Source organism: Lutra lutra, chromosome 4 (assembly GCF_902655055.1).
Source record: "Lutra lutra chromosome 4, mLutLut1.2, whole genome shotgun sequence".
Classification (NCBI taxonomy): Eukaryota; Metazoa; Chordata; class Mammalia; order Carnivora; family Mustelidae; genus Lutra; species Lutra lutra.
Window position 1 is genome coordinate 70868436 of NC_062281.1, and position 72089 is coordinate 70940524.

Genomic DNA, 72089 nt, shown 5'->3' on the forward strand with positions numbered 1-72089 from the left:
AAGATTACAATGCCAATCAAAATCATGCCAGATATGCCAAGTAGCAGGAAAATGTGACCTATAACCAGAATACAAGTCAGTCAGTAAAAACAGTCCCCCAAGATGGCAGTGATAATATAATTAGCATGTAAGGACATATTCAGTTATCGATGCTGCCTGCCTAGGCTGTGTAGGCCTGATCAACCACATTGTTTCACTGAGTCTTATCTCAGTATGGACTTTTCCAAAGAATGTTCATATGAGATACAAGAATGTCCTATCTGGCTTCACCAAAGGCTTTCCAGAGCCCACAGCCTCATAGAGATATGTCTTTGATATACCCAGTCAGTCATCACTCAGGTACCCAGATAGTTATGTTGCTGGTCATGGCTCAAGGGTCAATAAAAATAAAACACAGCTGGCCTTTAGAAGTATTGTCTATAGCAACAAAGGGTGCTTTCAAGTTAGGCCATTGTGCTGACTTGACCTTATCACATTCAGTGTTCCAAAATTGTCTTTGGTCTAGCCAGCTGCTGCCACTCCCCAGTAGACACCATTAGCTTTTTATTTGGCTCAACCCTCAGAAAACCAACTGCTCTTTGCCAGATGCTCAAATCAGCATTATTATCAGTACTGATACCTCTACTGCAAGGACATCCTGGGGTTCATGAGCCCCAAGAGTAGGGCTGCTGAAACAGCCTATTATTCTGCCTCTTTTTCTGCTGCTGCTCAAATCCCCAGCTAAATTTAGCATATTTTCATGTTGTCTTATCTATTGGGATGAACAAAATGCCTAAACAAGGCAACATTGTCTCCAACCCAAATAATCAAATAAGGGGGGCACCTGGGTGGCTCAGTGGGTTAAAGCCTCTGCTTTCAGCTCAGGTAATGATCCCAGGGTCCTGGGATCAAGCCCCGCATTGGGCTCTCTGCTCAGCAGGGAGCCTGCTGCCTCCTCTCTGACTGCCTCTCTGCCCGCTTGTGATCTCTGTCTGTCAAATAAATAAATAAAATATTTAAAAAAATAATCAAATAAGGAACTGGACTCTATTTTGGTAGTGGGGGCCAGAGGGTAGATAAACTTTTCTTTACTATCTCAGAAGTCACACTTTGAGCCTCATAGCACATTGCTCCCAAGAATTTGGGATTTTCTGTGTTTTATCAAAATTAACTCCTGTGCTCTCGTGTGAGTTAGTATATGCTCTAAGGTCACTGCCACCTGTTCTTTATGAGGTCTGTGGTGTGCTAACTCTAAGAAGGCCTCTAACAAACCCTGCCTCCTGGCATTCATGCCTTTGTATGATCCAGCTTTTCAGTAACTTGCTTCTAAATCAATAGAATACCCCAGGATTGAGGGGTTGCCACTTTGTAATTAAATTATGTAAACTTATGTGATGTCCATCTTTCTAGCATCAATACGAAGTATACATTTCCGATGAAAACAACAACAGCAGTGCTTAACAGCAGTTTCAGCAGCTCAATCCAGATGACTACAGTTCTCTTCCACATTTCACTCCTTTTTTCAAATATGGTCAATTGAATATGTGGCTCTCACTGCTCCAAAGAACCTGATAAAAGGTTAGCTTCCACCATGGCATACACTGGCCAGGGCCAAAAAGTACAGAACGTGATGGTACAGCTCATCAACCTCATCTTCAGATACTTACAAAATAAATCTCAGATTCAGGTATGGTTTTATGAGCAAGTGAACATGCAGATAAGAGGGCTGTATCATTGGTTTTGGTGAGTACATGAACTTTGTATTAGATGATGCAGAAGAGGTTCATTCTAAAACAATGTCAAGAAAACAACTGGGTCGGATTATGCCAGAAGGAGATAATATTATCCGGCTCCAAATTTTCTCCAACTAGAAATGATCAATGAAGTGAGAAGTTCTTGAGAAGGCCATGTAGTTTGTTTGTTTTTAGATGTCCTTTGTTGGAAGTGTAGTTCTAAAACATTTGTTCATATTGTTTTGATTACCTTTATGTTATTACCAGAGGACAATAAATGCTGCGGGATTGTTTCCATTAAAAAAAACAACAACAACAAAACAAAAAACTTGATAAGATAATCATGTGAACAATGGTAGCCAAAAAAACCTTAAAAGTTTGCGCCCCCAACCCTTCCAACCCATGCCATTGTACCCTCAATGGAGTGTAAGATCTTTAGTTTTTTCTAGGGTCAGAGAGTTTCTTCTAGGTCCAGTTCCTTTTTGGTCCCACCCTTAATCTGTCTTTTCCTTACAGGCTGTAAATCTGGACATAAGAATGTAAGGTAAGAAAGCTCCCTGATATAGATTAACAGGGGTTTCCCAAAAAGAGATGGATGGAGTGAGCACTGGAGAAATTTGGTTTATAATCAACTGGGGACGGTGGGATCCAAGAGGCCGCTGTCCACCCAGGTAAAACAGAAAGTGCCTCTTTAGAACTAGATTCCTCTATGGTGATCAATCTCCAGCTACCAAGGACATCTCTGGTAGTGCTCACTCCATCCATCTCTTCTTTGGGAAACCCCTGCTAATCTATATCAAAATGGCCTTGTTGCTGGGTTCCTTTGAAGGGGTATCATTTTTATTCCCATTCTTCATTTTGTTTCCGACTGCGGAGACATCGCTTATTTTGGGGAGACAGGAAGGTATCTACTCTGGACAATCATCACAGTCTCCTGCACAGGGCCTCAAGGTACCAACAACAAAATTCATAGAGTTCCCCACTTTGAAGGTCAGATTTTAAGAACTCATAAGTCATTCTCTGGGTATGGCACTCATTTTTGGGCTTGCCATTTTTTCCATTGTTCTAAGCAGTTTGAAGAAGCTACACCCTCATGCTTTGGATAGCTTATTCCATGGTATTTCCTGAAAATTTTTATCATGCTAGAAAAATTCTCCATGGGTTTGCCATGTTGCCACCATTGAAACAGAAATCCAAAGACTTTCTATAGAGCATGATTCCATCCCAAGTGAATAGCTTGCATAATGGCTCGAGGCATTGGGTTACATGTGAGACAGCCTAGGTGCTGCCAGTCACCCTCTAACAACAGAACATTTGCTATTTTCTCATCAACCTGACACACCTGCCAAGTCTCTAAGAGTGTCTGCTGCAAATGTCTCCTTTAGATTCTGCTCAAAAATTCAATAATTTCTTCTCCAGTTCTTCTCTATCTATGGATACTTTTTCATATATAGCTGAAAGAAAACCACTGATACTTTTTAACGCTGCATGGCAATCCCTTAGCCAAACTGTGTTAAAAGTATGACTCTGTTATTTACCAGCTGTGTGATATTGGGAAAAGATCTCCTCTAGTTTGAATTTCCTCACCTTGGTAATAGGGATATTGATGCCATCCTTGCAAAGTTGCTGTGCGGCTATAGAGCACAAAGCTCTGGCCATAGGTCCATCAGATATATTTGCTATTTTCCATTCTATCAACTTTCTGCCAAGCTTTCTGTCATGGGTAACACAGATCATCTTTTCTCCAGCCTTCAATGACAATTTCCACTCCATCCTTCCAGGCCTCACTTATAGTCTCCTTGAGTCCCTTCCAGCTTCTACCCACCCCAAAGCCAAAGCCAAACCCATATGTTACAAATTTTGTGATAGATCTCTCATGAGGTTATAATCAGAAGGGGATGAGACTGAATCTTTTGAAGCTTCCGTCAGACATTGGCATGGACCCATCTTTCTCTTCATGTAGTGTCATGTGGTCTCTCCAATAGGGCAGCCAGATTTTTTATGTGGCCAATCAGGGCTCCCAAAAATGTAAAACCAGAATATTCTAGACCTTGTTAAGGCTTACACCCACTTAAGTAAGTGTCACTTAACACTGTCTTTTGTTGGTTAAAGAGTCACAGGGCAGGGAAGATCCTTAGGAGACATAAAGTCTACCTCCCAATCAGAGGCATGATAAAGGAACTGTGGCCATTTGTTATAACTTTAATGACTTATTTAGGCTTGTTGGAGACATATTTTAAGAAGTATTTCCTCCCAGGTATACATATAACTTGGCATACTGACTTGGTGGTAAAGGTTCTAGCTGTGGTCATCTGTGATAATCATTTGACCTCTTTGCTCAACTCTAGACTCTTGGTAGAACCATGCATTTCATTAAGAACAGCTTTTGCTACAGCTATTTGATGAGGACATATTTTCACTGACTCATTTCCTGGGATTACAATCTTAGCTATTAAGAAGAATAGATCTTTAATTTATTCTTGGTTGGAGGAGGGGGAGGTTTAAAGCAGAGATTAAAAATGGAAGACAAAAAAAAAGAGAAAGAAAGGAAAGAAAGAAAGAAAGAAAGAAAGAAAGAAAGAAAGAAAGAAAGAAAGGAAGGAAGGAAGATGGGGCACCTGGGTGGCTCAGTGGGTTAAAGCCTCTACCTTCGGCTCAGGTCATGATCTCAGGGTCCTGGGATCGAGCTCCACATCGGGCTCTCTGCTCAGCGGGGAGCCTGCTTCCTCCTCTCTCTCTCTCTGCCTACTTCTGTGCCTCCTTGTGGTCTCTCTCTCTCTGTGAAATAAATAAATAAAATCTTTAAAAAAAAAAAAAAAAGAAAGAAAAGAAAGTTCCAAACAATTAAATATAAAAGAATAAAAATATTAGGAAAGTTTAAAATAGATACATATCTAATGTTGAAATAGGGATGGAATTTCAAAACACAGAAGCAGTGGAAGTAGTCACAAAGGAAAAAATTAAAACACTTCATCAAATTAAAAAGGAAAAAAGAGGACAAAATAACACATCTCTCGCTGCTGATAAAAAAACAAAGTGTCAAAAGAGACAGAAAGTTAAAACCAAGAACACTTCCAACTTTTGTTGTTGGAAGGAGACAGGCTGCACTGAATTTTTATAGGGTTTATTTCTGACTTGCATTTTGCTCACCTTTGATCACCTTCTCACATTAATGCAGTACCAACTTCCAGAAGCACTTTCTAAACAAGTGAACTCTGCCAGTAGCATTTATATCTTTATGGAACAATCAAGTTGATCAGGTTTTTGCCATATCTACATGCTTCTCAAGAAGCAGAAGAAAATGTTTGATTTTACCTCATTAAACAAAATGACATAAAATTAGGTGCCTGGGAATATTATCAGAGTTGGGCACAAATCATGGATTAATTAATTCATTCAAAATTTTGTGTTGCCAAGACTCTGCTACGGGACAAATACTGCTTATGATTTCATAATAAAATATAAGAGAAAGCAATATGGGAGAAGTGACTTTTAAAAGGGGGAGCTCATAAGAGGGAGAAACACTGTTAAAATTATAAACCATCCACTATCTCCTATGCAGGCTGGTGATGTCCTCAGGAACAGATAAAAACTGATCCCATCAGCAGTATAGAAACTACCTATGCAGTTGGTTTGAGAGTGTCAAGTCTTCACTGTGAATTTTCCGTAACTGCGTTTGTCCTAATATGGTGCGTTGGGGTCATCATTAGACTCACCTTCTAGGGAAGTCATTAGAGGACCACTGGAAACATGTCAGCCTTTGGTATGAAGTCATAATCAAGACTGTTCATCCAAACTGCTAGCTGAGAGTACAGCTTGAAGTGAATGAGACATAATTCAGGTACAATTTGATACCAAGGTCTAGAGCATGATGTCATACCACAGAAGAAAAACCTAGTGTATAACGCATTACTGCATTTCTTCAACAAAGTGTCAAGGCTATAAGAATAGGGAAAACAATCTTCATCCTCAGAAAAAACACCTGTTGGGACACCTGGGTGGCTCAGTTGGTTAAGCCGCTGCCTTTGGCTCAGGTCATGATCCCAGGGTTCAGGGGTCAAGTCCCACATCAGGCTCCTTGCTCAGTAGGGAGCCTGCTTCTCTCTCTGCCTCTGCCTGCCACTCTGCCTGCTTGTGCTCTTTCTCTCTGTCTCTCTCTGACAAATAAATAAGTAAAATCTTAAAACAAAAAACAAAAAACACCTATTACCTCTTGTCGACCATCTCCATCTCCCTGTCATCATGCTCTTGCATAAGTTTACCTGCCCCGATAACTATCTTGCAATATGGTGTCAATGTTCCCAGTCTTCCAGTGAAGAAACTCAGGTTAAAGGAGGTTCAATATCTTGCCCAATATAACATCATTTTGCCCCAGATATGCCTGACATCAAAGTCTCTACTGGTTCTATCCCATGAAGCAGTCCCAAGGAGAGAAGAGGACTACTGGAACACCGTCTAAATCAGACCAAGGACTTAAAAAAGGTTTCAGGGAAACACTGATGCTGGGATTCGATCTTGGAAGATAATAGATTTATTTATTTAAATTTCAATTATTTTATTAATTATAAGTATAAGCTCTAAGCTCTGTATATCTAAAGATATAAGACAAAGAGCAAGATCTCTCCTCTTTCTGCCCTCATACCCAGCAAGTCCAGCACCATAGTTCAGAATTAGCCATTGTTATGAATATCTTGCGTGTATTTCTAGAAACTTTATCTATAAAATCCCTCAAACAATTGCTTTACATTTAAATTATGTGTAAAAATTCTATGTAAGTCTTCTATTTCAATTATGTGTTCGATTTTAAAACTCATGGTACAGATCATTCAAATCGTATGTGACATGAGTTTTTTAATTTAAAATACACCAACATCTCTCCACATAAGCATTCGTGGCTGTAGACTGCTTCGTTGTAAGGAATTCCACGGTTTATATTTTAGACAAACGGACTTGTTTCCATTTCTTAATTATTTGCTATCACAAATAATACTACAAGGAGCATCCCTACATCCCCACATATTTCATGCCCAGAGGGAGGAATTCCTAGAAGAAGAATTCAAAGATTATGGGCTTGGAGTGGGGGGTACACTGAGGCTGAGGATCCACTTAGGAGGCACCAGGACAGTTGCTCGTGTCAGAAAGACAAAAGTATCAAGAGCAGAAGTAGATCATAAACACAGATGTGACCTAAAGAAGATTGTAAGAAAGCCCAAAGCAAACTTTTTGCCCACACATTTCACCCCCACCCACCACAGACTACACACACGCGTGAACGCACACACCCTTCCACGTCTCCTATGCCATCCCATATAACTGAAGCCAGGCAGAGCGACAGGGATCATACAAGCAATCCCTGGAAAGACTTTTGAAACCCAACAGAGGTCCCTAGAAGTCAGACAAAAACACTGTGTGGGACAATGACCTATAGATCAGCTGACCTTGACAACCCAGATTCATAGTAAGCAGACTCGTTTCTAAAACTGCCACCATTATTTTATAGCTCAACCACTTTTATAGGAATTCTAGGGATGGTAAGGGAATTGAAAGAGGGGGAGAGCGATAGAAAAAAAAAAAAAGCTTCATTTTTTTGCAATCCCCCAAACTGCATATACATCCTTCGATATGATAAAAGTTTTCCTGCATATTTCTATTGAGATGAGAAAGCCTAAGTCGAAATATTATAGTTTAAAGAAAAACAAAAAACCTCAACCAGGGCAATGGGAAAGTGTAATCAAACCTCAATAGCTCCCTCTGCTGTCATTTTGAATAATTCCAAAAATGTTCTGTTCTTTGTTTTATTTTGTAATTATTCACTTTGGAACCCCTTTAAACTGGGTAGCCTCAGAGTCAGTCGATAAAATCCTTACCACTTTTCTACAATTGAAAGCATCCCTCCTGCACCACGAATAATGATCATTGCATGACCCAACCTCTTCTAAATGGTAGAGGGGTTAGTGTCACCAAAAGAAGTGTTTACATTTCTGAAGTGAAAAGCGATATATATGCTTCCATAACATGGAAACATTCGTCTCTAAAAATAAGACTAATTTTTAACAATGCGATGTTTAACGTTTCACTTGGGCGGGCAATTTTTGGTCAAGTGGAAGCTGAAGAGGCATTGAAGATCTGCAGCTGGATGCAAAGAAGGAAAGAGACAGTAACCGAATTAGGAGAAGAACATGATCTTCCACATGTGGGCAGCCAGGACCACAGGAGGGAGAAGAGAGAGGGAAGAGGAAAAGCCTGAAAAGTTGAGGGGTTCAAGATGCCATGCACTGGACCTCTCCAATTCATTCTCCAACAAACCTGTGTGAGAATATTTCTCATTTTACAAGTAAGAAAATGGACAGCTGAATTTAATTGTTTGGTCAGTCAACTAAGTGAACTATGTGAAAGGTCTGGGCCCAGATTTATAAGTGTTTGTCTTTGAAGTGGAAATGAGAAACTCTGGGCTTGAAGTCCTAGTTGTCTCACTCTCTGGGATCTTAGAAAAATCAGAGCCTTCCAGCCTGTTCCTTCATCTGTAAACTGTGATTGAATCACCTCCCAGGTCCGTTCCAGCAGTCTGAATGATCTCAGATAAATCACTGGATTCCCACACCTTATCTGACCCAGAGAGAATCCAGTTTAAATTAGAATTGAAAGCAATTTTGGAAAAAAAGTAAGGAATGAAGGAAGGAAGGATGGAAGGAAGGAAGGAAAGAAGGGAGGGAGGGAGGAAAGGAGGCAGTTCTCCAAAGCAGTTAGAATACTGAAGGTAAATGGGGATATTATCAAGCAGTCAGCTTGCTCCTTGATAAGGAAAATGAATGTCACATAGCTTTTTTTCAAGCAGTAATTAACAGCACCAACTTTCTCCTACTCTGTGCATCCCCAGATCAGACGCTGACTTCCCAGTTCCCAGGCAATGAAGGCCACCACTTCAGCAGTGATGGCGACGACGGGCGCCTTCCTCAATCTAAGAACAGGCTTGGAGGAGTGAATGACTCATCAGCCAATAGCTCTTGAGCACTTTCTGTGCTGGGCAGGGTTTAGGGCTATAAAGAAGACTAAGTCCCTTAACCTTGTGAATGTCACACTTTACAGAACAAAGACCATACACAGAAAAATTTAGATAAGTTCTAGGAAGAAAATGGGAGTTAAGACAATAGTATAACAGAGTAACTACTTCAGATATGGCGATGTGGGACTTACTATCTGAAAGTTCTTGCAGCAGAGAAGAGAGCAAATACCCAATACAGGCAGGGAACAGAAAGACTTGGAGGTAGCAATGCATCTTGGGTTTGTGGGGGGACAAAAAGCCAGTGTGGCTGGAGCAGAGTGACAGGGCGAAAAGAAGGCAGGGACCCCAGCGGGGATCTAGGCTGCCTAACAACAGGAATGGAGACACAACTGAGGAAAGCAATCAAAGAGATTGCAATCACAAAGAGACAGCAATCACTGATTACTCAGCAATTTCTCTGGCTCTAAATCAGTGAAACGGGGAGAAGAGCAGAGGCCAAGCACAGTGAGAAAATGCTGACTACATGGGAAAGGCGGGGTTTAGGGCAGACAAGTAAGGAAGACCCAGGATGAAAACAAACATTTCCCTTCAGACACAAGTATCCTCATAAAAACTCATTATGCATACATATCAATACTAATTTCATGGCACAAATCAAAACTAATTTTTGGTTAAACCATTCCTGTTCTTATTTTCCTGGGCAATAAAGTATCAGATAAGGCGAGGAAATACGATGTTTAAAAAAGTGCAGTGAGGCTACCTGGCTGGCTCAGTCATTAGCCATCTGCCTTGGGCTCAGATCATGATCCCAGGGTCCTAGGATCAAGCCCCACATCGGGCTCCCTGCTCAGCGGGAAGCCTGCCTCTCCCTCTTCCACTCCCCCTGCTTGTGTTCCCTCCCTGTGTCTGTCTCTGTCAAATAAATTTAAAAAAACTTTTTTTAAGTGCAACGATGACTAAAAGCTAATGAATCAATAGACCCCTTGTAATGAATCTGCTGAGATGTGCTTTTGACTTTATGCTCATAGATCAAAAAGGGAAAAAACTGGTATGCACCTGCAGGAAGGTAAGGGGCCCTGGGAGTGTGTATGGTGAGGAGTTGCCAAGACAGACCTCAAGAAGTGATTCGACAGATCTTATTAAGGATACCCATTCACTCAGTGGAGTATGAACACCCCCAGTCCATCAACGAAGTGTGTCTCAGAGGAGTGGTGCCCCAAGGGGTCTGCAGTGCCCAAATATATTCATAATCACACTAAGACTTTTCCTCTTTCATTCTCTCAGGAGGGCACAAGTCCAGTCTTCCAGATTACATGGGAAGTGATACTTCAAAGACTGAACACAAGAAGTGTTTGGGTTTTAACTTTCAGTATGATGAATATCAAGATACAAGCCACATGAACAAAAGCTCTTTGGATTCCTCAATAATTTGGGTGTAATGGGGTCTTGAGACTAAAGTGTTTTGAGTACTGTTACCCAATCTGTTAATAGATTTGACATTATTAATATTACATATTGTGAATATTGTATATTACAAATGGGACATTTATTGGTGGTAGATTTATTATTAATATATTACTGGAGAGTCCAGTAAGTACTAGGAAGTAGATCCACTCTAAGGTATTAAATAATCTGTGTGTCTACTGTGAGTTTGTGCAAAGTTCCTGAATGGTGTTAAAAAAAAAAAAAGATGCACAATAATGAAACATCTGAGATTTTCCTTGAAACTAGTTAAGACCTCACTGTGAATGGAAGGGTTTCCTCAAACAACTATAAACATGAACTAAAGAAGATGGGTAACTACATGTAAATAAAACTTGGTATTGATGGGTCTTTTATAAAAATTTGAACCTTTGAGAGAAAGCTGTTCAAAAGGTCTTTTGTAAAATCATTTAATCCAGTTGAAAATAAATACTAATGTGAATAAGTCGTTTATTTCATTTATATGCTATAGGAAAGCACTCTATCAGTTTTTCGTTTGTTTTTATCAACAAGCAAAATCAAAATGAAAAAAAAAATAAGCCTATCTGGAAAGCCAAAGCAACATAATTCCAAAATAACTACTTAATGCTGATTTTTTCTTCCTTTGTTTTTTTGCTTATTAAAAAGGGAGTAATGGGGGGAGCCATCAGTTTATATAAGCTCTTAGAAAGGAAACAAGTGCCTTTCTTCCCAAAAGAGAAGTGGTTTACTCAAGGCAACTTCCAAGACTTGACAAGAGTTCTGCGGCTGTCAATGTAGATACCAGTAATTGTTACTGGGTGTATGTCTTCTCTCCAGCATTTCATACAGAAAACACTTCTTACACTTTAGGTATTTGAAATAAACATGTAAGTGCTAGCCCATTCCATTTTCTAATGGAATGAATATGAATACTTCTTTCTCTTTATTAAATTTATTTGCAAAGATATCATAACAGCTTATCATTACACATGTACGCAAGCAGCCGCATGCAGAAAACAGTTAACCTGTTTAATGCAGAGGCAAAAAAGTTTTTGAACTTTAAAAGAATAATTTAGGTTAAAAATCTTAAAAATGAACAGTGTTAAATAATGAAACTGGTGTTAGTTAAGGAATGGATTCATAAGAAGTGATACAAACAAACTTGAAGCATTGTAACTTAAAAGAGACGTATACTTTAATTCACCAATTATTTGATATATGTCCAAGACTTTTTCTTTGAATAGGAATCTGGTGATGCAAGTTCCCTGATGTCTTTCTTCCATAAACCATGCCTCACCTTTACTGCATCACCTAAGATTTCCCACGGGAGTGAGAACTGAAGATACACTCGTACACTGTGTGTAAACTTGCACATTTTTCTGACTTTGCTGACAAGTGCTTACAGTTTTCTAATCTACACCTAATTAGACAACTCACCTCTATCAGGTATTTCCAAAGCCGCCAACTTACGTTTTCATAGAAACAACTCATTCAGTCACATTTTATCAGTTTACGTATTTAAATTTCACAATAAAATAAACAAGTACAACTGAAATCAGTGAGTTTAGACAGAAGCCCAGATGACCCTTGGGCAGCTTACACACATGGACAAACTACAGAATAGCCAGGAGATGAACGAACCGAGTGTGCTCCAGGCACCGGGTGCTTCACAGGGGGGGATGCAAGTCAGTTCATACAGCAAGCCCAAGCACAAATAACACACTTAGTATCTTAGTTGGAGATCATAGCTTCAATATTAGCATGCAATGATATCGTGTTAAAGTTTTACCTGTAAAGTTTTCACCTCAAGATAGCTTTCTTTCAAATACATACTAGAAGGGTTAAAACCGCCATCTTGTTTCATGGATGTCAAACACCTCTTGCTGCTAAATTGCACAGTATAGCTGATGAAACAAGGAGGTAACACATACACATTAGTGTTTTCATTCTAAATTGTTACCATTCATGATGAAGCCCTTACTATTTATTAATGATAGTTGATTTGTATTTTGGCACCCACAAAATGGAGGCTGCCCCAGTGGCCAGGCTGTGAGGAAACTGAACCCAAGTCAGCCTGCGCTTACACCTGAGACACCTGTCAAGGAAACCGCACACACACCAATCACAGTCCTCCAACTCAACCTAGCTAGCTCACCTTACCCTAGAAAAAAGGACCTGCTAACCAGTCATGACCTGTTTCCCTCCTGCCTCTTCCAGCATTCTGTAAAACTGGCACTTGCCCAAAATCCTTCAGGAAGCGTGCTCCGCTGCTTGGGAGGCACTGTACTGCCTAATCCATGGATTATTTTCCCTTGAATAAAAGGCATCAAGCTCATTACATTGTTTTAGCGTTGCCATTGGATACTAACACACTTAAATGGTATCAGTATCAAGGAGTGTCTGTAACAAAGCAAAAAAACTTCTTAAGATCTAATTTTCATCTTTGGCTTCAGTGTTCTTCTATTGTTTATAGGTTTTCTTATGTTATTCCCCCATATTTGCTTTCTTTTTGGTCTAATTTGCCTTTGGTTCTGCCATCTGCTCTGCTCTAGCCAGGTAGAAACTAATTTTATGTTGTTACATTTTACTTATTTAGAAAAAGTATGGCTGACAGTCAGTTAAAACTCTGGAAACCAAAAGTTGGCAAAACAAAGATAAATAATTTAAGCTTTATTCAGGAAGTGACTGTTCTCAGGATCTCAGTAATAGAACATTATGAATTGAAAGTAATCAGTTTTCTACAACCTCTAAACTGCATGTTAGTGAAGATTTACCCTGAGAAATCTTCAATGGCAATCAATAAATTCTAAATCCTCCTAATTCTCTAAATTCTGAATAAAAAAGAACAGTTAATATTTGAAGATTTGCCACAGGTCCAGGGATTGTGCTAAGCACTTTCTGAGTGTTACTGCATTTAATCCTTCTGAAAAAGGATATATTTTCATTCTTTTATTTTTTAATTTTTTAATTGATGAGGAAATCTAGGCTTGGATCTAGTTTAATGGACCTAGAATTTAAGGACAAGTCTGTAGGCCTCCAAAGTCCATGCTCTTTGCCAGAATATTATGCAGCAGACTCAGAAGTTATTTCAAAAGAATTCCATCAAAAGACAGATGCCAAGCTATTTAAATCACCCTTTCTTTTTAATGGAAAGAAGCACTGTAACCTATTTAGCTCTGAACTTGGGGCTTTCAACCCAGCCAAATCTGAATTTGTTCAGATTTGACCATCTGTTCTTACTTACACGTAAGATCAAGATATTTTGCCTTTATCTAAATCTCCTTTATTAAGATTTATTTAAGGGGCACCTGGGTGGCTCGGTGGGTTAGGCCTCTGCCTTCCGTTCAGGTCATGATCTCTGGGTCCTAGGGATCAAGCCCCACATTGGGCTCTCTGCTCAATGGGGAGCCTGCTTCTCCCTCTCTCTCTGCCTGCCTACTTGTGATCTCTGTCAAATAAACAAAATCTTTAAAAAAAAATTATTTAATATATCTTCAATCCCTTTGTTAAAATCATCACTCTATACACAGATTTAGAACTCAGGGAGTAGGTATGAATTAGAATTCCTCCATTGGAATTCCTCCAATATACAATTGTTCTATTGAAAAAAGGAGAAAGTGAAAGTAAAGTTCTAAAATGATACAAGCAAAAAGGAAAATGCATTGACACAGCCTGCTGGGATGAGGCTAAGTAGTAATAAAATATATTCTTATATTCTTCTTCAAAAATACGAGGATAAGGGGGAACACAACTGCCCACTGAAGTGTAGACTATGACTCTTCAGGAGCACAGTTCAGCAAGGAGAAAGAGTGACTTTACAATGGAGAAACACCACCTCGGCCAGGTGACCAAGGTCAACATCAACGAGCATATGCGGGGGCTATGCATCTTCCATACGATGTGATGGAAATGGCAATTTCCCTATGGGGTATTCCCCCTCCCAAAATTCATAACCTCAGTCAAATCCTAAGAAAATTGTGAGATAAAATTCCAGAGAGCCATTCTACAAAATATCTGACCAGTACTCAGTACTGTCAAGATCTTCAAAAATAAGTCCGAGAAACCACCACACCCAAGAGGAACCTACGAAGACATGGCCAACTAAAGGTAATGTGCTAGCCTTGATGGCAACCCAGACTAGAAAATGGGCATTAGGTAAAACTTTAAAAATCTCAAGCGAAGTATGATAATGTACCATAAAAACTGGTCTATTAATTGTAACAAACATACCATATTAATGTAAGATGTTAATAAGGAAAGCTGGGTGCAAGGTATATCGGAGCTCTGTCCTGTCTCCCCAACTTTTCTGTAAAACTATTCTAAAAAAAACTGTATTAAAAAAATCCGTAAGGATAATGTAAAATGGCAGTAAAATGAAAAAAAAATAAAAAACAAAAAACTTCGGATTTCTTTGGAACACATTCCCTTGTCTCTTTTTAGCAATACTATGGAAAAGATGGAGATTTTGTACCACTGAACTTCAAAATTCACTGAAGGGAAGCAGTGGTCATATTCCCATCAAATAAAATAAATAAAATCTAATTTGGGGTCTTCATTACTTATATTCTGAAAATAAAGGATGACTATTAAAAATTATATTGGTTTCCAAACTTTTCAAAAGACCTAACATTCACCACTGCTAGAGTAAGTCACAGTGTACAAAGCTATTGAAATCATAAATTATAGAGGTGGGTGGGTGGCTTAGGTCATGGTCTCAGGGGTCCCAGGACTGAGCCCCGCACCAGGCTCCCTGCTCAGCGGAGAGTCTGCTTCTCCCTCTGCTCTTCCTTGTGCTCTGTCTCAAATAAATAAATAAAATCTTTTAAAGAATCAAAAATTATAAAACTTCAGAACTTGGAGGCATTCTACACTAATCTCTTGGTAAGTGCACTGAAACAAAGGAAATTTGCTCAGTATCGACCTACCAGTTAGAAGTAACTCAAAGTCTGGTCTTTCAACTTTCAATTCTAAGATCTTCAGCTATACAATAATTCCATTCTGATTACAAACATGTCAGATAGAGCCAATATGTTTCTAAACAACATTCAAATATCTACATCCGTAAGCGTGTTCTATGTAAGGGGTATTCTTTTGACGCGCAAGTAGGGTGGCAGGAAGGAATGAGGAGCCGGTCAGTGTTATGAACTGCACTTAATATCTTCCTTGCATTCTAGGTTTTACAAAAATAGTGTTTCATTTACATTTAGTCCCAATGCTGCACAGGCAACTCAAATTAGAGAGTAGACAAATTCTGAACTTAGTGCGGTATTTTAAAAATAAACTGTATTTAAACTGCTACTACCACGTGTAGGTGATACATAGTTCTACTTTTCACTAGTACACCGAAAGGAATGAGAAAAGAGTACACCTCAAGATCATGCAATCACAAGTACTGTACTTAGAAAGCCTTGAGTTAGCCTGTTAACTTCAGACTACAATAATATTTTAGTTCCTAGACTGACTTACTAAACCTAGCATCACTAAGCAAGATAAAGCCAGGCAGGTAAGAATTAGGGTCCCAACAAATGAGTAGCCTTGAATATAAATATGCTGATGAGATGCAAACCCTCCCTTTAGGAAATGACCAGTAAAAAGGAGGTTTCTGATGATGCCAGTGTGTTAAACTGTGCCCCCATCACATGCCATCAATGTTCTACAAATCTAAGTTGTGACAGCACAAAACTCTTTAGTTTCTTCCCCCATCAGAACAAGTACCTTAGAGCCCAGCCAATAATCAATGCACCACCCAGATTCATCATGATCTACATAAGCTCGATCTATCCCAAAGGATAACATAAAGACTGTTAGAAAAGCATTCCTTGGTACCAAGAATGGGGGATTAGGGTTATTAGACAGCTGGTACCACCACTTCCTCCTATTACATGAAAACAAATAGGCCTCTTTCTCTTTTGCTCTAAGTTTAGTATTAAGAGCATGTAATTGAATAAGCTCACTGGAGTGGATAAGGATTAGGATAAACTGTTATCCCCCTCTCTTTAATTTCCCCAGTTAATTTAAATGGCCAACTAAAACAAGCGATACAATCTATTTGTACTCGAGAGAACCGTCAATCAGGAAATCCATAATAGGGCAGGCAATACATATTTTTGAAGATAAAATGGAAAAAACACAGATATGAGTGAACAATTTTTATTGAAACCCTCAAAGATTAAAGAGGACCAAATGGTGAGTTTGGGTACCATAACAGAAAATCTCACCTAACTGTACCATCATTCACAGGAATGAACAAACCCAAACACGACAAAATTCAATTTCTCATGTAATTGCTACAAGTGAATGTAAATGAACTAATCATTTTATCATAACCTTTCTTTAATCATACGAAAAAGAAGGGAATTTACATGGCATAACAAAAGATATGCAAAACTTAATGAAAACACAATTCTCTTAAGTTTTTCAAACTTATTTTTATAGGATGCAGAATGCACTTGAAATGATTAAATGATTTAAGCTGATTCTTTTTTATTGCAAACTGTTTTAACATCAGCTTAATCCCCATGCATGGTATTCAAAAAGAACACAGCTTTTTAATTAGAAAGATCACTCAAGTTAAAATGAGGAATTAAGTACTAAAAATTAGGAAAAGGATGGGGTTTCTTCTGAAAGGAATCTTCAAGTACCAATATGTATAGAGAAAGAATACTAATTTTGGTTACATTTTCCCCCTTACTGTTAAATATACAAACTATAATACCTTTCAAAATAAAATACCCACATACGATAACTTTAATTAGAAACAGTCAAACCAGATCTTGGAAAATATTAAGCAAGAAATTTGCTGGGCCAATAATGTCTTAATTTGTGATTATTCCAACATTTGATGATGTGTCTCCTGCTGTAGAGCCCAGGTTCTCTTCCTTTTGGTCCCTACAGTTAAGAAATATTTAGTTAGTTGTGCTATTGAGACAATCTGTAATAATTTTGCTTAGAGAAAAAAATTTTTTTTGCCATATACTGACAGACCAAAGAGGAAGAGAAGGCAGGTGCTCTGAAGAAAACTTAAATGAGAAAAAAAAATTACCAATTTTGAAAAAAGTTTTTTTGTTTTGTTATTTTGTCCCCCCCACCCAAAGGAATGCTGCACCCATTTCACTTAATATTAGAAATCCAGGTTAAAGGCACTGGGATGTATTCCTCACCATGAATAGACTACTCAACTACATCTGACATCAGAGTCTGCTACTGCAATCAGCCTGCTTGCTGAGTGAGTGACACTTCTTACATAGAAACTTAATGTAAATTAAACAAGTTTGAATCCACTTATAATGTAACTAGTTTTATAAAAATATTCAGAGTCACTAATAAAGCACCAAGAAAAAGAGAACCTCAGAGAGAGGACTCAGACCCTTCCTACAAGGTCACCCCTTTACAGTTTTGTCTAATAGGACCTCCAGAGTGACAACAGTCATCTTTGACATGTCCTACCTATATAATCTTAGGGATGTAGACCATTGCTATGGTGACTATACCCAAATGCCAATTTTCATTATAAATAGTTCAGAGACATGTTACAAGATTTCATGGCTTACTCTTAAAAAGGTAAAATAGGTGCAATTTTCCTTTAAGAAAGACTTTATTCTGTAATACACCATTAACATTTTGATGTTCCCTTCAGTAAACACTGATAAAACTACACTGGGACTACCAAAGAACTGTGAAGTAGCTAAAATTATTACAAATACTGTATTTTTTTCCACTTGAATACAGTATTTGTACATTTAAGAAAACATTGTACAAAAAAATTATATAAATGAAAGCCTCAAAGAAATATCTGTCACTAAATTTTTGAATTGAAGTGACCAAAGACCATAGTAAATGAAAACATTTCTAAACATGATGTAAACATAAATGGAGTAATGCAAAACATCAAGGTATTCAAATCTACTATATTGCTATTTTCACCCTTAATGTATCTTTCTACATAGTTTTCTCCTTTTGGAACAGTAATATAAGGGGCGGTACATTATCTTCATAACCTTATGCCACCAAATCAGTTAATACAGATGCTTGACACATTTAATTATACAAAATCAATTTGTTTCAAGTTACAAAATTAATGTTGATATGTAATTAACAAAAAAAATAAGATGTTAAAAAGATAACTATAAGAATACCCAGATATATGCTGTATTCCCATTTATATAGATCTGATCAATAAAACATCAACACATTCACTTAGATACTGATTTAATCCATGGATCAAGGCCATATTTTCAAAGTATTTTAAGGATGCCAGGACACTGCAAAAGCTGGAGAAAAGAGTTGAGGAACAGTATATGCTTGCTAAACAAGAACTATGTTTATTTAGCTAGTGAATACCTAGAGTAATAAATTTTTACTTCATGATAGCAATCAGGCTCGCAAACACCCAGAAATAGGAATTAAGGGTTTTAAATGTAGTTATAAAGGTCATAAAAAGTCTGATTAGACTGAGGTACATTTACTCAAAATTTTGAGATTCATTAAGTGGTAGCAAACGAAATAATTCCTCAGACAAATGCACATTTTTCAGTATACATATTATTGGGGGAAGGAGGGGAGAAGAATGTGCATTAATTGGTGAAATCCACCAAGCTGCATATCAATATTCTGTTACACCAAACAGTTTGAAGACAAGGGAAATGTTCTAATATAATTTCAGATTATGTTTCATTTGGCTAAAATAGAGCTTAAGGTTGCTTTGCCATATTAAAAGTTTACTACAATAATTTTTCACATAAACATTTAGACTTGAACTCCAGGACTAAATATGGCATGATTATTTTGCTTTTAATCTGTCAAAGAGCTAAAAATTGACAATTTAAAAACTACAACAAAGAAAAAGTTGAAGCAGTGTGACTCTTACATCATTGAACCACTTCTAATGGTTAACTGTTAGTATTTAACAAATTCAAAGAGTTAATGAATCCTTGCATTCATTCAGTCTTCTGTGCCTTAGCTAGGATGCATAATTACAAAAGACAGCAGATACTGGTAAAAGCTTCAGGACAGAAAGTGCTTGACGAAGTTACAATTCTCAAGTGTGTTTGGTGAGAGTATAAGGGCAGATGCGCTGATGAAAACCATTACAAGAAGAGTCAATTCTGTGTTAGAGTTCAAAGATGTCACCTTAAGCAGAAAAAAAGCTTTAATAATGTCTTCTTTGACTTATTAGGCATTTCCAGAGTCTACATCATTAGTGTTGTAATTCTAACAGGACATCTTCATATGGTTATTGTTTGTTTCTATTTCTCTCCTGAAAGAAAAACACAAAGAATTTTAATAAAATACTACCATTATTTAAAAATTTAAATTATTTGTACTATAATGCAAACCATCTTCATAAAAACTTCTTCAAATACTAATTGGAGTAAGTAAAAAAGATTTACCTGCACACAACCATAGAGGGCTGATTACCATGAAACATTTCAAAATTAAGCAATCCAAACACAAAGACCTATTTCAGGAGAGTATGGCCCTCTCCACAGCCCTATCTTCCCAAGAAATTTTGTTTAAGGAGAGAATATGAAATGTGTTTTTTAGGCCTTTCAATGAGTTTTTAATGGTGTTATCAAAACAGACAAAAAGGCCTCTGAAGCAATATGAAAACTTTTGGCTAGGCAGAGTTAGGAGGAAAGGAAGAGTTGCATTAAATTGCATTCAAGTTGTATTACGTTAAGATTCTAGTAGTAACTAAAAAATACCATGTATCACAAACTTCCTCTATATCACATTCTCACATTCATCATATTGTAACTTTTCCCTATCAAGAAACATGATTACTTATTATTTCCTTTAAGTGGAAATCCCTTGAACAAAAATTAAACTGAGTGATGTTTTCTCAATGTTTATTAACCAAATATTTATCTATAGTACTTATGCCTGTGAAAAAAGGATGACCAGCATTGTGCATGTCTATCAAGTAAAAGCATCATGTAGTCTGTTTGCACCATCTTGTTTTATTATTTTTCAAGATTTTATTTATTTGACAGAGAGAGAGCCACAAGCAGGGGGTGAAGGAGGGAGACTGAGAAGCAGGCTCCACACCAAGCAGGGAGCTGAATGTGAAGATGTATCCCAGGACCCTGGGATCATGATCCAGCCAAAGGCAGATGCTTCACCGACTGAGCCATCCAGATGCCTCTGTAAGTTTTTATTTTAAACAAGTTCACAGGTGATCCAGACACTGCTGGTCCAGAGAACACACTTTGAAAACCACCTGTGTTTAAACAAATTATAAGACTCACTCTCTGTTTTCACTACTTCCATTTTATATTCCCAAAAGCATTACATGTTCTATAATAAATATGAATGCACTTTGCAACTGGTCAAAATAAGTTCCCATCCTGTGACAGTATCAGAAAACTGTATTTTACATTCCAAAGAGAACTTTTTAAGTTCTTTGTTACTAAATTCTTTTCTTTTTTATTTTAATTTACTCCTAGAACTTGAAGAACACTACTTATACAGAAAGCTAATCAAATAAATGCTCTACCACATGATAGCTACAAATCATTTTATACACACATTATCAGTGAAAGACTCTGAAATTAAATAAAACAAAATGAAAGCAGACACAAAGCTACCTAATTAATCACATTTCAAAAGGATAAAAAACAAAAATCCAACAACATAAAAAAAAAAAAGATAATTTGGTACTGGGGAGCTACAGTTTAATTTTACAAAGGCCCTAAGCGCTTAGAAAAAAACAGCTTAAACATAAAATCCAGTTTTACACTGAAGGAAACAAATAGATTTGTATGAAAAATTTTGAAACCTGCTCTAATTAGCCAGATATAAAAATCTAGAGAAATTCATCAACTCCACGAAGAGCCCCAAAAGTACAGACAAAAAAAAAAAAAAAAAAAAGGCACTATTTAAGGATATGTAAGACAAAGAGAAATTTAACTCAAGGAAGATGATCAGCTGTATCAATGAGGATCATGTATTACTTAAATAGAAGTTAGAGATGCTATTTCAGTTTGAACAGTAATCAACTACGCACTTTAACTGGATCAAATTTAAAATATGTAAAATTACACATGTACTATAATAAATCTACGTGTGTAATGTGTAACTTCCAACTCAGTGGACAGAAAAAGAGGAAAAAAAAAATCAATCCAATAGAACAGATGGGTCGGGGGTGGGGGGCTTGAATGATCTACATTTAATTAGAAAGTACAAAATAAGACAGCAAAAATACACATTTATATCAAGCATCAAAAAAATGTATGTTCATCAATGAAAACAATTCAGATGCTTCAAAAATCCAGTTATACATGATTACAAGAAAATAACCTAAAACATAATGACACAAAGTTAAAAGTAATGAAAAGACATAAGACAACACAAACCAACTAAAGACTGATAGAATTATATTACTACCAGACAAAACTGATTTAAAGGCAAAAACCATTGTTGGGAGATAAAATGGTCACTACATACTAAATAACAGACATTTTTAAAATAAGCTGTGACACAATATTAAACTAAAAAAACTTTACATACATTAGAAGTTGTCAGAATTATAAAGAAAATTTGACTGGCTTCTCATTACAGCAGGAGAATTTAACACATTTCTCTGTAATTGGTAAAATGGAAATATTAGTAAAAATATAGGCTGCATATACATAATACAGAAAACCGAGGCAATTACAGGGTTCACAATGAACCACCACAAAAGGTGACTATATGTCAGACTGGAAAGCAAATCTCAATAAATACTGAAGAGTCCACGTCATACAACATCACATTTTCTGACATCAGTTTTAGAAGCAAAACAGGTAAACAACAACAAAACACCTTACCAACATTTGGAAATTCTAAAAACACACTCCTAAAAGTCTCCCCAAAAATCATAATGGAAATTCAAAAATTTTTACATCAGTACAAGGAAAATGCTTAGTCTATAGCCCACCAAACACTTAGGAATCTACATGTGCAAAACTGAAAAGAATTAAAAAAGGCTCAAAAGTAATGAGCTATCATCCAACTCAGTATGTTAGGAAATGAGTAATAAGTCCCCAAAAGTAGAAGGAATGAAATCAGATTGCAGCAGAAAATAATGGAACAGAAAACAAGGATAAATAGAACCAAAGAGAATAAAAATTGGTGTTTGCAGGAAAAAGCTAGTGTCTGGAAAGGGGAAAAAACCTAGCAACAGAAAAATCTCTGGAAGGACTGATTTAAAACGAAGATACATTTAGTATCATGAAGACTGATACAACTAAAAAATAAAAATACTATTCATGCCAATATGAAAAAAACCTTAAAACAACTTCCTAAAAATATAATTTACCTACATACAATTTACCAAACTAAGTTCAAGAATAAACAGAAAACCTGCAGAAGAGACTTCTAATAACTAAAGAATATAAATCAACGATTAAAAACTACCCCACACAAAAACCCATCAGGCTCGTGTTTTTATTTGTTATGTACCTATGTAAGTATGTATGCATGCACGTATGTAATCTCTACACCTAACGCTGGGGCTCAAACCCAAGACCCTGAGATCAAGAGCCAGCCAAGAGCCCCCAGACTCACGTGGTTTTAGATGTACATTTAATTAATTGTCCTAGAACTGATCATTCTAAACTAACACCAACTATTCCAGAGACTAGAAAAAGGGGGAGCATCTCCAGAGTATTTTGAGGGTAGCAATACTTTGATACTAACAGTGTCAAGAGAAGAATGAAAAAGTAACAGTTTAGTCTCACTTGTCACAAAAGGATCTCTTCTAAGGCTGTTTGCTGGTAACGGTGTAGAGAAGCAAAGGTGAGAATGGGAAGGCCAGCAAGGCTAGCACAGTTAATAATAAGTACAATAACAACAGCCCTTAGACAGCGCAGAGCTTGGTTTCGAGATACATTCTGAAAGCAGAATCAACAAGACTGACTTACTGATGTATCAACTGATTAGATACAGAGTTTAAGAAAGAAAGAGTCAAGAATGAGTCCCCTTAACTGGAAGGGCAGTGGTGCCCTGTACATAGAGAAGGTTTGGGGCAGGCAAAGAAAGAGGGGAGTTAGATTTCAGACACTTATTAGACAGCTGTGAGAAGATATCAAATAGGCAGTTCGACATATGAGTCTGGAGACAGGAGGAAAGGCCCAGGGCGGGGGGTGTATACATATTTGGAAATCTTAGCATTATAAATGTCCATCAACAAAAACTCAGGTCTTCCTGAATATGGTCAATACCTTGGCTTTAAGACAACAAAACCCATATTTATATTAACAAGATCTAGAACTGAGCATGACACTGTTAACATTAAATAAGTATTTAAATATAATGAGAGATCTATGGGCATGATATTGACTACAGACCGCTAGAAATATGAGATTAAGCAATATGGAGCTATCAGTGATAACTTCTTGTGCTATTCTAAAATGACATACATATTACACAACTGCCATCATAAATAACATGTACTAGTGTGTTGTTGGAAGTAATACAGGAAGAAAAAAACCTGAATTATACAAAAGGAGACATGGTCCAGTACACCTAAAGGGCTATGTCTTTAGTGATAGTTCAGAAGAAGGCACTTTAAACACACACTCTTTACGACACAAACTTTCCAAAGTGACTCACGGAATTTTCACTTTTAACAATGACTGACAACTCAAAAAACAATTTGCTGAGATCCCTCCTTCTCTCATTTTCCATTAATAATACAGCTAGATCTCAACCAGTCAGATTTGGAGATTTGAGGGCTTTTCATCTCTGGTATAGGGTTTCTTCCCCATTTTGAGCTGAGTAGACTTTGGAGACCAACATATGAACCTAAGGCCCAGACACAGAACTTGGCCAGTGGAGAAGAGCTCCAGGAGGACGTTTACTTGCTAACCCATGTCTTTTTGACAGAGCATAATGGATGAGCTAAGACTTCCTACCTAGGAATCAGCTGGAAAACAAAATTTTGTTCAGTGTCCTCTAAAGAGCCAAAAGCTTGCCCTTAACATTACAAATAGATAACTTACTTCCTTTTGATCACTGGTAGGTTTATCACTATTAATGGTATTTCAGTAACCAGAACTGAGACTACGTAAGCCGCAAGGGAAAAAGCAACTGTGTATCTAAGAAGTCTCACCATCCAAAAAGAAAATGAGAATAAGCACAAGGAATAGAAGTACAATAAAAGAGAACTGCTGAAAGAGCCAGTGAATACCTGGTGGGGGTGGGGACGTAGAAAAAGAGAGACAAAAAGAGAGAAAGCAGGCAGGCAGTCACTTGGGACCCAAATGCAACAAACACCTTTTGTCTAGCTTGAAAATATGACTTTCAAATTGAAAATTTCAGTAGATGAATGAAAGGGCCTCAAAATGGTCATTGCCTTATTTAAGGAGTAGAATATTAAGTCCAAAAATTACCTCAAATTACAAAGCAGAAAAAGAGAGCTAGAAATCACAAAGAAAAAAAAAAAAAAAGAGAACCATAGGATAGATCTAAGACAAAACGAATATTCTAGAAGTAGGAAAAAGAACAAACACAAGAGCCAAATAAATAACTAAGTAACAAAAATTTTCACAAATTCTTTTAATATTCTTTCCTGCATGAGGTAGGGCTTGCTTTTCCTCCTCTAAAGTGTGGGGCTGGACATTCTGACTTGCTTCTAAGAACACAGTATGCAAAGGGAGAAAAAAAATACTTATATTAGAGAAGTCTAGCAGATACAACCTAAACCAAGTAATCAAAATTAGTATCACTGAGTATTAAATTATCTATAATTAGATTGAGGACACACCAGTTATGCAGTTTTCTTCCCATAAACTCAGTCTAATTATGAGAAAGCATTAGGTAAACAGACACTGAAAGACACCTTAAAAAACATGTGCCCTGTAGTCTTCAAAAGTGTTAAAGCCATGAGAGACAAGGAAAGACAAAGAATTGTCTGTCATAGCTTAGGGAAGACTAAGGAGACATAAAAACTAAATGCAAAACCAGGTTTCCAGATATTCAACAGAAATAGACATTAGTGGGAAAAGTGGGGAAATCTGGAAAAAAATCTATAGTTAACAGAACTGTACCAATGTTAATTTCTTAGTTTGGATAAACATACTAGCATTATGTAACATATCAATATTAGGAGAAACTAGACATACAGAAACATCCAGTATTATCTTTATAACATTTCTGTAAATCTAAAAATTATTCAAAATGAAGTTTTAAAAAAGCATAATAAAAAGCCAGAAAAATACAAATCCCAAATATATTAAATATCATATTGCCATAGAAATATGAAATGCATAGATGTTCTTCAGGGTATTGTTAATTTAATGTCTGCCCTGCTTCTTTCTATTGTTTATTGGGAAAAGTGTTAAAATTACGTCCCAAAGTTAAAACAAGTAAATTATCAGACTTCATTTTTAAATTAAAGAAAAAAGGGGGGTGGGTGGGGGCATAGGCATGTTTCAAAAAAAGACAAAATTATAGACAAAGAATGACTACAGTTAATATATAACAGATTCAATTCTTCAGGAAAATTAATTACTTACCAGGAATAAAATCTACTCAGATTGGCTTACTGACTGAAAAATTTCACACTAGAGAGCAAAACAAGGGCAGTAACAGATGGATAAAACCCCCAGCTGTTCAAAAGCCTGTACATTTGTCCAGATCCATTAAAGTGTTTTAATACTGAGATAAGCTTCTGACCTGCACTATCCCAAAAACATGATCAATCATTTTGCATTAAGAAAGCAAAAGACAAAGAAGATAAAGGAAACAGATCAGTTCCATACTGTAAAATAAATTCAAAATTAAAAAAAAAAATCATCAAGGGAAAGGATAATGATTATGCTTTGGAGGCTCTGTTTTGGGAAACCCAATTCTTCAATTTTTTTAAACTTAGATTTCTATGTAAGTGAGAAGAAACATTCTTGATCCTCTGCATGACCACACTATAATAAAGAAACTGCTTTAAAAGATTCCAGTGCTCAAGTCTGCATTTACACAATAAAGAAGAATTTCAGGTTTGAGTAAGTATATGCAGTCTGGTAATTTATAAACAATTCATCTGTACCAACCAAAGATCAAGTAATCTCAAAGTGTATTATAAAATGGAAGAGTTAAGAGTAAGTTCAAATAGTGAAAAATGGTGGAGAACAGCTACAATATGTGTTAGTTTAAGTCCAAATGAGTAATAACATGATTCTAAGAAGTCCTAGAATTAGGACTAATTCATGTTCAGAGCTGTAATTTAGTTTCAACAAAATAACATCATTCATCACACTAAATTAACTTTTTTGTTGATGTGTAGCCTTATTTTGGTTTTATAGTTTTCACTTAAGACACACTATATTAAAAAATAAAATCACATACAAAATAAAACATAAAGATCAAACTAAATAAAATGGTCTCTATTTACAGACAATCTGACTATTGGGCAGAACATCCTAAGGATGTTCTATTAGAACTAAGAGAACTGATAGGTGAATTTACGAAAGTCATAGGATACAAAATATTTCTACAAACCAGCAATGAACAACTGAAAAAACTGAAATTACAATTATATTTACAAATATAAAACACTAAAAAAATTAAAAATTAAAAAATACATATATAAAATACTTAGAATAAATTCATCTAGAGACATGTGCAGGTCCCCAACATTGACAAATGTAAAATTTCACTGAGAAAAATTAAATGTCTGTCTGTCCAAGCAGATTGAGTTCCACAAAGAAAGGACTCTTTATCATTAGCAGCTCACTGGTAACCTTTAATATTTATCTGTTGACTGAGTAAGGGACCACACTTAAGAAAAGAACATACAGGATCAAAATATATGGTGATATAGGCTGACCAGAACACAAGATGTGTGCTAGTTTTCTCATATAAAAAGGATGGTCTGTGATCCCAGAGTCCTGGGATCGAGCCTCATATCAGGCTCTCTGCTCAGCAGGGAGCCTGCTTCTTCCTCTCTCTCTCCCTGCCTCTCTACCTACTTGTGATCTCTGTCAAATGAATAAATAAAATCTTTAAAAAAAGGGGGGGGGGGCGCCTGGGTGGCTCAGTGGGTTAAAAAGGATGGTCTGGGGACCCAAGAACAGAGGCTCTGAAAGTCAAACAAAGGAATTCATATCCAATTCCATTTTGGATCAGATTTTAGTCTACTTACAATAAAATGAAAGTAATAAAATAATTACATTTCAGACTTTCATTCACAAGTGGAACTGTTCAATAGTAGCTTTTTTATATCTTAGTTTTTTTATTATATATCCTGTAATCTTTTTTATTCCCTTATGTTATTTCAAATCCAAAAAACATCAGTATTAAATGTGTAAGAATTGAAATACCTTTCAATAAATTCAAAGTTTTCTGCCAAGAAACAGTAAAGTCAGTTTCAGTCAGTAATTATACAGTGCGATATAAGTAAATTTCTAAAGAAATTGCACATCAAAATTTTAAAATAAACTATTAGAAGTAAATAGAAAAGATAATTCAACAATTTGAGTTACTTCCTGAAACCTAAAAAAGATATTTCATATTAACTTAGATATGTTCTGCAGTTAACTATGTAGTTGCTGCTCAAGAAAAATAACTCAAATACCATTAAATTTAATGACTGTTCATACCATTACAGGTATGAAAGTGGTATCTCCGAAGGATATGTAATTAATCCAGTAAATACCGACAGTTCATTTAACTAAAACTCCAAAAATTCTTTATCAGCACTGGAACAAAATACAGCCACTAACTCTCCTATGGGGTAAAAATATTTATCCAAGAAAAAAACAGAAACAAATCAGTATTATAAAATGTTAAATCAAAGCACCTCTTTTCTCACCTCTGGCCTACAAAGAATATTTATCAAGTTCAAAACAAGAGTCTACGACAATTAAAACTGTATCATCTTTTTTTAAACTGTATCATCTTGAATATACAACATGCCACTCAATGTTTTCTCAGAGAATTTGTCACTTAAATATGCAATATAAAAAAGTTTATGGTGGGGCGCCTGGGTGGCTCAGTGGGTTAAGCCTCTGCCTTCGGCTCAGGTCGTGATCCCAGGGTCCTGGGATCGAGCCCCGCATCGTGCTCTCTGCTCAGTGGGGAGCCTGCTTCCTCCTCTCTCTCTCTGCCTGCCTCTCTGCCTCCTTGTGATTTCTGTCAAATAAATAAATAAATCTTTAAAAAAAAAAAAAAGTTTATGGTATCCGGGCACCTGCTGGCTCAGTCAGTAAAGTATGTGAAATCTTAGAGACATGAATTCAAGCCCCATGTTGGATGTGGAGCTTACTTTAAAAAAAAAAAAAAAAGTTTATGGTATCCAGGTGCCAAAATCTACTTTCCAAAGAAATATTCTCCAAATTTTACTGTAAACATCAAAGGAAAAGCAAGATTTTATGTACTGAATTTGTTACTATTAATCATAATCAACTCACTTCATAAATAAGAAAGTCCATCCATAAAAAAAAAATTTACCAAAAGGTGGTTGAGCACAGACTTCAACTCATTCTTGATCCTAAGAACTATAATTTGATTAATGGAAAAGCATTAAACCAAGTGTTCTACTTGAGAAAAAGAAATAAGGAACTGTCAGGGAAATGCTTACTGTTGTCACAGGAACAGTTATTGTTGAAGTGACTTCCGTATATTAACAAAGATTTGGTTACTCTTGAGATAGACCTATCGCCTCAGATTCAAAATTATTCCCATCACGAAAAATACTGTATGAGGTACTAAAACTTACTCTAGCCTAAAAATACCTAACAATATAATATAGTATACATGAACAAAATACACAGAAGATTCTAGAAATTAAAACCACTTAATAACAAATTTATTATAATTATGTCTTACTTAATTCTACATAAACTGCAGGTTTTCATCTCTTTCTGTACAAACAGGTAAATGCCACATTTTGGAAATTCATCTCAAAGTTACAGGCAACTGAAAACTCTAATTTCTGTATGGAGAGGAAAGAACTATTAAACAAAAAATTTCACTTGAGATTATGTTTCCTGGTCAATAAGGATTTATAAGAATGAAAGAAACTAGTAGGATCTAAATGACTCATGGTCAAGTACAACTAAAGTAAAATCTCAATAAAAGGATTATCTAAACAGTCAAAAGTAAATTCTGCTGTGCAGACTACTTGAATTTATCTGTACAAATACACCCAGAACATTATTGGTTCTTTGTTTTCTTTCATTTTCTAATTAAACTAGCTTTATTATTAGAAGTAATACGTACAAAGAGCAAGTTAAAGTAAAAAGTAAGCTCCTCCATCCACCTCTAACCCTTACTATTTTAAGTTCCTCCTAATGGGTTGCCACTATTTAAGTAGCGTTAGTATATATACTAATATATATTAGAGTGTGTGTGTTGTGTGTGTGTGTGTATTTCTTGTTTTCTCAATGCAGACACTATCCATTCCCACTGAATATGACAGGTAATTTATCACAGTGGATGGGTATGTTATATTCTCCTTCTCTCCTCCCTCCTTACACTAGAAGCCACACTATTTTTAGTTTTAGTGATTGTCTTTATGACTCTAAATAATTTGCCAGGCACAACTGCTTGATATATCATCTTTGAACAATTAATTATGTTACCTTTAGAAAGATGAGAAAAATACTGCATTTATTTACCCTTCTTCAAATCTTTCCTTCCCATTCCATCTCCTAACATATTGCTCGAACTATAATTAAATCTTTTATATGCTAGTGTCCATTTCTACAGATGGAAAAACCAAAAAGCAGCATTCATTATGTAACTTGAATGATCAAGTACATAGTTCCTAAATTAAAAAAGTGCGGCGATTTAAACCAATAAATAAAAATTCATTCAAGCTTTCAAACTTTACTTTTGTAAAGAGATTCTTCAAAGCATCTACTCAGTTAACAAACAGTTAATCATCTGCTTATTTGCCAATCATTCGGTGCTAGGGATTCAGCAGAGAAAAAGGCAAGCCCTGCTCTCACAGAGCTTATGTTCCAATGAGAACATGATTGGCTAGAAATGTTATTTTCTTTTTAGCTTCTTTCACTTCTCCAAGGTCACTGGTTCCCCACTGAGGGCTCATTTCATTTGTCAGGCTTCAAAGACCACAGTGCCAATTTAACAGACTGAGTGGAGATGCACAGAGTCCTGAGGTAAACTATATACAACGAACACCTATCAGATGCATAGTCCCTGTTGAGAGAGACTTATTCTAGTATAACCAGTTAACAGGTGTTACCTTTCTTGAATTCCTTTTTCTGTTGAAAAACCTCTTCAGGTTACTTTCTCATGAAGGCTATGTGACTACTCCTGCACAACTGAAATCTTTATTTTGCATTTCCCTTCAATGATATAATGTGACATACATATTTAAGAACATAATTCTACATACCCCCTTCCCCTCCATTCTGAAATAAGATTTTCCGTACGAGTATCCAGAGTTGTAGATGGAAAAATTCTGATGATAATCTGATTCTCCTTCATCTGCAGTAGGTAATCTGTCTTTTGCTCAGGGAGCTTAAGATTTTCCCTTTATCCTGCCTTTAGTTCTTTTCAATTTGAAAAAATACTGCTAGTTATTCAGCCTGAGCCCATTCCTTCTGAAAACATAAATCTTTTGTCTTTGGGCATTTTTCTCCAATCATTCTTCCTTTGGTTTTTTCCTTACTTTTTCAAAACTCCTTTAGAAAGACAGTGGGCCTCTCCCCTCTTTCCATCACTCCTTTCACCTTTTATATATATTTTTCATCTGTTACTCCCCATTTGGAAATTTCTTTGATTTGAAATTTCAGATCAACTGGACTTAAAACATGAACATTTTATTATCTGCTGCTCACTAACTTTTATTTGCACATTTCACATTTCTCATTTCTAAGAACATTTTCTAGTTTTCTTTTTACATATGAACCCAAACTAACAACAAATTAGTTTTATTTTTTTAAATTATCTTCTGCTCCCTAAATTCTTTTAGTGAGTTTGTCTTGGCTGTTCCTGTCATTAAGCTTGATTTTAATCAAATATATCAAAAATATGTGTTCAAATCTAAGAATAAAGAAGTAGGCAAATACTATGATAACTAGCATGGATTTCTCTTCCAGTTTTAAGTTTCACCAATATCCCTTACTCTAAAAGACAGAGCATGACTTTCTAAGTATTATATAACCTGAGAGGACATCTAGCAAACTCTTCCACTGAGTGCTTTGATGGCAAGGTAACCTGGAGACTTACTCCATTGTCAAAATAACCAGAAGAAAAAATCAAACAAAAAAAGTCAATCAAAGACCCAGTGATGAGAAGATGGAATTAGCTTCTTGAAGTCCTTGTCTTCTACCACAAGTAGGCATAAGAACTTCATGAAAAACATGAACACACTAGGAAGAGAAACGAAAAAAGTTACAGTAACCACAGACCCAAATCTAAAATTTAAAATTAAAAACTCTATGAATAACCATAGGAAAAAAATCTTCCCAAACCTTTGCCTTTGCAAGGCAAAGATTTGGGGTCAGATTAGTATAAGCCTTCTAAATTTGTTTTTACTATTTAAAATTGCTTGGCTATTCTAGGTCCTCTACCTGATCTTAGCCCAGGTCTTACACTAGAAAAAAAGGCATAAAGGACACTGTAGATCAATAGATAAGAAAATTATGGTTATATAAGAGAATATCCTTATCCTTAGGAAATATATACTATACGTTTTGGAGCGGGGGTCAAGAACCATGACATATGGAACTTATTCTCAAATTGTTAAAAAAAAAAACAAACACATAAAGCAAACAGGGAAGAATGTTAATAGGTAAATCTGGATAAAAGGCACATGAGTGTTTCAGGTATTATTCTTGTTCTTCCAAATAAATTAAAAATTATTTCCAAACAAAATAATGAAGGAAAAAAGATTCATGTATGTTGTTGCATTCTCAATCTGTACTACTCTATTACTAAGGCACCAATGTATTTTGGCTATTTTCCTGCTGATGACCATTTAGGTTTCTACCAGTCTTTTTACTTCATTCTATTTACTTCATTCTTGTGTGTCTTCTCGGGTATTTGGAAGTTTCTCTTAGGTATAATCCAGGAAAACTGCTGAATTCGAAGGTAAATGAAATTTCAGCTTTTATGTAAGAGAATGCAAACTACTTCCTCACATACTATTATCAATGCTCCTATCTGCAACTGCAGAAGAGATTTTGTTGATCTAGTTTCTCCAGTACCTTATATCATCAAATTTCTTAATTTTGCCAAATGAATGGATATAAACTATTTTCTCATTATAGTCCTAAGTTGCACTTCCCTAGTTATTAATAAGACTGAATATCTTTTTACATATTTATTAGCCATATTTATGTTTCCTCTCATGAAATGACTATCCATCTTTTGCCCATTTTTCCCAATTGGGGTCATCTTTTTCTTAAACTGATTCACAGGAGTTCTTTACATATTCTTGATACTAATTTTTGGTTAGTTACATCGAACATTTCTGAAGTGCCTAACATGTCTTTCCAGTTTCATTAAAGCATCTTTTGGTGAACAGATTTTTTTTTTTTCAAGTAAGTTCCACACGCCCAACATCGTGTTTGAACTCACAACACAAGAGTCACATGCTGTACTGACTGAGCCAAGTAAGCGCCCCTTGACAAACAAATTTCAATTTTGTCAAATTTCATCAATCTTTTCTTTTATAATCAGTGCTAATGTGTGTCTTAAGAAATCCTACTTTACCCAAAGACCGAAGAATTATGCACTTGGGAAAATATGACCTCCAAATATCACAAGGTTTGAAGAATTTCAGCAAAATACCAGAGGGGTCACACTAAACAATGACTTGCAAATCCTTTTATGTCAAAAAGAAAAAAGGCATAACAAGTAAAAAAAAATTCTACCAACACACCACTGATTTATCCTCCTTAGCCAAGGAGGACCAATAACAGACAGGGAACAAACACATCCTTCATCACTGGGATGCCAAGAGTATTTAAAAGCAGTTATGCTGGAAAGCTTAAGTGCAAGCATGAGCTTATCTAAGAGAAAATCTACAAATAAAAGTCTACACATTCTTCCTGGACAAGGGATAACAGCACCAGAAAGAAAACTGGACAAGGATACATGGTACCGCAAATGCTAAACAATTAACAAACAGGGAAAACTGTTACCTTACATGGTAATTTCAAACTCAAAGCAAAGTTAAATTACACTTACTAGCACATCCATGTACTGGTTCTCCCTTCTCATTCTCAGAGACTGATGAAACACTACACTGGTGAAGTCAACAATGAACATGATTCTCTCATCTCCACATGAACAGCAGGAAGAGAACATGCAACTAACACTAAGCGTTGAAAAGAAGAAAGAAAAAAACAACCCTGTTTTGGAGCAAATACCTGACTTGAATGATCCTCTTCCAGGTTCAATGATCACAGAAAATAAGTCAAAATGAGTCTTAAAATATCATTTCACAAGAAAGGATACTAATCAAACTATAAAGAATCAAACTAAAAAGCTTCTGTATAGTGAAGGAAGCCATCAACAAAATTAAAAGGCAGCCTACTGAATGGAAGAAGATACTTAAAATACAAATGGCATATCCAATAAGGGGTTAAAGACCCGGACACTTTTCCAAAGAAGACAGATGGTCAACAGACACAAGAAGAGATGCTCAACACCACTAACCATTAGGGAAATGCAACACAATGAGATCTCACCTCACACCTGTCAGAATGGCTAGTATCGAAACGACAAGAGTTAACAAGTATTGGTGAGGATGTGGAGAAAAGGAAACCCTCGTGTAGTGTTTGTCAGAATATAAATTGGTGCAGCCACTGTGGAAAACAGTATGAAGGTGCCTCAAAAAATTAAAAATAGAAATACCATACAATCCCACTTCTGGGTATTTAGCCAAAGAAAACAACATGATTATGAAAATATGTATACACCCCTATGTTTATTGCTGCAGTATTTATAAACAGCCAAAATATGCAAGCAACCCAAGTGCCCATCAAAAGGTGAAAACTAAAAAAGATGGGGCACACACAAACACACACAATAGAACATTACTTGGCCATTAAAAAAAAAAAAAAAAGAATGAAATCTTGCCATATGTAACATGGATGAACCTAGAAGTTATTCTACAGTAAGTGAAATAAGTCAAAGACAATACCATATGATTTTGCTCACTTATATGTGGAACCTAAAAAACAACAGAACAGAAACAGACTCATAAATACAGAAAAAGGTACAGGAGTTGGGGGAGGGGGTGAGGATGGGTAAAATAAGTAAAGAGGAGGAAGAGATTAAGAGGTACAAACTTCTAGTAATAAAATGTCAGAGACCAAATGTACAGAACAGGAAATATTCAATATTGTTAATTACTGTAGTTAACTTTGTATGGCGACAGATAGTAACTATACTTATTGTGGTGAAAGTGTCGAATCACTAAGTTGTATACTTGAAACTAACACTGTCAATCATTCATATATATATATATATATATATATATATATATATATATATATATAAATCCAAATCATGGCTGCCAGAGGTTAGACATGGGGGAAGAATGCAATACAAAGGGATAGTACAAGACAGTTTTCCAGGGATGATAAAACTATTCTGTATCCTGATTATGGTGGTGGTTACACAAACTTACAAATGTGTTAAAATTCATTTACTGCCCACTCCAAAAAAGTGAATTATACTCCATGATTTAAAAAAAAAAAAAAAACTTTTAAAAAAGATATGTACACGAATTTATAGGAGCTTCATTTACATTCTCCAAAAACTGGAAACAACCCAGAAATCATTTCAGAGGCTGGATGGATAAACTGTGGTAAATCCACACAATGGAATGATGTTTTGTAATTAAAAGTAACAAAGAACTGATATATAAAACAACACTGATACACTGCAAAGATATCATGCTAAGTCAAAGAAGCTAGTCTTAAAAGATTACACACTGTGTAATTCTGTTTATATGACATTATGGAAAATGCCTTACAGAGACAGAGAACAGATTAATCCAAAGGGAGAAGGAAGCATCTGACTACAAAGAGGCAAAAAAAGGGAATTTACAATTTTACTGTATGTAAATTTTAAAAAAGAAACAAGTTAAAAACCATATGAAAGAGGAAGAAGTTTCAAAAACGATAAATACAGGAAACAGAAATAAGCTTTAGGCAGTCAGCTTTGTGCTCAATGAACAAGATGGACTCTGGATCAAATACAAAAAAGAAAATCAACAGATATAAGTGGGAACTATATGTAATAATGTAAGCAAACTAACATTGTCACCGAAGAATTAAAAACTTGACAGATCACAAAACCAACACAAAGCAAACCAAAATAATGACATGGAAATTCAAATTTTAAAGTCTCCGAATGCAGAGAAAAATGATAAAGAACCAATAGCACCCAAGGACAAAGATGCACTATATTTTTTGACATAACCAGAAAAAAGAAAATATAAATTAAAAGGAATAAGGATAGACAAAGGATTAAGGAAAATTATAATAGAGGTCCATATTAAACACATTCCAAATACATGTTCATATTTTAAGAATCTTTTGTAGTACACAGAAATAGCTATTTCCAAAGAAAGAAAATTTAGGCTGGCCTCAAACTTCTCCATGATATAAAACTATAAATAATGTAATATAAATATAAAACTATAAATCTAAGCCTGAATGAAAAACTTGTAGCCTAAGAATTTTATATCCAGGTAAACTGCTGTTCACATATCATGGCCAAAGAAAGACATTTTCTGAATCTAGAAGGATTTAACAAATGTATTATATTTATATTCTATATAATCAACAAATATATATACCAAATTAATTTTCCTAAAAAAAAATAAATAAATAAATAAGTTACAGAAGAGTAAAAAAAAAAAGGATTCAAAATAAACATGTCAAAGGTGGGTCAGACATCATCAAGACGGGCAGTAAACCATGAAACAATATAAATGTACAATTTTAAAGTTTAAAAATTAACTTTAAATCACTGTGTTGACATAAAACAATATGTAACTGTCATAAACAATTCCTGAGACAATTATATAAATAAAACTAGGATTAAATTTTCAGACTGGGTAGGGAAGAAATGTAGAAGACATACAAGGGTGACCTCTCCTACGTGGTGGGAGGGGAAAAAAAGAGTTGAGAAATAATTCCTTGCCATGCATCTTTTTCCGTGAGCAATCTCATCCCACTTTCCCAGAAACAACTATTTAAGAACAGAAAGCTCCCAAATCTGACTCCCACATCTAACTGCTTAATCAGAGATTTCACTGTATATCTCAAAAGCATCTTCCAATCAGCACATCCTAAAAGGAAAACCTGCACCCCACTTTTCATATCCCAAATCCATTCTCCTGATCCACCATTTGTAATGGCTGTTCAGTCTGACCATTTACTCAACTGCTAAGCTCAAAAATTCAGGAGATACTTTTGATCCCTTTTTCCTCATTCTCCCACATTTAATTGCAATCACTAGCACCAGAATCACCTAGGTGAGCTTGTTAAAAATGTACAACACAAGGTTCCTTACCAAATACAGCTGACCCTTGAACAACATGGGTAAGAACTGTGTGGGCCCACTTATATACAGATTTTTTTCTGTCAAATACAGTATTTTCTCTTCCTGCTGATTTTCTTAATACCATTTTTTCTCCAGCTTACTTTATTGTAAGACTACAGTATACAATTCATGTAACATACAGAATATGTGTTAGTCAACTGTGTTATCAGCAAGGCTTCCTGTAAACAGGAGGCTATTAATGGTTAAATTTGGGGAGAGGCAAAAGTTATACACAAATTCCAAACTAGGAATTTGGCACCCCTAACCTGCACATTGTTCAAAGACCACCTGTATATCAGATTTTCCTACAGTGGGTCTCAAGAACCTGTATTTCCAAGAAGCACCTCAATAATTTAAGTGCCCTAAGGTATACAAACGACTGCTCTAGAATCATTATTTCAATTATTATTCACCAGTGACGAATGTTCACCAAAATAATTCCCTTGTCTGCACAGACCAAGAAGCCATAAGACATGTAAGTTCACACACAGAAACAAATTACTGACATTTTATAGAGTTAAGTTTCTGCTTTATCTTAATTTCTACATAAGAGCTTTCGATAGTAACCAACATAATTTACTTAAAAAGCTTCTAACTTTATCCCTGCTGCATTTGAAAAGAAATTTAAATGTACTCTCTATGGAAAAAAGTCTGCTAGTTGTCTACTCCATCCTTCCTTTCTTTTCCTCTTAAAAACAGGACCCCAGTTTTTTTTTTTTTTCATGGTTTGGCACAAAAAAAATTCCCCAGCATGTCTTGCTCTGAGCTCCCCGTGATCAAATTCTGGTCTATATGAATCAAGCAGAAACAGTGTATAACTTCAGGAAAGTCTCCCTTAAGAGTCCCACAGAAGGTCAATAACAGACTAAGAAATCAAATTCTGCTGTCAAAATCTAAAAGCCCATGCCTTCCCAACTCTAAGTTGTCTTCCTCATGTCAAATCCTTACTATACTTTGGACAAGTACTTTAAGTGTACAAATTACAAAATGGTTCAGAAAAGAATTTCAGGGAAAAAGTCTGTTTTACTTCTCATAAACAGGAAATAAATAATACTGAAACATTTACTTATAAAAGCTGTTTCAAATACCTAACACATTTTTGCATAAAATTAATTTTAGTATTAGTATTAGAGCCCCTCACCAGTTCCTGAATCTGCTTAGTTATAAATGCAGAACTTATGGAACTTTGATGAACACAACTCAATGACTTTTATCACCTGAGTATGAAGAACAGGCAAATTCAGAATAAGGACGACCCTTGGGAAGAGAAAATGATGCCCATGTGCATTGAGAGGCCCTGAAGGGAGTTTGCAGGGTTCTGTTTTTTAAGCTAAGTAGTTGGTTTCCTTTAAAGCTCCTAAACTCAGAATGTAACATTAAAGAAGACGCATCCATACACACCACCCACCCCAATAAAAAGACCCTACACAAAAAATTACTATACTCTTACCCTACGCATGGCTTCCTCCTCTTCTTGACGCTTTTCATAATGTGCAAAGTCATCAAAGATTGAGGTGGTATGCTTGAAAGTAGCAATTATTTTAAGCACTTGCTTAGCTTTTTCTAGGGGTACCTCTTGAGTGTCCCTTGAATTGGTAACTGGTTTGTTGTCATTATTTTCTAAGCGAATATGCCGTAACTGGTTATTGGGAACATCTTTGACAAAGATCCATTTAACTTCAAATTTGCCCTTCCACTTATCCTGAGACCAGACACCAGCATATGCATTATAGTCCACAACAGACTTCATTTCAGCCACTCCACAAAAATGTCCACTGCCATTCACACTGAAGAGTAAATAGAGTGGGCCTTTCCCATTCAGGGAACGGTAAGCTGCATCCAAACGCTTATTACCATGCTCAGTACTACACCAGATAGAGTACTTAATTGAACGGTGTATGTCATCCTCAGAATAGCTTTTAATTATAAACACACGTCCATTCTTCAGGTTCCAGTCAAAGTCTTTGGGATTATAATTGTTTATGGCCTTTAGCTTCTCCAGCACTGGATGCACTTCTACACTAGAAGGTGAAGCACTGACAGGAACAACACCTAAACCAAAGTTTTCACCGCCCACTCCATTGTTCTGGTTGAATCCAGCTCCCCTATTCCGAGGAGCTACCCAGCGATTCTGCAGCTGCTGCTGTTGGGGCTGCACTTGGTGAGGCTGGGCCTGTGGCTGAGGTCCTTGTTGCTGCTGTGGTTGTGGTGGCTGAGGCTGCTGTTGAGGCAGTTGGCTTTGCACCAATGGTGGTGGTTGAATTAATGGCTGAGGCTGCTGGATTATAGTTTGAGGAGGCAGAACTGGTTGGGTTGGTGGAGCCTTTACCACTGACCCCTTTTCATCCCAAGTTCCAATATTCATGTTGTGTTTTATAGGAGGTGGTGGTACAGCAGAACCCCCAATTCCCACATTGCCCTTGGGTTTAAGTTTCGGTTGAGGTTTGGCAGGCTTTCTGGCAATGGCAGCCCAGGAGGTCGGTTTAGGCGCTGCACTGCTAACTGGGGGCACACTATTGGTTGCAATGCTAGTCATACCACTGCTGCTCAAGGCTGTACCTACAGTTTTTGTCACTGCAGCTGTCAGGTCACCACCAATTTTCAGTCCGGTCATGCCTTGCTCAATACTGCTAATGCCAGGCACCTTACTCAAAGTATCACTGCCAAATCCAGCCTGTCCATCGGTAATAGCTCTCCCAAGAGAACTAGGTGGATAGCCATAACTGCTACTATAAGCAGAACTTTGTGTTGATTGTCCCTGAGATCCACTTGTCCCCCATGTAGAGAAATCAGCATTACCAGGAAAAAAGTTAAATCCATGTTGACCAAGAAATGGAGGGGTATTTCCTAATGCCCCAGGTTGACTAAACACACCATCTGGTATATAATGATGTTCTCCATTACTCATTTGTCCATAGGTTGTCAGATACGGCATAGGTTGGTCTCCAGCCGTGGACCATGCTGCTTCCCCAAGAGAATATGGAAATCCAATGGATGGAGCATAGTAACTAGGCATATATGGATCTGACATTGGTGGATAGCTGTTACTCTGGAAGACAAAAGATCATAATCAGGAGCGAAATATCCTCTGAAGAGCAAGGGGAAAAAAGACTCTGAAAAATTAAAATCAAGTAGTTTTAAATAAATGAAAAAGATGCACCTATTCCAGATAAAATTAAAAGTTGAAATCCAATTTTATCAAGGCAAAAATTTGCTGGTATTTTAATTTTAAAATATTTGTTATAAAATTGCAGGGGTTTTTTGGGAGGGGAGGAGATGGGTAGGATGGGATAATTTTTAAGAGTCAGATCTTCTGGCACATTTTAAAAATACCATCATTTCTACAAAAATCTGAATTATAAACTCGCAGACACAAATTGATCATTTACAGCCAACTTTATTTTAAGCAGCTGATGTATCCAAAAATTTATATGCAAAGATTAAACAAATCTGGAAGCTATGCCAAATAACAGAGGAACTATAGTATACCTATCTATATGGTGAAATCCAATTCAGCAATTAAATTTTGTACTTTTATTAAAATGCGCACACTGAGAAGAAAGTAACAATTCAAGATTATACCTACGGCATCATCTAAATTTGCTTGTTTTGTTTTGTCTTGCTCATTTTAAAAAAGAATCAAAATCCTTACTATGGTTTCTTAATGGTGGGCTACCAGGTGCCTCTTTTCTTTATACTCTAATTTCCAAATTTTACCCAATAAAATCATTTTCCTATTCAGAATTTTAATTTGGAAACTGTTAGTTCCTGTATTTTCCCCAAAATTACTGCTATTAAATCGTTTGTCCTGAATACAAACTAATCATTCATTTAGTAATTTGCCAAAAATGAAGGCACCAAATTCTACTTAAAGAAAAAAAAAAAACAAAAAAAACTCCAACTTTGTTACTAGCCAATGTAAAAACAAGGTATTTTAAGGGTATTTTGAAATGGGTTTCTTAGACCAAAAACATGTCTGAGAATAGATTTTCACTCTGGTTTAGTTGTGACTTTTAAAACATTGGACAGACCTTTAGAATGTATAGAATTAAGCAAAATTTAAAAATTAAGCAAATATCCAGTCAGGACAACTGGTACTCCCCCTATAAGGGTGGACCATTTTGAAGGCTGATTATTCATTTAATTTATATAGGCATTCTTATTCTAAGTTCCCTAGAGAAAAGTATTTAACTTTTTCTTTTTCCTGTTACTCTCTTAGAACTATGTCGCCATTACTTTCCCACCCAAGAAAGTGTATCAATATAAATATGTAACAGTAACATCACAGATACTACCTGGAACTCGTTTGAAATTCCTTTTAAAGGCCAACTTTGAACATTGAGATATTATCACTACTGTTACTTCGACACACCTCACAACTGTTGAAACTGTCCACTGTCTATGAGAAAGTTAATATTTTGTCCTTTGAAATAATTCTGATATAACTGATATAAAAATAACTTATGAGAATCAAATAAAGGTTACACTTATATTAATCATTTTGACATAGATTTCCTGGGTATTTCCAGCAACACTTGGACTTAAAAACAAAAACAACCAATTAGTACTATTTAAAGAAAAAATGACTTTTTAAATATACTCAATACATTTTACGATATTCAAAATGGGAAATAAATGTGTTACTGTTTATTAATTTGACTGAATATATTCTTTAACTGTATTACATAATTACTAACTACATTTAAAAATATATTCAAAGAATGCTCACAATATTAGTATGAAGGAAATCAATGAACATTTTGGGAACCACAACAGTACTGGCATCATCACACAGACCAACACTGGAAATACTGCCATATTTAATACAAGAGAAGCCTGAGGAAAGCTTACACAATCACCAGCAATGGTTTTCAAAGAAAAAATCTTGAAGAAATTAGTAATGATTAAACTTTACTACCCATGAAGATCACACACACACACACACTCACACACGTGTGTAATCTGATCACTAAATTATCTGCTGAAAATAAAAGTACTCATAGGGCTTCAGACTGACAAGAAGGTCTCTGTGATATAAAACTCTTAAAAAACTTAATAAAAATGAATAGGTCAGCCAATATAACATATATAATAGATTAACATTTTTTTTAGAGATTTTAATCATTTGAGAGAGTGCACGCCAGACAGCACCCAGCGGAAGGGGCAGAGGGAGAGGGAGCAGCAGACTCCCCACGGAGCAGAGAACCTGATGCAGAACTTGATCCCAGGACCCTCAGATCACGACCCAAGCTGAAGGCAGATGCTTAACCAACAGAGCCACCCAAGTGCTCATGATTAACATATTTTTTAAATTATCTTTTTCTTGAAATTGCTAAAAAGATCCTCATATTACTTTATTATTTATTTCAAATACTTACTGAATGCCTACATTGTGAAAAATACCGATTCATTCATTCTAAAAGAAAATCTACAGTTAGAGACACAAAACATAGGGAAGTGAACAGGGGAAGAGCAAGAGAGCTGTGCTGAATAGGGAGGTAATCAGTTACAAACTTTTAACTTAGAATGCTGGCACTGAAATCTGGACTTCAGTATGTCCTTACCTGGATGTGAGAGTGGAAAATCAGACCAGGCAGAAAGCTTTTATTTTTATTTATTTATTTATTTATCTGAGAGAGAGAGAGAGACAGAGCACAAGCAAGAGAGGCAGAAGGAAAGCGAGGAGAAGCAGACTCCCCACTAAGCTGGGAGTCTGACATGGGACCCAAATGAGCCACCCAGGCACCCAGAGGTAGAAAGTTTTTAAAGTTCATTCCTCATAATTAAGTTTTTGCAAAAATTACACTCCTAACTTACACTGAATATTCTTATTTCACCATCACAAATGTTGAATTTTGCAGTTACCTACCAAGTTCCTAACTTATCTACCTCCATAATAATTCACACGCTAGCAAACTAAAAGTCAAAGAGTAAATATTTCAATCTTTGCAAGACAAATAATATCTAGTTGCTGTCACTCATCTTTTTTTTTTCTTTTTTCTTTTTTAAACAACCCTTTAAAAAGCTTCGAGCTTAGGTTTTTTTTTTTTTTTTTTAAGAAAACAGGGCACAAACTATGATCCCCGGGCTACAGTTTATCCACCCTGTTTTAACTGATTATCTAATCTGTACTAATTCCTAAAAAAAGAAAGCCCATATTCTCTGGGGAATGGGAAAACAAATTCTGCCAACTCTGTGACCTATAGGGCTGGACCAGGCCCAAACTCCTGGGTATGAGGACTTTTATATTAGATAGCTTTTCAATTATTTTTTTAAATCGTAATTTTTACTACTTCACGTGTAAATTATTCTTACCAAAATAATTTAAGTTTAAGTTACTTAAAATGTGTTCCATTAGTCACAACTGCTATCAAACAGACAGCTCTGGCTAATAAGCAGATGTACACTGCTGTCCCTGTCTTACTACAGAGCTGTCCAGTGTTACTGCAACCACCTGTACTTCTTGAGTATCCTGGGTAAGTGGCTAGCTTTCTGCAGTTTATCAAACAACACTAACCATTTACTTTTCCAGTTGTTTCAGCTGAATGAGATGTTTTTTTTCCTTAGCTCCATCAAAGTACTTAACCAGTTTCTAAAGGCAAGGCTTCATTTTGGGTTCCAATAAGAACAAAGCTACAGGAAATTTCCAGAGTTTCAAAGTAAGATATGGTCAACACATTTTGAGTTAGTAGAGCTTCAACTGTAACTGGAAATATTTAAAAAATATGTTCTGTTAATTTCTGCTAGCTATGTGGAATATCAATCGGAGGAATCTACCTTGGTAGTGAAGAGGAACAAAAGTTCCACTTACTGATGATGGAAAATAACAACCGAAAACTTACTTTTACTTCAAACCTGGTGATAATGAGACATAATCAATGTAACAGTTTATGTTTAAATAACTGCTTTAATAGTTTACTCTTAATTTGGAAACTGGTTAACTATAGTGAAATTTTACTATATTCTTTAAAGATATGCAACCTTTAAACCAAATAATGTGAAATGTTTGATGTTTCCTTCACAGTCAAAGAACTATTTGGAAGGGAAAAAAATAACATCATTTATAGAAGTATATAAATTGATTTAAAAAATCACTGAATATAATGAAACACACTTTTAACAACAGATCCACAAACCATTTACCTACAGCATAAACTTAGAAACACAATCTGGGGAGGGCATTTAACACAAGGTTGAAGTGAAGCCATGAGGTACCTGAACTTCAATTCCATCCCAGGTACTTATCAGCTATATGAAAGCAGCCAAGTTATTTAAACTGTGCATTGTTTTCTCTTCTACTAAAAGAAAATAAAGATACACTGCCTAAGATACATTAAGTATTCAATCAACAATAGTTATATTTAATACAACTTAACTTGCCCCTTTAAAATGTAAATTAATAACCAAACACATGATATAATTTCAGACTTACTCCAGATTTTTTTTTTTTTTGTCAGAGAGAGAGAGGGAGAGAGAGCAAGCACAGGCAGACAGAATGGCAGGCAGAGGCAGAGGGAGAAGCAGGCTCCCTGATGAGCAAGGAGCCTGATGTAGGACTCGATCCCAGGATGCTGGGATCATGACCTGAGCCGAAGGCAGCTGCTTAACCAACCAAGCCACCCAGGCATCCCCTTACTCCAGATCTTAATGAGTATAAATTCTTGGTGTGATGTAGTAGTCAAGGATATGGACTCAATTCTTTAATCTTTTACTTTCTATATCAGTGATCTCATCAGATCATGTAATTTCTCTAACTCTGAATCTTTTGTTTAAAATAGGGGTAGTACCTGCTGGTCTTACCAACTGTAAAGATTTTTTAAAAATCTACTGTGCTAACTACAAAGTGCTACATGGAAGTGTAGGAGTAAGGCCTTCTACCTTTAGGTTTTTTTTTTTTTTTTTTTTTTTTTTTTAAATTTGTCAGAGGGAGAGAGAGAGAGAGAGAGCGAGTGAGGGTGCACGTGCACAAGCAGGGAGGGTGGCAGACTGAGGGAGAAGCAGACTCCCCACTGTGCAGGAAGCCCTATGTGGAACTCAATCCCAGAATCCTAAGATCATGACCTGTGCGGTAGGCAGATGTTTAATTGACTGAGCCACCCAGGCATCCCTTTTTTTTTAATTTGAAAACTAAAATACAGAAAAAAAATAAAAGATCTTCTTCAAAATTTTAATATCACTTATAATGATTTCTTAGCCTTATGATATAGATCAATTGTTTCTCTAATATCTCAAAGAAAACTTGAACAAGAAGTTCATGATTACTGCTCTGACTTGAGACATTCTAATGCAACTCAACCATAGTTAGTCTTTCACAAAGAAAGTTAAGATCCATTTTTACTTTCTTTCCAAGAAAGGAGACACCATAAATATCCCAGAAGTTCAATTAGAAAGGAAAAGACATAATTTACCAATAGAAGCACTTTCGTACAGAGAAAAACAAAAACTGTTTTCCATTAAGAACTTGAGAACTTCAAACTCCAGAATTCACTTCTAAATTAAAGTGAGGTTTAGAATATTTTTAATGCTTATGTGTATTTTCTTCTAAAACTTTTAAAAAAATTATTGTACTTTTCACAAAGTATACTCAACACGTATCTAATCACAAGGATGTCACCAAAAAATTTATTATACATGGTACCCAGTTAACCTAAGTATTTCATCAACTGTAATTCTTTGTTCCCTAATTCTAGCAGATAACCCAATTCATTATTCAATGCTTAATAAATGCCTACTATGTGCCAGATACAGTGCTAGTCACTGGAGACAAAATGATGAAGAACATGGACTCTGACCTGGAACACTTTCCAGGTCTAGTGGGGAAGACACATATCCCCTACAATTTGATAGGTATTGTAATGGAAGTACAAACAAAGCAAAACAAGCATTCTAGTACAAAGAGCAGGAAAGCAAGTAGTTGAGGAATCAAAACAGTCTTCATCAAGGGATAGAAATAGGAGTCTGTGTGTGTACAGATCATAAATACAAATACAAAAAGTGAGATCATGAAAGAAAAATATTTGGAAAATATTTATATTCCTAGAAAATAGTGAGTCCTATTCCCTTACAAACTGGAGAAAGCTGACCAAAGACAAGGCAGGGAGGGAAATGGAGCAATTTTAAGGACCCTCATATAATAAATGTATCCACTCTTGTGAAGTTGTGTAACTCTTTAACATGACGGTGGCACAGACTTGGGATTTTAAGAAGATTGCTGAGTGACAATACAGAATTACTAGTTAGAAAATCACTCCAACAGGCAGAAAAAAATGAAACCCTTAACTAAGGCCAGGACAATAACAAAATTCAAAATATTTTTCCTTTCTTCGTTCTCTATTCTACTTCTCTGACAAACATGACTAGGAATTATTTCCCCATATAGACGACAAATTCAAACTTAATTTTTCCAAGTTGTTCTTCAAATTTATATGCACAAATTACATGGCATCTTTAACCGTACTATTTACACCTGAACTTTCCAATCAACTTAATTATCTGATTATTCTGGGGAACTTTAGAGAACTAAATTTAAGACCCGAAGGATAAACATTTACTTTTCAAGTGATTACAAAAGTTATCTGCTTTAAGAAACTGAGCACTAGAAAATATAATACACTACCACAGAAGGCCAACAACCTGTTTTAAAGTATCCCTGGATTTGATCTGAATCAGATCTATGCATACAAAACAATTTGAATCATAGCTAAAAACTGAAACACTTTTCCAGACAAAAGATTCATTTTTCTTATTCATAATATGAAAATCAGATGGAGTTTAATTTTAAAGACATATTATACATTTAGTTGAAAATTTTTTAATTAAACATTTCAGCTAGATCAGAACAAGGAACTATAAATGCTTGTGTAATTTTAATATGTAAGTAATTACTTGAGATATTTCACCAATAATTTTAATTTTCACTGACCTGCTGTAAAGGGTCAATTTTTAAAAATTTTCTCTTTACCTAGGTGTTATTATGAGTAACTTAAATTCTCATACAAATCATCTCTAAGATTTCAAGTAATTTTCAATTTTTCTCTCCAATAAACCCAGTGTCCAGAATGCTATAGTGTGAGGACTCTTTCAAAGGTAAGTATGTGCCCTGGTTACAGATATTATTTTTAGTATTGTAGAAAGCTAATTGCTAAAAACCTATTCATTAGTACTGACAAGGAGAGGGAGGACAGAACAGCCTTAGTGGCATCAAATTTTAAAACTTCTCTTTAAATAGCACATGAATATACAAATACCATAAAAAATTAATAGAAAGTATTAAGATTTTCTTCTTAAACATCACATTAAAACAAATCTTTTACAGGTTTTTGTCCCAACATAAGGAAACTTTAGTGTGATAATTTAAAAACTGGGTTCACTAAATAAATCCCTTCCACAGTTAAAAAAAAATAATAGTTTTCTGACACTTTCAAAGTTTTATTTACAAGTGCAATCTTATGCAGAATTCCAATATATAAAACAGATAAAAAGCAGAGGACAGCTCTGATTGCTGCAGGAGTGGGATCAAGAGTACCCTCCCCTAGTTTTCCCTAGGCAGGCCTGAACCACCTCTGTGGAATGCCAAACAACAACAACCACAAAATCTTCTAAGTCCCTCTGCCAAACGTATTATATAATATTTGTTACCAAGTAAAATAAAAGGATTCTTACTGGTTGCAATTCTCAAACATTTATATTCCATTAAAATTCCCTGAAGTCAGGGGTTGAACAAATAAGTCAAGAGGATCTTCACAACTATATCCTTGTCCTAGAAAATCATCTTACATTATAACACATAAAGATGAAATCAAGTAGCAAAAAAATTCAATTACTTAATATTTAAAACAATTTCCCAAACTTATCTGATCATGAAGACCTTTTTGAGACAGTATCTACTACACACGTCATAATATCAGAATTTCTAAACAAAAAGAAACACTGCCATAAGAGATGTTAACTGAGATTACCATGTGGGCCCAAATAATAGAATACTGAACATTTTTTTTAAAACTTGCACTGCAATTCAAAACAACGATCTTCCTATTTTCTAGTTATACGTTATTTCACAACCTTTAAGTGGAAAGATTATAAAGTTAGATTATGTAAGTATGAAATGAATTTTTTCATTCTTTTATGAGCAGCCAAACATTCATAGATTTTATCACCCATTTTTATTCTTTCTCATTTATTTATTCCCTCCCAACACAAGCTAGGAATGTAGATCAACAGATAGAAAGGGCTGGTTAAGGAGAAATGACCAAGGGGTAGATCAGTTTGAACATAATCATGGCTCTCTACACTCCTAAAAACAATCCTACATACCACAAATTGGGAACTACTTTTCAAACTTACCCTACAACTCTAAAGGCCTGCAATGATATCTGGTTCCTTGTTCTTTCAATTTAAAAAATATCTAGGAAGATTTCATGGTACATTTTTCATATACTTTTTTTTTTAAGCAAAAAAACAAAAGCAGTTTTATTATAGAATATTCTCTTGCAAGAAACTGGTTAATGATGAAAGTTTATTTTTTTAATTTATATTAACAAACAAATGAATGCAGAAATGGCATATAGAGACCAAAGAGATCAAAGAACTCTCTTTTGTTTTTCAATGCTTAAATCTAAATTATACCTGTACACAAACTCACACAATTATCTGTGAAAAAATCCAAACACAAAAGAACCTCAAAAGTACCAGTTTGATTTGATGAAATTTTCCAAGCCTATAATATTGAAGGCAAATATGTTTATAAATCTTCTATTCCCTATGTTGTATTAACTTTATCAATGAAATTCAAATTGGAATAGTTATAAAAGAGAAAACACTACATTTAACCAAAATTTAAGTTATTACTAGTTCTTTCCCATATATGCATAGCTAATAAAAACCTTATAATTTGCTTTAGCTATGAAGATATGGCAGCAACATTAAACTAAAAGGTTAAATTCTTTCAAAGTTCAAAAAAAGAAGTCCAACCATACCATACACAAATAATGTCCATCTTCAAATCTTTAATTTCACAATCTAATTTCAGCCACCTAGAATTTCTAAAGAATTCTCCTGTACCACAAACCTGCAACTGTTATTCACTATTATGCAGGCACACTAGATTAATACATATGGTTAGCCTCATTCAATTAAAGTATCTATCTGAAAAATCCATTAATACTAATGTAAATTTAATTTCCTAAATATGGGACTGTCAGACTTACCTGATTTGTCTGGCTACTTAAGTATGGCTCAAAATCATCATCATTTACAGCATCTTTTTGATGAATCGAACCGTTTTGTACTGAAACTAAAAAATATGTTTATATTAGATGTGTGGTAATTATCTTTATGAAACTGACAGAATAACCTAACATTTTCAGTATTTTTTGACCAACTCAGAAAAAGTTATCCTGAGTTGTTCTTTTTGTTTAAAAAAAAAAAAAAATCCTCTTAAAAATTTTAGCTCAATTTAGGTACAAATATTTATGTGCAAACAAAAACTTACAAATCTTGTATATACCCAAGATTACATAAATATTAACTATATACACACTTCCCATTACCAAAAACATAATGTAAATAATCTCAATTTCAACATTGTAGCAAGCAGTTAAATTCTTGGAAGGCTTCCCTGATACTATATTTGAATCTAAAATAACCACCTGAAATAGTGTTGTGGATAACTGATTGCTGAACAATGTTCTCTACCTCTGTTAAATCTCTATATAATTTAGTACAAGAAAGGTAAATAAAGGATGAAATAACTTTCCTTGGTAACTTAAGTTAGAGTAAATGTCTTAAATGTTTTCAAATTAAAGAAAGTGGCTAAAATTCATCGAAGCAGTTACCACAATGAATAAATCATAAATAATCTAAATAAAAAGGCCTTTAGTTCTAAACCAAAAAATTATGAAAACTTTCTTGAAAGTACAAAGACACTAAAGATAACCATGATTATTCTTGCAACACATAAGAAAACCAGAGAATTTATAATGCTGTATTTGTTCAGAGATCATTTCCAAAAATGCTTTATAAAGTTGTTACTTTCTGAATGGTATTTGAGTGCCTTTGAGCACAGACTAGAAATAAGGTCTTGTGTTTGAATCCCAAGTCTAACACTGAGAAGCAGGGTATCTCTAGTTAGTGACTTAGCCTTTCTACTCTACTTCTCCGTTCAAGGAGATAATTAACGGTACCTACCTCAGTTCATCTGAGGATTCAAAGACAGTATTCAATAATCTTGACTATTTTATTACATAAAATATTACAAGATCCAAAAAGGACTAAAAATTACTTTAGGACCACATAAACCAAAGTTTTACAAGGCTAGAACCTGATATGCTGACACTGTCTAAATACACTATTCTACTTTATACACTATTCTACTTTTGAAACACATGTGAGATGAAAAGCTAAAAGTTCCTTATGGATGTTGACTAATCCCTTAAAAACAACAACAACAATAAAAAACCCTTCAGAATCTGAAAATTCACTGCTTAAAAATACAGTGTCACAAAGTTATTATAAATTAAGGCTGGGGGCAATGGATTTAAGTTGTGTGTTCCTCTACAGTATCATTACATTTTTATTTTCCCTAATTTTCCAAGAGCTTAGATCACCAAAAATGTAATATTACAGGCTGACAGTGGCATGGGAGCAGAGATAGATAAAATCCCTTCATTCTTTGCCACCCACTGAGTAGCAATGATCAGTCAAAGAAATACTACTCTGTGAAGCCTTCAAAGTAGACCTCTTATGATACTACACTGCCCTCAAATCACATGAGCAACATGAAGGTCACCTTGATCTTGGCTCCTCTGAGGTGGTTTAACTGTATCTGGTAAGGACTGCAAGAACCAGGGTTGAGCTAAATGTGCTCCCTAGAATTTAAATACGTTAACAGCCACTAGAAACAAAAATAAAGAGGGGGGTACCTTAGGTTATTTCTGGTGGACTAATCATTTCAGCCCAAGAGATTCTAACCCCTTTATCAAAGGCAGTTATGCATGGTCTATTACCGCTGGGGGGTGGGGGGGATCCTCACTGCACCACTGGACTATGGCACTAGTACATGTTGTTATCTGAAACAGCTACTCATTTCAAAATTACAACTATTTCTTGCATTCATTAATTCTCAGAAATTTAGCCCATGCTGCTCATAAAATATATTAAACAAGTACTCACTTAAAATCTACCTAAATCTATATTATGGTACTATTCTTACTCATTTCCTCTGTTCTATTCTTTCTCTTCTAAGATGCTGAGACTAAGAACAAAATATTCTCATGCACTAAGTAAATATACAGTCTACAGTCTGTGCATAAATGAGGCATAAATATGTCTAAAAGTTCTAAAAGATTATTCAAGGAGTATGTCAATCTAAGGAAAAAATATTTAATTAAAAGTATTTCATGAATACTGACAAGCAATTTGCATTAAATTAGAATCTGAATAAGAAGCTAGCCCTTGAGTTTCAGAAGCATACCTTTCCTTAAGAAATTCAACTGTCTTTAAAGACTGCAGTTTTTGAACATTACTTAATGACAATCTAATGTCTTGGAGACTGAAAGCCATTAAATAGCAAAGATATCCAAGCCAGTTCCATAGTCTGTACAAGTTCTTCAGGGAAAAAAGAACAGATGACTTACATGATTCTTCGCCTGTTTCCTCTGCTCTATGAAGCAGAGTCAAATCAAGATAGAACATGGGCCTTAGGAGCCAGGTGATTCTTTGCTCTGGTCCTGACTACATCAAGTTAGGAAAGTCAACAGATCTGTGCATCATGTTTTCCCACCTACAAAAACAGCGACAATACCATATACCCTCTATCTCCTTATAGGAATGTTTTGAGGATTAATAATAAAATGAAGCCTAAAATGACAATAAAGTGCTTTGCAATTATTTCCTGAGGAACTGTGGGGAGAGGATACAAAAGAATACTGCCCAAACACTACATTTGCCACCACTTTTCTGAAACACTAAATACAGCCAAATTCAACCTAATTCTTTTAAACTTCAGTTTTACCAAATAATTCTGTCTCTCTGTTGGGAAGGGATAGGGGAAGAGAGGAGGGAAAAGATAAATTCCTTTCCATGTATTTGTCTATTTATACACTTAAGGCACCAGGAGGAAGCTGGCAGCAAGGCTGCTAGGAGTACAGGATCTGACACTTTTATCTATGGTGCCTGCAGGGAAAGGAGAGGTATCCTTTTATTCTGGCAACAAAAATTCTGGTTGTTAATAAATAAAAGTGATATAAAATCAGTTTTAAATTATGAACCAATATAAATAAATAAATAAATTACAGACTAATAGTGAGTTATCCTTAAATTTCTACTTTATAGTGAGTTATCCTCTAAATTTCTAGTAGGGTAGTACTGGATAGTACTAGCCAAGGATAACAGAGTTCTAATATTTACCATAAGGAAAATCTATGAACTAAAAAGAACTCAAACTTAAAAAAGTAAGCCTAGAATTATTACTTATACTATGACAGCATTTTTGCCTTACAAAGAGATACAGAATTCCTTTCAAATTTTAGCTCTGTTAGTGCACTTAAATCCTTAAGGATATACAGAAAAAAACTTAGAAAATCAAAGACACTAAGACAGGTGCCGGGCTCACAGAGTCAAATGAAGATAATTCAGAGAAGAAAAACAGCATCTCTAAAATTAAGTCATCTGAAAAGGATTACGGTTTCAGAACTTTGACAACTCCTCAGCAACATGTATTTTTCATGTTTGAGAAGTTGAATTCAAGTTTAATACTCATATTCTTAGAATACTCATGCTGTAGTTCAAAAAAAATAACTTTGCTTTCTGCTTCACAAAAGTAAACAGAGTAACTGTAAAACAATTTTACTAGCTTGAAAACCAAGTCAGCTAAGGCACAGTAGTTTTTCTCAAACACACACATAGCTACTTGTATCAGTTCACTGGAGGTGCTGCCTTCGCCTTGTAATTCTCCCTGCAGGGGCATAAAAATACAAGTGATGTAGATGTGTATTTGTGCACTTGCAGCATCTACCATTTTAAAGCATCTTAAATGATTACCAATACTCAGGCCGGTAGAGTTTTTCCCTTCTGCCATGTCTTAGGCAACAGTCTCCCTGCATCTTAAAAATACATGAGGTGAGGAAGGTGAAAATAAATCCACCAAATAAAACGGCAACTAGAGCAATGGACTACTGTAATTGTAATTCCTCATAATATACAATACGATTTACAGCTAGAATTATCACTTTTATTTTGGAGATAGAGAGGAAATTCTGACCAAAAGGTGCAATGTGTTCAAGCTCACTGGGCAAGTCAGTAGCCACAGGAAGTATTAGAACACAGGTCTCCTAGGAATCCCAGTCCAACATTCTACCCCTGGATAAAACTATGAATGGAACAATAAGGGTGAAAGAAAGAAAATTTTTTGAAAAAGAGAGCTATCCAAATAAATACTTTGTGTGTGTATAGATATACCTAAAAGAGATTATGCTGATGGATCAAAATTATTTTAACAACCAAAAAATACTTATTTGTAAATGTCAATATACAATTATTGTCATAGATAATTTATACCAGAGATATCAGGTAGGACATACCTAAGTGAAATGACTATATCGCAATCAAACTTACAGTAATTGAGTAATGGCTTACAATGCTATAGATGCTTTATTTTGTTTTGTCAAACAAGTAAGTACTTCATTGAACTTGCATACTTACCTTAAAGCAGGTAACACAAAACACTTAGTATTTCAAATAGCCTTGCAAAGTGCCACCTCCCCACAGATCTAGGATAAAATAATTTATGCTAGGCAATAATGACCACAGATTTCATATATCTCCAGGTCTATACACTTCCTCATGAGCAGACTAGCAAAAAAAAAAAATTAATGGATCATTCTTTTCAAATTTACAAATAAATATTGTAAGACATTTAAAACAAACAATATCAAATTCTGAGGTTTATGCTTACAACAGAAAATAATTCTAAAATTAAACTTTTAACTCTAAAAATTAAAACTTCTAAATGTGTATATACTCCTCCAAAATACATCTTTAATCAAAATAAAGCAGTAAATTTATGCTACACTGATACAGTGCCATTTATCCGGAATGTGCAAATTCTCAAACTACAACTCAAAGAAAATTAACTGAGTTGAGTTCTCAGAACCTACTCTTTTCAAATTTGCAAAGGCAAATAAAAACCCTAAGAATATAAAGAGCACCAATAAAAACCTTGGACTTACATCTAAAAAGCTATTGCACATCTTATTTTCTAGGTTATACTTTACTAATTGAAATAAAAAACAGGAAGCATAATTCTATTTGGTCTAATTTCAAGTCCTAGTACAAAATGTTATAAATATATAATTCACTGTAATGTTAACTGGCACTATCCCAAGAAAGCAGTTATTGTTCTATACTTACTAATGTCACATGATTAATGTCATGTTTCAGTCAGTTGACTATATTGTTCCATATTAATAGACACAAAATACACTTATTTTTAAAAAATGCTTCACTTTCAATGGTTTGTTTATTTATTTATTTATTTATTTTAACTGAAGAGTAAATCATACAGCCAGAGCAGAAACCTCACAGATTTTTTTCTCTCCCAGCCCTTTCTAAAATACCAGATTGAGTCACACCTTGCAATCAGGGCTACACAGCAAGATGACATGCCTGTTCAGTTTTGATCTCTCTCATGTTACTGCCTCATTGTAACTGTCTTCACTAGAACCAGTGGTTAACAGTACAGTTTTTCACTAGTGTGACATGAAATACAACTTGAGTTGCATTTTCTAAAAAAATACCCACTTATATGTACGCATTTGGAGAAATTTTTGTGGTAGTAGTTACGTAATACAGATAAATTGCAAAATTAAAGAAATGTCCCCACATTCATAATACCCCCTTAACTGAAATACAACTAAGAAAACTGTTTTTTGGACACTGTGGTTTCTATAAAAGTGGCTTCAAAGCAAAGTTTTGGATAGCATTTGACTGCTTTGGCTGTGATGAATATTTCTCTAAACATACATTTCAAAACAAACAACAACAACAAAAAAATTGGAGCAAAATCAAACAAAAAGACCCTGGCAAAGTTTAAAAGTGACATCAGACGAACATTAGGAAATAAAATAAAAATATTCAAACTCACCTTTATTTCCTTGCCCTTTAGGTCTCTGCGCAGCAAGACGAAAGGTGTGGTAATGAGAAAGGGAAAAAAAAGGGAGAAAGTGTGTTAATCAAAGACATTATCAAAGACAAGTTATTTTCAACAATCCGCGTAGGAGTAAAACCCACCACATCCTCCATAGCCTCCAATTTCCCAACCACCCCCAGTCTTCAAACCTCCTACCCGCCACTCGAAAACCATCTCCCAGAGCTCGCCTGGTCTCAGCCCCACGTCTGCCGCCCTCAGATGTGTCCTAAGGCCCCTAGGAGCGGTCGTTCCCCCACCCACCGCAGCTCCGCGGCCTCCCGTCTCGCCCGCAGGCTCCGGGGCAGGGCGCACGCCCCGACCCGGGCGGCAGGACCGCAGCAACTTGCGCCCAAGGCACCGTTATGGGGCCGGCAGCGGCGGCGACGGGGAGGAGCCGAAGCCCCACGCGAGGGTGGAGCTCCAGGGCTCGGGCCTTCACCGAGCCTGAGGCCTCTGCTCCCTCACCTGATCCACGCTAGTGGCTGACATTCTTCACCGCAACCCGAGAGCTGCTGCCGCTGCCGCCGCCGCCGCCGCCGCCGCCGCCGCTTGGGCCTCTCCCCGTGCACTCACAGCAGTTGGCTGCCGCCCTCCGCCGAGTGACTGATCCAGCCGCCGACGCTGCCACCGCTCGCTCAGAAGCCAGAAAGAGGGCCTCGCGCTCGGGGGTCCGTGGAAAGGGCCCTTCTTTTCGGCGTGCAGGCGCCTCTTCCCCCTCTCGCTCTTCGCTCCTCGGGTCCACAATGGCGGACAGACTCCCTACTCTCACTTCCGCTCCGAGCCTCCCTGACCTTCCGCTCTCCACTCTGACGTCCCTGCTCACCTCGCTCTTCCTCCCCCACCCACCCGCCCGCCAGCTAGCTACCGACCTTGGCTCCGCCTGCGCATCGCCACGTCACCGGAGACGGGGACCGCGAGGCGGCCCCTGGACGCATGCGCCGGGGAGGGAGTGCGCCTGTGTGGCAGCGAGCGCCACCTTCCAGGGACGCTTCAGTGGCTTCCTTCTGTGTGGCTCGCGGGTTACAGGACGCGCGGCGGGCGGAGGCAGCGGGAAACGGGCCCGAGCGGGATGCCCTTGCGCTCTGGGCAGGAAGTAGGCCTGGGCTGGAGGCGGCGGCTGCCTGGGACTAGAGCGGGGCTGAAGACGCAGTGCCAGCGGTGCCCTCCTGCTGGCGGAGCGCACCTTGGTGGGGTGCAGCGTCGCAGCCCCAGCCGCACCCGCCCCGGGTGAGCGAGCAACAGTGGCCCGGCCTCCGCCAGAGCCTCCTGAGGCCACCCAAGGCCACGTGGGCGGCTGGGTGAGTCAACCGCCCTCGGGACAGAGATGCTGGGCCTTCCGCACGAGCCAGCACGTGCAGCCAAAGTGGCTGGGTTAGAGCTCTGGGCATCAGAGCAGAGAGGAGGTTCGCCAGCGAGTGTTCGTTCTCACCAAACTCCTGGCACGTGCTCGGAATAACTCATTAATCCATAACCGCAGGAGTGGAATTTACCACCCAATTCCTGCACTTGTGTTCCCGTCCCGTAATGTTACAAAGTAATCTCAGGAAAAATACAGATGGTTGCAGGAAGTTTTTCAGTCATAAAAGTTAGTTTCAAAAGAAACCGGTTCAGTTACTTTTCAGCTACTTTTTTTGCAAACTGGCAAAACCAAAGCAGCCGATTTGCAACAGTTTGAAAGTTTTGTTGAAATAACATCTTTGCAATAAAGACGGATTCCTTGCCTAACAGGTATGACGTGGACTCTAAAAAAGAAATAGTTTGGATGACTAAATCCTTTCTTTATCAAAGCCATCGGATAAGTGATCGTTGAGAAAGTATAAAATTGTTGAATTATAGGGTTCATTTTGTGTTTCACGATGCAACAGCATTTTAGAAGCACTGAAAAATACAAATGAAGCTTATCTTGATAGTCCACTGCTCCATATAAATCACCAAGAGGCATTTTTCAGATCTGGTCAACTTCCCATGCTCTCTCATTTTGCCAGGGCCTCAGCCAGATTTTCAGCTCAGGCTGATCGTTGTTGCCACTTCCCAAGACTTCTCCCACGCTTCCAGTTCTTGTTCTCAGTCTCTCCAGTCTACCCATCCTCCACTCCTTATAGTGTGAAAGAGTTTGCTGCTACATTCTATGACTGGGAAAAGAGGATACAAGAGGAAGCTTGCGAAATCTTGCAGGCCTTGTCCTTAATTATCTTTGTTAAAAACCATAGCTTTGGAATCCAATCTGAGTTTGAATTCTGGCTCGGCTAGAATTAGTTGCATAACCTTGGGAAAGTTACTGAATTTTTCTAAGCCTTAGTTTCCTGATAATTAAAGTAAAGTAAGGTCAGATATGTACAATTCCTGGCAGGGGGAAAAAAAAAAAAGCTTTCAGCCAAGCATAGCTAGTTTCGGGTTTCTTTGCTAAATAATTACCAGAATGGTGCTAAAATCTTAGGTTTATTGAGTGTTTTGTTATGTTTGTTATGTTTATTGAGTGGTCATTATGTGTTAGGCACTATAATAATTATTTTAAATCCTCACACCATCCTTCTGTGTTAGTTCTGTTACAAAAAAACTGGCGCACAGTAAGGTCAAGAAACATGCCCAAATACAGCTAGTCACAGAGAGCTGGGATTTAAACACAGGCAGTCTGGCTCCAGAGCTTGTACTCTAGCCACCATAAAATACCACCTAATGACATGTTTGATGAGCTTGTTCTCTTTCATTCCTGCCCCTCAGCAGTCTCCTTCCTTGCTCATTGCCCTTCTTAGCACTGAGGTCTGAACTTGCAGAATGGAGTGGTAACTATCATGAAATATGAGCCCATTTAATTTAGTATTAAATACGATTTCTTAAGATTTTATTTATTTGACACAGAAAGAGAGAGAGAGAGCACACACAGCAGGGGGAGTGGAAGAGGGAGAAGCAGCCTCCCTGCTGAGCAAGGAGCCCAATGTGGGGCTCTATCCCAGAACCCTGAGATCATGACCTGAGCCAAAGGCAGTCGCTTAACCCACTGAGACACCCAGGCATCCCTAAATAAGATTTTTTTGAAGTGCATCAATGGAGACTACCTAAAATCATTTCCAATGGCTCCAGGAGTACGCAGATGAAATTTTGAAAAATGCTGCTCTAGCGTTTTGATTCTAGACAAACTTTTTAACTTTTCTACAGGGCCACTGGTATATCAGGTTCTTGATAAACAAAACATGGCTGTAAGCTTGGAAAGGAGTGAGTAGGTTAGGTTTCAACCCCATTTACCCATCACCCATCTTGATGCCTTATCCAGTAGACTTCTGCTCTGTACAGCTCTAAGCAACAGCCCTGTGCTTCCACATGACTTTTTCTATCAGTTTAAAGTAGGTTCAGCTGCAAGTGACATCAAGTTCAAAATAACAGAAACTTAAGCTAGAGGTCTGTCTTTCTCTCATATGAAAGAAGTCTGGAGGTTGTCAGTCCAGGGTTTGGGCTATTGTCACAGTGTTAGGTATCCAGACTCCTAACCAGTTGTTCCACCATCCTCATGATAACACTTCCGCCTGTGATCCAAGATGACTGCTCAATGTTGTAATCACATTCCTACCAGCAGAAAGCAAGGTGAAGAAAGGCATGTCTCTTTCCTTCATGGACATTTTGAGAAATTTTATTTCCTACTTCTACCTACCTCCAACTAACTAGAATACAGTCCTATGAAAATACCTGGTTGCAGGAAACTTGGAAACCATTCTGGGTGACCACATGTCAGAAAGATTACTAAGAAGGAAGAAAGGGATGATAGATCGTGAGAGATAGCTAGTTAGTAGTAAACTGTGTATGCATAATTACACAGATTCACTTCCTTACTTAGCACTAGAGTATTGATTGTAGGGTTACAAATAAATTTTAACTGAGTAGGCATTTGCAAATACAGGATCCAGGAATAATAGGAATCAACTGTATTTTAAGTGACAAGAATAGTGATTGACACAATGTAAGTAATAAATAAGAGTTCTTTAAAAAAAAAAAGATTTTATGTATTTATTTGACACAGAGAGAGAGATCACAAGTAGGCAGAGAGTCAGGCACAGGGAGAGAGGAGGAAGCAGGTTCCCTGTGAAGCAGAGAGCCCAGTGCAGGGCTCATCCAAGGACCCCAAGATCATGACCTGAGCTGAAGGCAGAGGCTTAACCCACTGAGCCACCCAGGCCCCCATAAATAAGAGTCCTTTTCTCCTTTTATAAGTGCATACTATGATACTGAGTTATTAAACAAAATTTTTTATGAATACTGTGATTCTCTGAGTAAAATATATTAGAAAGCAATGTGAGATTAAACATATGTCATTTGTAGTTGATTAAAAGTGGTGGTTAAGTCATAGAATGTCAGATATAGCCTTCTAGCCCATGGGAAAATCAGATTTAGCTTAATTTTTTTTTAAGTTACAACATTCTTCTCAAAAAAACAAACAATCCAATAAAATATGGCCAGAGGACCTGAATACACATTTTTCCAAAGAAGATAAACAGATGTCCAACAGACACATGAAAAGATGCTCAACATCACTCATCAGGGAATGCAAATCAAAACCAGTATGAGCTATCACCTTACTCCTGTCAGAATGGCTAAAATCGAAAAGAGAAGAAATAACAGTTGGTAAAGATGTGGAGAAAAAGGAGCCCTCATACACTGTCAGTAAGAATATAAATTGGTGCATCCATTCACTGTAGAAAACAATATAGAGGTTCCTCAAAAATTAAAAATAGAAGTACTATATGATCCACTACTGGGCACTTATCCCACCCAAAAATAAAAACACTAATTCAAAAAGATATACACACTCTCATATTTATTTCAGCATTATTTACAACAACCAAGATATGAAACTGACCTAAGCGTCCATTGGTAGATGAATGAATAAGGAAGATGTGATGCACATACACAGATACACACAAAGAAATACTACACAGCTATAAAAAAGGATGAAATCATGCCATTTGCAACAACATGGGAAGGATCTAGAAGGTATTTTGCTAAGAATAAGTCAGACTGAGAAAAACAAATATGACTTCACTTGGAATCTGGAAAAAAAAAGAATAACCAAAAAGCAGAATCAGACCTATACAGGGGAAGGGGCAGAGGAATGGGAAGAAATGGGTGAAGGGGAGTGGGAGATCCAGGCTTCGAGTTATGAAATGAATAAGTCACAGAAATGAAAGGTACAGCATAAGGAATATAGTCAATGCTGTTGTAATAGTGTATCATGATGACAGATGATAGCTGTGCTTGTGAGCATCCCATAATGTATAAACTTGTTAAATCACTATGTTGTATACCCGACACTAATGTAACATTGCATGTCAACTCTACTGAAATTAAAAATTTTAAAAATAGTAAAAATACATTTTCATCAATACTAAATCCACCATAAGCTCAAAGACTGAGTACATGTTATTAAAAAGGATTTGTACTTCCCTGAATTTCACATATGTATCAAATAAAAGATTTTACAAGGAAAAGTATTCATTTTTAATGCGAAAATGTTGAATAATTCCAGTTTTGTTTTATAAGTGGGTTTTTTTAAATCAGAAACTTCAAATAGAAAATTTTGATATTTCTTTTTTTTTTTAAAGATTTTATTTATTTATTTGACAGAGATCACAAGCAGGCAGAGAGGCAGGTAGAGAGAGAGGAGGAAGCAGGCTCCCTGCCGAGCAGAGAGCCCGATGCGGGGCTCAATCCCAGGACCCTGAGATCATGACCTGAGCCGAAGGCAGAGGCTTAACCCACTGAGCCACCCAGGTGCCCCGAAAATTTTGATATTTCTAATAAGTCTAGCATAAGCAGTAAAATTACATTTAGATGGTAAAAGACTACGAAAAGACAATACTTGTTTGTAAATGTCATATTCAAAAATCAGAAAATTTTGAAAATTTAAAAATTTTGAATTTTAATTTTAAAATTTAAAATTTTTAAATTTAAAAAATTTTTAAAACAGTAAATGAATATGTTAATTAAATTATATTTAATAATAGAGTGTACAAAGTTCCTAAATCTGACCAAAAGACCTCTTCTTTAGTAAAAATAATACTGTTTCTTATTAATTGACAGATACTGAATGCTTTCTGTGATTATAGCACATCAAGAATCATTGGGGGAGTTGCAAAAAAGAAATGATGCTTATACTCAAAAGAACTTGTCCAGTTATGAAGAGAAAATATGCCACATTAATGCCTCAGTTGTACAGTGATTTACAGTTTGTGAGTTACATTCTTATATGAGCTTCACCTCAGTCCTCTGAGGTAGGATACGTAGTATATAGTTCATTTGCCAAAGACAAAACTTAGATCATAATAGTAGGTGATAAAATGCTAAAGCTGGAAATAAACATAGTTCTTAAGATGATTAGGCCAGTTTTCTGAACAAGTTTTAGGCAAGTTTTTGGAAAGTCCTCTGCTTTTTCCAAAATAATAAAATTAATGTGCTCAGTGCCATGGAAGTTTTAGACCAGTAGACATTAGGAAGTGGGCCTTGAAGAGTGGATAACATTTACATGGACAGTGAAAGAGGAAGAATCTGGATGGTGGGAGCATGGTGAGCAGGAGTAGGAAAGCAGTAACTCAGCAGTGGAGGGGAGGGAGGACGCAAGAATCCTGAAATTGCTGACTTGTAAAAGTCCTGATTCTCTCCAAGTGACCTTAATAGTAACAGCACTCTTACTCCCTCCCCTCCCCCACCCCCAATAGCGCAATGGGACTAGACATGAGAATTCTCTCCCAGGCCAATGAGAAATGAGTTACCACTGATTTCAGCCCAGCAGGGTACCTGTGGAAATAAAGGAACTGCTCCCTTGCCAGCCAGCTCCAAACCAAAGTGCTCACCTCTCCCTTCCGGGTATGGTGGCTCATTGCTCTCAGGCTGCATGTGCGACAGTTGTAGAGAAGAAAAGGATCAAGTAAGTCCCTTGGGCTTAAGATATAGAAGGCCCGAGGGGCCAGTGCCTGGCGGCATCTATTTCTGCCACTACTGAAGTGACATGGGTAACTGGCAGCAGTCCACACATGTGAATATAGACTTACAAACTGTTGAGAGCTGCAGAAGGGATGTTGTTTGAATTACTCATCAGCGCTGGTGGAATTAATAGATGTGGGGGGTCATAGCTCCCATAATTTCATATGAAAGTGCTCAACGTTGTGATCCCCATTGTCCTTCTAGGCAGGGGCAGCTTGCAGAATCATCTTTTTATTTACAAAAGACTTCTCTGCCTAGAATGTCCTGTCTGAGTTCCTTTAGGCTGCTATCACAAAATAGCATGGACTGAGTAGTTTAGAAGCAACTGAAATATATTCCTCACAGTTCTGGAGTCTGGGAAATCAAGACCAAGGTCCCAGGTTGGTCACATTCTAGTGAGAGCCCTCTTTCTGGTACATAGTGGGCACATTTTTTTTTTAAGATTTTGTTTTTATTTATTTGACAGGGAGAGAAAAAGAGCGTAAGCAGAGGGATTGGAAGGCAGAGGCAGAGAGAGAAGGAGACTTCCTGCTGACCAGGAAGCCTGATGTGGGACTCGATCCCAGGCCCTAGGATCATGACCTGAGTTAAGCAGATGCTTAACTGACTGAGCCACCCAGGTGCCCCTAGCTGATGCAGTCTTGCTGTACCCTCACTAGCAGAAGGGGTGCAGGATCTCTGGGAGTAGGGGGTTATCTTTTATAACAACACTAATCTCTTTCATGAGAGCTCTGACCTCATGAGTTAATTACCTCCAAAGGCCTCACACTTCCTAATACAATCACATTAGGCATTACGATTTCAACATAAGAATTTTGAGGGACTGAACATTCAGATGATAGCACACCCTTCCTCACCCGTTAACATTTTCTCATTAAAATCCAACTGTTACTTATCCTGTAACACTTTTGATATTACCAGTCAAAATCAATTGCCCCCTCCTCCAAGCCCCAGAGCACCTTCTAAACAATCAACTATCATATCAGTTAATTAATAAATAAAATAAGTTGAGTGCCTATTATGCAGCCAATATGTACCAAGTCATTTACATATATTATTAAATTTAAGCTCACTGTGGCATATCTCCCTTTCACACTAGAGACAAATGGCATTTGAAGACATTAAGTAACTTGCTTCAAGTTATTTGGGTGGTCATACATTAATTTGTAACATGACAATAAACCCTCTTAAGCTGGTTTGTTATAGTGTAACAAGAGCTTGAGCTGTGAGGTCTCTGAAATGGAGACTGTCTAGGAAGGCTTCCCAAGGTCAAGGAGGCCACATAGAAGTGATTCAGAGGACAGACTCTGGGGTAAGACCTCTGAGTGTGTATCCTGGCAGTCACCTTTACGAGCTTTGTAGCCGTGGGCTAATTTCCCTCCATCTCTGTGCTTCGGTGTTGCACCTGCCTCTTAGGGTTCTTGAAAAGCTTAAATGAGAGATGATTATGTGCAGTGTTTACCACTGTCCTCCAAAGATAGTAAACATTCAGTAAGCATTAGCAATTATCATTATTACCATCTTCTTTATCACTGTCATTAAATATTAAAATGCACCAAGCAAGATGTGTGATAAGAGCTCCAGAATTTTACTAACACAATCTTGGCTCGTATCCGAAGACTGCCTCTTCTGGAGGCATGTCTTAAACAAGTATTTAACCCTCTCAGTGTCAATTTCTTAATTTCTAAAATGAAGAAAAATATATCAGGGCTGTTTTGAGTGTTAAGAAAGAAATCATGTCCAAAAATATTTTATGAAACTATTAAGTGTTTTTGCAACAATAGTTATCATGAACTGATTCATAATTATTCTGAGCATTTTGTACACTGCTTGAGCACTTAAGTTTAAAAAAATTGCAAAATCCAAAACTGTGTGGCTAATGATGAAAAACTTGAGAATTCACATACTCACTATTTTTTTTCTTCTAACTTTATGAGATATTAATGACCAGATGGTTAATTCTCTGTGTATAAAATGGTGCCTATGTTGCTTAAACTGTGACAATTCTATCTTTTTTTTTTAAAGTAAACTCTATGCCCAAAGTAGGAGTTGAACTCATAACCCTAAGATCAAGAGTCATACACTCCACTTACTGAGCCAGCCAGGTGTCCCTGTAACAACTCAATCTTAAAGTACTTAGAACATACTTATTATGGACTGAATTATGTTCCCCAGAAGGATATGTTGACATCTTAACCCCCAGTATCTTTACCAAACACAGCCATTACAGGTGTAAGTAGTTAAGATGAGGTAGGAGAGACCTTGAATCCAATATGACTGGTATCCTTAGAAGCAGCACAGATACACACAAGGGAAGAATAGAGTGCGATGACAGAGACAGAGATTGAAGTGTTGCAGCTGCAGGCCACGACAAGTGAGGAAGAGGCAAAGCGAGACCATGAAGATGCTGACACCTTGTTTTTGACCTCTAGCCTCCAGAACTATAAGACAATAAATTTCCATTATTTAAACACCTGCCCCGAGATTGTAGTAGTTCGTTACACTAGTCCTAGGAAACCAGTACAATCCTTTACAAATCCCTTTTAAGAGTGTTGGATGACCTTGGGGTGCCTGGGTGGTTCAGTTGTTAAGCGTCTGCCTTTGGCTCAGGTCGTGATCCCAGGGTCCTGGGAAGGAGCCCCTCATCGGGCTCCCTACTCAGTGGGAATCCTTCTTCTCCCTCCCCCACTCTCCTTGCTTCTGTTCCCTCTCTTGCTGTGTGTCTCTCTGTCAAAAAAAATAAAGTCTTTAAAAAAAAAAAAACCAAGAGTATCAGATGAACTTAATTTAAAAAGAAAATCAGAATTATTGGGGGGAATTAAAAAAATAATAAACTGAAAAAAAAATAAAATACTATATTGGACCAATGTGATTCATGAATCCTGAATTCTGTGAGAGACAATGAAAAATAAAGAGAACACGTGGATTTTTCCAGTTATATGCATTTGGCTTCAAATTATTGCCAAGCCACTGAAAAGCTACGTGAACTTAAATTTTTAACACTTGCTCAATTTCCTAATTCTAAAAATGGGATCACCATGCCTATGTCACAGGGCTATTGAGAAGCATTTGTCTAGCATCTGGGTCAAGGAGGCACTTAGCCAATATTCTTTCGAAGAAGACACCAGGCAATTTTCCTATACAAGACCATGATGATTGCATTTTAACTCATTCTCAGATTAAGAATTGCAAATAATCCCAAATTCCTTTTTAATAACCCATGAGAAATATTTCATTCAGGAGTCAAGATTTTACTTATGAATCTGAAGCAGAATACTAATTTTGCAATATTTATCAGGGTTCACCCAAACCCTCTCTCTTTTGTCAACACTTCCTTGTATCCCCTTGGTCCTGTCTCCATATTTAAGCAGAAGCTAGGCTTTTCTGTTTGTACTCAGGGAAGGAATGTGGCTGTGGGGAGTTGGAAGGATTCTCTTCCCGGTCTTTGAGTTATAAAAGCAGAGGGGCATCTGGGTGGCTTAGTGGGTTAAAGCCTCTGCCTTCAGCTCAGGTCATGATCCCAGGGTCCTGGGACTGAGACCCCCATCAGGCTCCCTGCTCAGCGGGAAGCCTGCTTCTCCCTCTCCCTCTGCTTTCCCGCCTACTTGTTCTCTCTCTCTTTCCCCCCTCTCTGCCAAATAATTAAATCTTTTTAAAAATAGTAAATAAAAGCAGAGGTCTAGAGATAACAAGATCCTAATGAATAGACAAAGGAGTGGAAAGATAGCATCAGCAAGAATACAGCTTCCTCTCACTCTCTTCCACAGCCTCTCTGTACACACTGACAAATGAGAATCCCCAGAGCTGAAAGGAATTTCAAGAGTTGGAGATGACACATGTTGCTGGTGCCCTAGGAAAAAAGTGCTGTCCCTGCTGAGTGACAAGTGTAGAACCAGGCCAGTGGGTGTGAGAGGTCCCCACTCCCTGGAGCTCCGAGCTTACCTCTGAGCCAAGCTCCAGGGAGGCAACAGGGTCCAGAGAAAGCCTTAAGTGCCCATTGCAGTACTGAGGTAACAGAATGAGTCCCATGGGCCCAAGGACAGTGACAGGTATCACTTGCTGTTTTTGAAAAAAACCCTTGCTCAAAAGAGTCATAAAATAGGGAAGGGAATTCTCCAGAGAAACCTTTTGGACTAATTCAAAGTGGCCAGATGCAAATTGCTATCTCAAGTGACCGAGGGGACAGATGATACAGCAGATAAATGCTATTTCATCTCAGTATCCTGACTTTATGCAAATACTAAAGAAACAGAAGGAAAGATACTAAATAGACCAAGATAAACTTTGTGCCAGCCAGGTGAAACAATGCTTCGAAATAGAAATCAAGGAGCACCTGGCTGGCTCAATCAGTTAAGCGCCTACCTTCAGCTCAGGTCATAATCCTGGAGTCCTGGGATCGAGCCCTGAGTCAGGCTCCCTTCTCAGCAGAGAGTCTATTTCTCTTTCTCCCTCTGCCCTTCCTCCCACTCATATGCATCCCCCTACTCAAAAATATATATATATATAATCTTTTTTTTAAAAACGAAATAGAAATCAAGTTGAATAATTAAGTTTCATTTCTCACACATAAGACTCTGTAGATGAAGATTCTGGCCCAGTATCCCTGATTTGTAGGTTTGGTCTATATGGCTCAATTTCATTCAATTAATATTTATTGAGTGCCAGTCCTGCCCAGCAGTGAAATCCAGCATAGCTAGAGAGTAGTGGGCATAGGGAAGAATAGCCTTGGGCTTGAAGGAAGTTTTGTTTGTTTTTATTATGTGATTTCTTTGCTAGGTAAGTTGGCTGGAAGATAAAGTGATGGAGCCTATTTAGGTCTAAGCAAGAGGGAAAGTTTACCCATTATTTAAAATAACATTCTATCACAATGTGCCAAGTGAACTTGCAATGACTGATGAGTAAAAATGTTTCACTCCTACACCCTGTGCCTATTTCTAGACATTATCTGTAGCTTTATATTGTGTCTAGATGGGAGCTTTCTGAAGGTTTTGGAGACTATGCTCCTGTAATTATGTCATTATCTTTCACAACATTTTATGGTTTTCTACATGTATAAATGAATTCAGAACTTTAAACCACTTCCACTGGAATTCATTACATCTCACACGTTTCTTTTGATCAGAATATGATAATGTGTGTTTACTTCTGGGTCAGCAGCCGCCAACAACACGTTTATTGTATCATATCTGTGGGGCTGGACATTTAGGACTTAAAATGCATTTTTGCATAGCGAATATTACAAACAAATATTACACCAGAATATACAACCTGTGATATTGCTGAATTAATGGTTTCTGCGTTTGACTTCTGATTTGGCTTATCTGTTGTCATTGCTTCACACAGCATCCATCCTCTTCTTTCTGTTTCTGTAATTTCTATCCATTTTTCCCTCTGCATTGCACAAAACATCAGTTTACCAAGCTCTATCTGAATCTCGTCAGTCCCGCCAATCCCCTCTTCCTAGTTCAGGCTCTCATCATTTCTCACTTTGACTAATGCCTCTGAACTCCCCGAATGCTCTCTCCCATCCACCCTTCTCCACCCAGCTGCCGAAGTTTCACATCTTGTTACCATCCCCTCTCCTTCAAGCCCATCATGGTTTCCCTTCACCTAGAGCCGTTGTCTCCAAGCTTCACTGAACCCAGAAAAACAATTTTGAGCATTTATCCCCAATACAGCCAAATTTATTGATATATTATGTATTCATTCATTCATTCATTCATTGTAAGCTCTACACCCAATGTGAGGCTTGAATTCATGACCCTGAGATCAAGAGTCCCATATTCTACCTACTGAGCCAACCAGGTGCCCCCCTCAAGCCAAATTTATTTTTAATCATTTGTATATTTGTATTATTGCAGTATCATTAGGTCTAATATAAGTCACATTACAAGAAGAATTTTTTTAAGATATAAACTAAACTACACATAAATAAAAATGCAAGTTCTCCACACTGTAGAGTACTACACCGAGCACAGTCATTTTCTAGAATTCTATCTTGCCATCTTCCCTCTAATTCCCACCAGTTCATACACACACATTTTCCTACCTGCTAACCTCAATATTCGTGTAGAACTCTCTCAGCGTGCCATATTTACTCTTGACTGTGTCTTTGCATAGGCTGTTGCTTCTGCCCTGAAATTCTTATACACTTCCTTTCTCCCCAGCCCTGTCTTTGAGAAACTGCCTACCCATCCTTCAGGGCTCTCTTATGATACCATCTGCCGGGTATCCCTTGATCTTATCGGGTGCAGTCAGATACCTTTCTCTGTGTACCTTAGTAACCTGGGCATCCCTTGTGCTGCCCATATTCCTTCCTGGTTCTTTAAGCTCCTTGAGTATAAGGATCAGGGATTTCATCTTGATGTCATCATTGCCTAGCACACTGCTCATTACATAGTGTAGCATTACTCTTCAGCTGGAAATAATTTGGCCAAAGGTGGTTTGGCGGAAAGCAAGCTGGACAAGGTGTCATTTTGTTCATGGAGGTGGTCTTGTAACATTTTCTGCATCTTTAAGAATTGTTGCCTATTTTGCTTTTTCTTTGACCCCCCAGGAGCGGGATTGTACTTTTTCTTTTTTTTTTAAGAGTTTATTTATTTGAGAGAGAACAAGCCAGAAAGAGAGCATGAGCAGGGAGAGGGGCATAGGGAAAAGCAGATTCCCTGCTGAGCAGGGAAGACCGACCTAGGGCTCCATCCTAAGATCCTGTGATCATGACCTGAGCCGAAGGCAGATGCTTAACCAACTGAGCCACCCAGGAACCTCGGGACTGTACTGTTTAATACTAATTTTTTTCATCTAATTTTAACTGCTCTGCACTATTCATCATTTCAAAAATTTCATATCACCTAGATATCCAATAATTGGTAAATTGCCAAAAGGTACACATGACATTAGATTACAGAAAGATAACATTTATGTTTTATATAGAAGAAAGTTGGAGGATATAATCTAAGGTATTAATAAACATTATATTTCAAAAATAGGCTTGTATTATTATTTTTTAAAGATTTTATTTATTTATTTGACAGACAGAGATCACAAGCAGGCAGAGAGGCAGGCAGAGAGAGAGAGGAGGAAGCAGGCTCCTTGCTGAGCAGAGAGCCCGATGCAGGGCTCGATCCCAGAATCCTGGGATCATGACCTGAGCCAAAGGTAGAGGCTTTAACCCACTGAGCCACCCAGACGCCCCAATAGGCTTGTATTATTAAAACACTTCTGCTCATTACAGGAAATCAGAAACCACAAACAAGGAAATAAACAAAAGAACAATAAAATTTCATCATCCTAGAAACAACTGCTTTGTGGAAGAGAATGGGAGCAGAGGAGAAATGTATATGAATTGATCAGTGACTGATGAGGAAAAGGCGAGCCTTGGTAATATTTTGGGAGGGAGACATAGAAGATCAAGTGACTTTGATGGGGATCTAGGAAGCATAGCTTGAAATAAGTGAAGAATTTTTTCAAAGTAGCTAAACTGATTCCCTACCTCAGATTAAAGCATAATTCATTCATTTTATTTGCTAGCCCTAAATCTCAAAAAATTAAGCATACATTCCCAAGCCTTTATTTCCAGTTTTATTTTCTTCTGATACTCCATTGCAGTCAAATTACATTCCTTGGGCTTCCTCAAAATTTGTCTCTGGCATCCTCTTGACTTTACGCATATGCATAAGTTATTTATTATAAGGAATGACACCAATCATTGTCTGATGAAATATGTTCACCTTTCAAAGCTCATCTAGAATATTTTCTTCTTCATGAGGTTTTCACTTCTTACCCAGTCCTTACCACCCTCCTACAAGGAATCTCTTCTCTTTGACTCTCCATAGCACTTTGCCTTTTGTTGATTGCCTCCGTGTTCTGGTGGTGTGGAAAGGGGACAGAGCAGTGAATTTGCAATACATGACAGTACTTTGTAAACTTAAAAGCATTGTACAAATGTATGATGTTAGAGTTGGTTTCATCCTTAGAACTACATTATAAGCTCCTTTAGGGGGTGGACTATATTTTATTCAACTTTTTCTCCCCACTGCCTACCATGATGCCTAGCACATGGTTATTTAACAAATATTTGTTAAGTAGCATAGAACAGTTCTTTTTTGTCTTTCCCTTGTGCTCATTCTGTAGAAGTGGACTTGTGTCATAAGGAAATGCTTCTTGTCTTTATTAACCCATTATCCATAAATTACACAAAAGCCTCTATGCCGATCACGAAGGGTGAGAAATGCATCTTCCCTGTTGAGCTTGTGAGGTAAGATATATAAAATTGTTTATTTCCAGGCATTATATTTTTGCTGGGAAGATAATGAGGATTCTTCCTGGGTCTTTCGGCTTAAACCAATGTACAGATTTGTGTTTGGTACGGATGAGGGACTCACGATCTAAGGCCTTCTATGAGAGCATAGGCACAGCTGTCCAAACTAGAGGCCCAGACAGTGGTTCTGTGAGGGGCACATTCCAGATACCCGTGCTCGCTTCAAGAGTATCTGCCAAATGTTCTCCCATACCTTGTTTTGCAGTGCCATCAGGAGCATTTCCCCTGCCCTAAGCTGTCACAGAAGGCAGGAAATTTCTTCTATGCCAGCATTTCAGATCATCTTGTGCCCTGTAAACTTTATAGATGGGGGAGTCCAACATAAAATGAAAATGCTTGCTCTCTCCTTCTACCTTCTACCGTAATGTGTGTTTCTAGACCCTATTGGGCTACCAGTCCAACAACATAAATCTTCATTTTGAAAACGTGAAGGAGGGGTGCCTGGGTGGCTCAGTCGTTAAGCGTCTGCCTTCGGCTCGGGTCATGATCCCAGGGTTCTGGGATTGAGCCCTGCATCGGGCTCTCCACTTGGCGGGAAGCCTGCTTCTCCCTCTCTCATTCCCCCTGCTTGTGTTCCCTCTCTCGCTGTGTCTCTGTCTGTCAAATATATAAATAAAATCTTTAAAAAATAATAAAATAAAATAAAGAAAATGTGAAGGAGGAGATGTTGGGAGAAATCACCCTTCAACACAGAATTATAGTGTTAGATTGACTCATCAGAAAATTTCCTTCCTAGATGTGCCTTTATTCATGCAAGGTACTTAACAGAAACATGTTCGCTCCTGCAGAGACCCTTCCTTCGGATCAGCCCACATTTGCCATGGTCTTCTTTTGTGCCGGACACCCTACCAACGCCTGAGAGTAAAGAGTTGAATGAATTGAAGCCCTTGTCTTATAGAACTTAGAGACACTTTCTAATACGCTCAGAGGCTTGCAGTGACTTGGAAAAAGGATTACGATTCACCATGACATGTTGGATTGTGCATACGAAGTTCAACCGTAGCTCAGAGGGAAGCAACATCAAGAAGAGTTTCACAAATGTGTGCGAGTTTTGGAGGATAAGCAGTTCACTGGGCAGGTGGTGGAGGTGAGAGCATTCCAGGCACAGGGAATCATATGTATAATTGCCCAGGGGTATGAAGTTGTATGGCAGGTTCAGAACACCATGGTACGGAATGTGTGAGAGCCTCAGGGGCTGTGTAAGGGGGGCAGGGGGAAGACCAGGTAATATACTGGAGCTTCTGTGTAAAGAGAAATATTAACCAAACCCCTGCTGAAACACCATTTCCCTGGGAGATTAGCCATTATCCCCAAATTCTACTTACTCTTTTGATGAGGTTGTGAGGAAATGGGAGTGTTTTCCACTGCTGGTGGGAATGCAAGTTCGTACAGCCCCTAAGGAAGGCAATTTTGAAACGTCTATCCAAATGACAAAATTTCAAACGCATGTGGCTTTTGACCCAGTAATCCCCCTTCCCATAATTTTCTGATAATATCACACGCTTGCAGAACGACATTTATAGGATAAGTTATTCATTGTGGCATCATGTGAATCATGTGATTCATCCATTTGATTGCATAGGTTGAATTTCATTCCTTGCTGAGTTGTATTTCATTATATAGATATTCTATCCATTTACCAATTAATGAGCACTTTTTTTTTTTCAAATTTTGCTCCTTAGTAGACATTTGCCCACTAAACTTTGCAGTGTTTTCATTTCTCTTGAATAAATAGGAAGGAATGGGATTGCTGGGTGGTACAGTAAGTATATGTTAGAAGAAACCATTGAGCAGTTTTTCTAAAATGGCGGTATCATTCAGCATTGGCACCAAAAACATATGAGAGTTCACTTGCTCCATGTCAGCACCTGTCCATTTAATCTTAGACATTCTCGTAGCTGTGGAGAGAGTGCTCTTATTGTGGTTTAATTGGCTTTTCCTTAGCAA

The 72089-nt window shown here is 36.9% G+C and overlaps 1 protein-coding gene and 1 pseudogene across 3 annotated transcripts; one reads left to right on the plus strand and one right to left on the minus strand.

The window, feature by feature from the left end:
- Positions 1-1570: 1570 nt before the first annotated feature.
- LOC125098531 (small nuclear ribonucleoprotein E-like) lies at positions 1571-1981 on the plus strand (annotated as a pseudogene).
- A 14313-nt stretch (positions 1982-16294) lies between these two features.
- YTHDF3 (YTH N6-methyladenosine RNA binding protein F3) lies at positions 16295-55699 on the minus strand. Of its 3 annotated transcripts, XM_047725265.1 has the most exons (6): positions 55319-55699; positions 54809-54833; positions 51303-51448; positions 48876-48961; positions 38120-39718; positions 16295-19414 (listed from the first exon to the last, which is right to left on the minus strand). In XM_047725265.1, the coding sequence occupies exons 3-6, from the start codon at positions 51358-51360 to the stop codon at positions 19391-19393; spliced, it is 1767 nt and encodes a 588-aa protein (XP_047581221.1). In that variant the 5' UTR covers positions 51361-51448; positions 54809-54833; positions 55319-55699; the 3' UTR covers positions 16295-19390. The 3 variants fall into 3 exon arrangements, with proteins under 3 accessions (XP_047581221.1, XP_047581222.1, XP_047581223.1); XM_047725266.1 differs by lacking the exon at positions 51303-51448 and having other exon boundaries at positions 55319-55697; XM_047725267.1 differs by lacking the exon at positions 51303-51448 and having other exon boundaries at positions 55427-55610.
- Positions 55700-72089: the final 16390 nt, after the last annotated feature.

Excerpts from the sequence above, each read along its gene's own strand:
- YTHDF3 (XM_047725265.1), bottom strand. The coding sequence starts at position 51,360 with ATGTTCTATCTTGATTTGACTCTGCTTCATAGAGCAGAGGAAACAGGC. Across the intron at positions 39,719-48,875 it reads TAAGTAGCCAGACAAATCAG|AGTAACAGCTATCCACCAAT; the intron begins GTAAGTCTGACA and ends TTTGTCTTCCAG. Across the intron at positions 19,415-38,119 it reads AGGAGGAAGCCATGCGTAGG|GAGAGAAATAGAAACAAACA; the intron begins GTAAGAGTATAG and ends TTTTTCTTTCAG.